A 66,892-nucleotide genomic window follows, 5' to 3' on the forward strand; every position below is an offset into this window, starting at 1 on the left:
AAACTGGTTCTACATCAGATGCCATATAAGCACTTCCAACTACAATTGGAATAAGGATGGACCATATCATAGCAATATAAAATATGCAGTGTTGATACGAATATTTGTAATTCCATACAAAATGTATGACGTATCTTTTTAGTTTTAACCTGAGTACATTTTCCAACTTAAAAAGAAAGAGTGCAGTTTCTATCACGTCCAAGTGGAGCCCTTTCTCCCGTCAAGACAACTGGGGGCAAGAAATAAAATGACCAAGGCAGCACCCTTGGGTCACCAGACCCCATGCACAACCCCAAAAGAAATCCCACAGGATTCAATCAAACTTCAAAAATTCCCACCCCTCTTAATGGAACAACCCTTAAACGGAACAGCTGATTCAAGCGTACGAATTTTGCCAGTTTCACCGGCTTCGAGCCCCCAACAGGCAATTCCGCTAAATTATACTAGAATTTAAGAACCCTAACTACACCAGCAGCTAATTCCCGTTCCAATCCTGCATTTCAGATATGCCAAGCCTAGCAAATCAGGCATAACTCTAGACTAAAAAGCAAGGGCAGAAGCATAATGCTAAAATTAAACCTTAGAATGTCCGCTCGAACCCAACTAGGCCCTGGATTTCCAGAGCCGAATTACACTTTCCATCTCCCCAATTCCAGGGGAAAAAATCGAAATAAACAATCACAAAAAAATAACGCTAAAATCAAAGAAAAAGAAAAAAAGCAGAAACTAGAGCGAGTGTGAAATCGCCCCAAATAATTCCCCGTGCCCAATCCAAATGTTTGGTCACAACGACACCATTCCTAATCAAATACAAGTCGATTGAAGCGTGAAACCGCCACCAAATGCTGCGGGTCAAGTAGCTCCAGGACGAGATTTACAGTCGTAATCCGTGGATGGACATGGGAGTGGGCAAATTTTAAGCATCAGGCCATGGAAGATCTAATTCTACCATCCAATTCTCCGGCAATACATAGATTTTGACACTGCCAATGAAACCATACACACTTTCCAACCAGCTGCATCAATTTCAGAGATCATAAAGTTCAAACACATTCCCTCCAAATGATCAGCTCGAAACATAGCTGAAGCAGAAATAGCTACAACAACGCAAAATCCAAATTCAGAAGGCAAAGAAAAACAGCTTACCCCATCTACCCTGCACATGTTCCTACTTTCAAGGTCAAAATCACACATTGGTAAATAATACAACAGCAAAGAGTACGACATCATACAGGGTTCTCGCCTGGGAGATAGGACAAGGAGCCATCATCAGAGGTAAAGAAAAACAGCTTACTATCTACAATGAAAGCCTCTGCACATGTTCCTACTTTCAAGGTCAAAATCACACATTGGTAAATCATGCAACAGCAAAGAGGACGACATCATACAGGTTTCTCGCTTGGGAGATAGGACGGCGAGCCACCATCAACCTGGTTCCTTTTCCTGTGGAATATGCCACTGAAGTTGGGCAGCAGCGTCTTCTTTGAGACTGCCACTCTATTAACCTTTTGATTCCCTTCAGCCGTCTCCGCTAGGTTGACATTTGGAGCCTTGGGTTTTGGCGGTGATGCTTCCGCAGACATTTGTGTCTCAGCCAGTATACGAGAAGCAGCCTCAGCGGCCCTCTTCTGTTCCCTCTCGCGCCACCTCCTCAGCTCTCCTTCCACTGCTTTCTTTGCTGCCTCAGCCATCTCTGCCCTCTTCAGTGCCTCTTCAGTTGCTAGCTCAATGTCCTCCATCTCCTTCCGAGCGGCCTCTAATCTCTTAATTGCTTCATTCTCGCTAGCCCTCACAGCTTCCACCTGGGCCATGGCAGCAACAACCTTCATCTCAGTCAACTTCTCAGACTCCTCCACCTTCCTGCTCAAAGACTCGAACTCCTCTTTTGAGATTGTAATCTTAGCTCCGGACTCTGAAGTTGAGGCTCGAGCAGCATTAGCTTTCTCTGATAATTCCTTTATCTGGTCAAGGGCTCTTGCCTCTGCTGCTTTTGCTTCTTCTGCATCCTTTAAAGCAACCTGCAGCTTCTTCTCTGCTTCAGCTAAGGCTATTCGGGATGCCTCAGCTTCATTTCTTAATTCTTCAGCAGTTCTCTTCATTGCTTCTGCTTCCTGTATTGCACTCTCAGATTCAGCAGATAGTTGCTGAAGGGCTGATATCAGGTCATCAGATGCTGAGGTTGCTTTCAATTCTGCAGCTACGGCTGCCTCAAGCTCACTTTTGCATTTCTGAAGCTTGATGTGAAGGTTCCCAACAACAGACTCAGTCTCTGCATCCTTCTCTTTGAGCTCGTCATGCTCTTTCTTCACCGCTTCCAACTCCAGCTTCAGGGATTCCACCAAGGTCCTAAGGGAACTTTCTTCTTCAGCAATTTTTTGCAACACCTCCTTCGCACCATCGAGCTCTGTCCTTACGGTCATCAGAGACTCTAAATCTGAAGCACGGGCATCTTCCATTTCCTTCTGGATGGCTCCAATTGCAATAGTTGTCTCTGCCAGCTTCACCTCAAGATTCTTATGAAGTTCAGGATCAAACTCCTTTTTTAAAGATGCCAATTTCTTTTCGGTGTCTTTTAGCTCTTGTTTGTAAGACTGTCGTGCAGCATCTTTCTCAGAATGTATCTTCAATTCCTCCTGTTGGGCTTGCTCTGCGGCAAGCTTAACATGCATAAGTGACTCCTGTGCAGCTGCAATCTCCTTGGAGAGTTGAGCAGCCTTCTCTGTGTTGACATCAGACAACTGCTTGGCCTCCGCTTCCTGATGGAAGGCTCTGAGTTTGGCTTCCATGGATGACTCAAAATCCTTCTTGATCCTTCTAAGTTCCTGCTTTGCTGCATCAAGCTCCGTGATGGCAACTGCATACTGTTCCCTTGCACTCTCCAATTCCTGTTTCCAGGCACTGTCCTTTCCAGTACTATCACCAGAACTCTCATCTTCAAGTTCTTTTGTTTGACTCTTAGCAGCTTCTGTTGCTTTTAGTGCCAACTCCTTGGACTCATTTATGGTATTGAGTTTGTGGGTTAGTTCCTCAACGGATTTTTTAGCCCCGTCTAACTCAGCTAGTGCTTGGACCCTAGTTGTCTCAGCATTTTTTAGCTGTTCCTTATACTTGTTTAGCTCCTTCTGGACCAGGTGTAGTTGTGTCTCCTTTGCCAATGTTCTCTATTACAAGAAAAATAAATAAATAAATAAATAAAATAAAAGGTTGGGTGATGATTTTATGCAATGAGGAATCTAAGTGCATATAATCGATGTGCAGGTATTTGGATCAATGAAATAAATTCAGGAGTAAAAAACCCATACCACTTGGCTAACTTGAGGATTTTAAAATATGCAAATGAGCTCGTAAAGGATCCATTGATATAGAAACACAGGGCTAAAAATTCAAGCATATAGAAACAAAAATTCCCTTGTTGACTCTAAGAAATATTATCTTCTGAAAAATCAGCAACATCTTCAGGAAATCAACATGGAAAATTTTTAATAATTTATCATGGATGTGTTTGTTTCTCTGTAGATGAAGGTCCAAACTGCATTTCATCTAGAAATTGGCAGCGCCGGGTGTTTGTTTCAGCATTAAGTGACTCCATAATGTGAAGTCCAGTTTCTCAGTTCAGCAAAAATGCTCAGCTTGAGTTCAGCCTGGGAAGCACTTTAGTTTTGTCTAGTGAACCGGGCATTTAGTGCTACTTCAGGGCCCTGCCGCTGACACTCAATATCCAATTGGGCCATTTAAGCTAATATCTAAGTGATATAACTAAAAGTTAATAACAATTTTAACACCCAAGACTTTCATTTCCTTTGCACCGACTTCCTTCAAGCAAATAGCAGAATCAAGTTTTGAGAAGTCAAACACTTTAACACTTATCTAGAAATAAACACACCTTGCATTTTTTGAAGAGTACTCTGTGATTTTTGGAAAGCCAAGGTAGTTAAACTAAACTGTTGATATACATAATTTTCATGATGGCACCCCAACTGCCACAATAAAGGCAGTTATACTTTGCAGCTCTATCTCCAGTCATAAGATTTTAGATACAGGTAAAGCACAATGCAACTGAAGCTAAGTCAAAAAGCTTCATTATGTCATGTTGTAGCTTGGGTATATAATCCACAGTGGTTTGTTTTTGCAAGTTGTAGAAGTGATCTCTTATCACTCCAGAACTACCGTTATGTCTTTCTTTTCTTTTCTAAAGATTCATTGGAAAGCTACATTCTATTTTCTGAAGTCAGGGAAGTTATCTGGTTTTCAGGACTGCTCAATAATAACAATTTGACAGCTGTAATATGCATGCACTTCGATCTATGTCACTTTCTCAAGAAAAGCAATTTGTGATACCTCTGCTGAGGATGACTTTGGCTTTCTTACAGTTGGTCTATCAGCTGAAAATGCTCCCTCACCAAACAAGCTGACAGCAGCTTTGACAGATTCAAAAGGCGCCCTTGTGTCTATCTCTCCCACCTCGGCTTTGGGTGAATCAGTAACATTTTGATGAGCTTTCACTCCCATGTTTCCCTTCTTATGCTATGCCAGCCTGCAAAAAAATTGAATCAGAGAAAATGGCACTTCTGAGCTGAGGCAACTCAAAGAAATGATAAGTGATTTAAAATCCATCACCAAAGAGAAAATTAAAAAAAACAAAAAGCTAGAATGGTCCAAAGTCCAAACCTAATACACAAGTACACTCCAGAAATAAGTAACAAAAGCACTTCCTGATATATGTAGTACTTAAACAAACATTTTGATGACATAAAATATTATATACAGCAGCATAGCATAACATTTTTTCCCTGAATAATTAATACAGGTCAATGATTGAGATTTTCAATCAATGAAGAACTATACACTAGTAGCACACGTGACAAATTAGCATCTCAAGCAAGCAATGGTGCATTCACATTGTAGCCCAAAGTCAACTATCATTTAGGTCACAAAAAGTTAAAGCAAGAACTAACGACGCTATAAAATGCCTTTAACGCATTAGACTATTTTCAATGGTTAGCAATAGTATTATATCCATAAAATTCGGTTTGAAATGAAAGCATAAAGGTAATAACAATTTTAAAAAAAATTGAGAATATACCTGGTCAAATTTGCCACACCAAGTAAATATGCAACTTAGTGGTTGCTTCTTAGAAAATTAAATTATAAAACCATCCAATATCTCACCATTCAAAATGCTGAAACTAATCTTACCAAGCTTTGAAAAATGAGTAAAACGGAGGGTGTACCGGTATTTTAAAGAACTGGTATGGTACTAGGTATCGACAAAAGGTCACACAGTGCACCTATTCTAGTTTTCCGCTGGAATAGTGCAGTACCACTTGCATAGTCTTGTTCTAGTGGTTTAAAAAAAACTATATTCACTATCTTCCACTGTGTTGGAACATTCATGTCCAGATAGACCAATACCATCTTACCATGCATCTCATGTCAAAGTACATTGAAACAATTTCCCTTGCATCCCATGCCAAAATGCCTTTCCAAACTCATATATGACTTAACGTGTCAAACTCATCAAAGATGGGCATCTCAATATCACCATTGGAATACATACATCTCAGCCATAGGATGTAAAACTCTCTAAGAGCAATAATCAAACTTGACCTCATGTATATTAATAACCACACAACATAAGTCACAAGTTCTCCATTCTCTTAGTACAAACTAAAATAAAAACATAAACTTGAGGTAAATGAAACTACAGCCAATCTAGAAAGCATGAATACTTCAAATCAAATGTAGTGTTCATATTGTATCCATATTGGACAACAATACTCGTCAGATACTTCTTAGATACATGCCCGATACTTGTGCTAAGTATCCTATTTTCCAAAATTTAAAAAAAATCCTAGTATTTCCTAGATATACTTTAAATACTTCCCCAATACCTTCAAAAATGAGAAGGGTTCACTTTGCAGTCTATTGATATTAATATTACAATGTAAATATGGGTATGTCTACGGAACAACGACTAAGCCTGTAAAAGTTAATGTGACCATAGAAAATATGGATTAAGTTATTTTGACAGCTTGCTATGCTTTGGGAATGATTTTTCATACATACATATGTATTTGTGTGTATGCTTGTATGCATGTAAGTATAAAATACATACATACATATTTACATCTAAACATATAGGTACATAAACATATATGCGTGCGTTTGTATATATAAGTTTAATATATATAATATATATTATATCTATATATACTCAACTTAACTCAGCCTTAAATCCAAACTAGTTGGAGTCGGCAACATGAATCCTTTTCCTCTATTCCGCTCTTTTTAGGACTATACTTTTTGAAAGATACAACGATATCAAATCCTTCCTTACTACTTTATATCATGTAATTTTCGATCTCTTCTACCCCTTTTTCCTTCTACATGTATCAAATCACTCCATACTTGTGCATATCTCGACCAATGTTGTACATGTCCTCACCAAGTCATCCTTCTCTCAATTTGGCCTCAATTGGTACTACCTCCATCTTTCTATGAGTGACTTTATTTCTTATTCCATCTTTTCTTGTATTACATAGATATAATATATATAACATATAACATATAATATATATAATATTGTATACATAATATACAATATATAATATGCAATATAATATGTAATATGTGATATAAAATATACATTATATAATATTAAATATTATATATATTATGGATGCCTTAAGGATGCTTTTCCATATACATATATGCATTTGTGTATGTTTGTATGAATGTATGTAAGTATAAAATAGATACATACATATTTACATATATAAGTATAGGTATATAAACATAAATGCATCTGCATATGTACAAGTTTAAGACATAAAATATATAGATATAGTATATAATATATAATATATGATAATATACAATATATTATATAACATGTATAATACATAATATATATATTCCTTCATGCATCATATCCATACTCTATGTGTGTCCTTGCTTCATAGGAAGCAACGGATTAAGTTTTTTAGATCCTTGTTCTAGTAAACTTATATTTCACTTCTTTTACTTCCATTACTTTCCTATTAGCTTTTAAAGATTGAACATCCTAAACTAGTAAATATGGAAAAAATATCTGGCATAGAAAATATTTCATTAAGTTTAAATAACAGAACTAGTTAATTCTAAAGAACCAAATGAGTCATTATGAACTGTATCTTGAACAATGAAAAAATGTTACTATAGTAAACAATATCCATAAGCATCATGCAACCAAAAAGCATTTGCATTTTCTAAGGGCCCTTTTGGTATCGCTATTGTTTTCCATTTTTTTTGTCAAAAATATAAGAAAAATGAATTAGACTGAAAATCATTTATGACGAAACCTTTTTGTTTTTTTTTATAAAATTGTTTGTAAAATCTTTAGAGCTTTTGGTAGCAAATATTTATTGCTTTCAAAATGAGTGAACACAAGAGCAATGAATAGCAGAAGTTTTGTGCAAATGCTATTTTCAATGTCAACACCCATGTGTTACTTTACTGATTTAATGAGAATCAGAAATTAAAAAATATCAATGATACTAGACAGGCACTCTACTGACAATTGGTCCAACAGGAAAGTTTTATTTTAAAAACAATCAAATGTTGCAGTATCATGATATCATATAGTTTGTGATATTACTCATGATGTAAGACAAACAAGTGTCACCTCACATCAAGATATGGGCATGAAACAGCTGTTCCAGAGGATTAAAGTACTCCCAAAAGAAAGTACATCAAGATATGCCATATCATCATGATGAAATTGTCATCAGCTTGAGAAATAACCATTAGAAAACAAGTTAAACTGTTGATGAAATCCCAATAAGCCACTTCAGTATAATATCTCCCTACATTTTGAAAGAATTTTCTTTTAGCTATCTACACTTTGAGAATATAGATAAACAAACTTGAACAGATATAAGTGTAAAATCATCATATAAGACCTGCCTTGTGACAATGTCTACCAGAATATATGGCATTGCTCAGATAACCCAATAATATGACACAAGAAGCAGCTGAAGTCCAAAGTGAATTGTCACCAACTATTTCTTCTCCCATCATGTTATCAAAAGGCTAAGAGGGTAAGTTATCCAGACAAGTTTGCAATGACCAATTACTTGAATCATTTTGCAAATGTAATTACAGCCAAGGGTTGAAGTCCTAGCAGGACAGTGGCCATCCTGGCCACTTTGAGTGATATTATGGCACCTGGGATGGGTGCGAGACCCCGAAATGCACGTCTGTCCACTGTCCTGATTGTCCCACCTTCATCTCAAACGGGACATGCACCGATATGATCGTCCTAGCTGGGTCATGCCATCATTTGAGGACGAGGTCGCAGGGAGGGACTTTGGTGAATCATGGGGAGGGAGGAAGCCTTTGATCGATCGCCAAGAAGGGAGGACGGCTTTGGTTCAGCTCCACATCTTCTTTCTCTCTCTTTTTTTGTTTAGTATGATGGCTCAAGTGCTTAGCCACTCAGTCGTAGGGAGGGAGGGCGGCTTCAGTTCAACCCCACTTCCTCTTCTTCTTCTTCTTCTTTTCCCAGCGATGGTCAGGCACTCAGCCACTCGATCGCCAGAGAGAGGGAGAAAGGCTTCGGTTTAGGTTCACCTCCTCTTTTTCTTTTCTATTCGAGATGCTCAGGCGCTCAACCCCTCAGTCGCTGGGAGGAAGTCTTCAATTCCATCCCACCTCATCTCTTTTTCTTTTTTGAATTAATACGATGGCCCTAAAAAAGGCTATACTCTAGAGTATGCCACCCCTTCTCATGAGGACTCTAGAGTAGTCCCCTCTCCTCCCTCTCTCTCCCCTTAATTATTATGGTTCTTGCCTAACTCAACAGGTTGAGGTCATTCCACTCTTTTTCTATTAATTTCCCCTTCCCTCCACCCCTCTCTCTCTCTCTAGTTATTGTGATTCTCACATGGCTTAGCAAGTTGAGGTCATTCCACTCTATTTTTTATTATTTAATATGGTCGATTCTTGAGGCTATTTGGATAGGCCATGGCAATGATTTGAGTCTATTCATTATGGTCCTAATCCCATCTTTTTTTGAGGCTATTTGGATGGGTCACGAGCATCATCATTTGGTTGCTTGGCTTCGCAATGATAGAGGCCAATTGATTCAATAGTTGTTCCAATGAGATTCCTACTGCCGAGGAAAGAAATGACAAAGTTGAGGATGCATAATTGAGTTTAATTAGAACCAGATCTCATGTCTTCTATTGAGGCATCTTAAGCATCAACCCAACATCGGTGCATCCAAAATACAAGAGAAAGAAAGAAGAGAGAGAGAGAGAAGAGGGAAAGAGTAAGGAAGAGGAAGAAAAGAAAAGTTGCGCCATCTCCTATATCTGAAAGCTCTTGGTTAGTTAAGGTGAGCCTTTTTTATCATTAATTTATTCTAGTAAAGCAACGGTAGTTATGATAATTTTTTGTTCTGTATGAAATTGTGATATGTTATAGGGCCAGAATAAAAAAATTAATTTTTTTCAACATCTGTTCTATTATTGTGAGATTATCAAATTTCTAGAAAAATTAGAAAAATATACTAACTATATAAAAGGTGGAACAAATGTAGGCAATTTAGATATAATTTTTTTTTTACAAATTTCAGCAATCATCTAAAATAATAACATTAAATTAAAATTATTAATTTGATAATTGATTAATATTTGAAAAATTAATGAACATAATGAATGTAAAGTTGACAAAAATTAAGATACACCCCCAAATAATTTGGATGCATGAATGATTATTATGTTTCATCATAAATATCTTGCACTCTAACTCATTTTTCTTCTTATATTTTAGAAAACAGAAAATAGATAACAAAAAAATACCAAAAAAGCCCTTAGAAAATGCAATTTCTTTTTGGATGCTTCATGCTTCTGGATGTTGATTTACCATAGTCACATTTTTCATTGTTCAAGATACAGTTCCTAATGACTAATCTGGCTCTTTAGACTTAACCAGTTCTATTATTTAAACTTAGTGAATCCATTCTATGCCAGATTTGTCCATACTAGTTTTGGATGTTCAATCTTCAAAACCTAATAAGAAAGTCATGGAAGTAAGAGGACCGATACATAAGTTTATTGGAAGAAAGATCTACAGTAATCATTCATGCATCTAAATTGCTTGGGGATAAATGTTAATTTTCCTCAACTTAATGTTCATTACCTTCATAAATTTTTGAAATTTTAACCAATTATCAAATTTAATAATTATAATCAAATGATATTATTTTAGATGATTACTGAAATTCCTGATATGTACCTAGAAATTATATTTAAGTTGCTTACACTTGTTCCACCATTTTCTATAGTTAACATATTTTTCTAATTTTTCTAAAAAATTGATAATGTTACAAAAATAGAATATATATTTAAAAAAATAAAATTCACAATAGTTTTATCCTGACAGTAGAGCATATCATAAATTAATGCAGAAAAAATGCCATAATTGCCCTCATTTTACACTGACTAAATTAGTGATAAAACATAGCTTACCTTACTAACCAAAAACTTCGTGATGAGAGAGATGGAGCAACTCTACTTCCCTTCCTCTCTTTCTCTCTTCTGTCTTTCTTTTCTTTTTCTATCTTTCTCTCGTATTTTGGTTGTAATGGTGATGGGCTAATGCATATAATTAAACTCAATCACACGTATCCGACTTTGTTATTTCTTTTCTCGACAATAAAAATCTCACTAGAACGACTATTGAATCAATTGGCCTCAATTAGCATGAAGCCAGGCAACCAAATGATGTTGCCCATGTCCCATCCAAATAGTGCAAACAAGGTGGGGCTGGAACCATAAGGAATCGTCTTGATCACCACTATGGCCCATCCAAATGGACTCAAAAGAAGTGAAAATGGACAATATTGATTAATAAAAGAAGAGAGTGGAATGGCCTCAACTTGCTGAGTCTAGTGAGAACCACAACAATTAAAGAGAGAGAGAGGGAGAAATGCGGGGAAATTAATAAAAAAGAGAGTGAAATGGCCTCAACCTGCTGAGCCAAGTAAGAACCATAATAATTAGAGAGAGAGGTAGGGGAGGGGACTACTCCAGAGTCCTTGTGAGAGAGAGAGGCAGGGTGAATACTCTAAAGTCTAGGCTTTTTCTAGGCCATCATATTAGATTGAAAAAAAAACAGAGAGAAAAGGTAGAGTTGAACTGAAGCCTTCCTCCTTCCTCCTGGTGATAAGAGGGGTTGAGCGCCTAAGTATCATCGGAGAAGAAGAAAAGGTGGGGTTGAACCGAAGACTTCCTCCCTCCTTCCCAATGACCAAGGGGTTGAGCGCCTGCCTGAGCATCCTCGACAAAAGAAACAAGGAGAAGATGAGGAGGTGAGGCTGAACCAAAACCTTCCTCCCTCCTCCCTCTGCTTGACCGAGTGGCTGAGCACCTGAGCCATCATATTAATCAAAGGGGTGGGGGGGGGCGGAGGAGAGACGAGTTGGAGCTGAATCGAAGCCTTCCTCCCTCCCCATGACCAACCGAAGGCATCCTCCATCCCTGCAACCAACCAAAGCCCCTCCCTGTGACTTCATGCTCGAATGAAGGCATGTCTTGGCCAGCATGGCTGTAGGGTGCATGTCCTAGTCGTGATGAAAGCAGGATGGTCAGCATGGTGGACAGATGTGTGTTTCAAGGTCCCGCACACATCCTAGGTGCCGTAATCTCACTGGAACAAGCCGAGACAGCCCCATCCTCCCGAGACATCGACCCTTGGATAAAACAAACTTCCAATATCTATTTAACCATACAAGACCCAACTCCTGGGAAATGTTTTGGAAATTAAATATTTCTGATTTGGATCATTAATGCAAGCATCTCACTAACTGTATTACAACATCAAAAAAAAGGAATACTCTTTTCCAAAAACAAAAACTTCACATCAGTTGTAAGAGCATAACCGCTAAATTTTTGCTCTCTTGCCGCATATCTATTTTCTCAATGTGCGTTCTAAAAGAATATCATAGACACACACCTGAACTTCCCTTGTGATATCATAATCATCCTTCCCACCCAATCATGTGAGATTGGAAACATTCACCCACGCATCCCAATATTATGCATACTTTGCTCACATCATTGTCATCCATTACATATATCTTTATGTTGGATTCCTAAATGTGACATATCTATTGTATCAGTTTCACATTTCCTGACGTTTGCCTTTAATAGCAAACAGCAAAAAATAATGTAATTTTATAAAATGTCATTAATAATTGACCACATATCTCAAACATCAAAAAGGGACAACAGGATTAGCAAGAGCAAAACAAACAAGCACGCCTAAACATGTTAATAGAGCTGATGTGTGCATATCCACATTTTATTATACAACACGAATACAAATAAAAGATATCATTGAAATCTTTAAATTAGTATTCATCTTTGATAAAAAGAAATAATGGCCACAAACCAGCTATGAGTTAACCATATGAAATGCAAATGGATACAAATATGGATAGGATATCAGAAATAACCAGTTTTAATGTTAATAGATGCTTCCCAAAGTGTCCAGTGTCAAGATGCCTAGCATGCCTTTTTAGTTGACCCATAACTCTGAAGTTATGGATAGAAAAGGGCCCATCAATTTGTGGGAAAAAAAGGGGCTAAATCTGAAAGTATAAGAAGCAAATCTAGATATATAATGCTGGTAAAGCCTAGAAGAAATTATTTAAATCTGAATCTGGATTTACTACAAAAGAAGTATGATACAATCCCTAATAAAAAATGGAAACCCACAGTCAATCCATGTTTATTTTCTAAATTTATTTAGTTTAGAATTATGTCTTCTCTTCTTAGTCAAGGTACATTAGCCCATAAATATGTAAGCCCTAGGCATGAACTACCAATGAAGTGAAATCATGTTTTAATGGAGGTTAAGCGCCCTTAAAGTTGTCTTTACGAGGTCCCAATCCCCTCAAAGTGATCCATCTTCTACCCTTGTGCCCCTTTTCATATTTTTATTATTTTTAGATATGACAGGATTGTATCAATTGGTATCAAAGACTTCAATCCTCGCCTTGGCGACATTTTCACAAGATCTCAAGAGTCTAATGCAAGGGAGCAATGCTTGGTATGATTATCTGCTCAACAATTTGGCCGACATACACAATGATATCCAACACCTTAAGGCAAAATATATACCTCAAGCTTCTGATGCAACAATAGTGTAGACTACAACCATGTACTAAGATTATATGGGAGAGAAAATGAAGCTACACCAAGGCCCCTCCCAATCTGTCCGAGCATCAAGCTAGCTTCAAACAACTTGCCAACGACACTACGGGTTTGACTGAGGACTTCTATGCTAGTTGTTTTGCTCGCAGCCTGAAGGAGGAGCTCAAGCACGAAGTTTGAGTCTTCCACACAAATTCAATGACAGCCACTTCTGGTCTTGCTCATCTACAGGAGTAGATAATTGCCCTACGCCACCTTGCAAAGCCAAGTCCCTATGGCCAACTACATCAACGACACAGACTCTTATACTGAAAGTTAAAGGTCTCAAGTCACATATGTATAGGAAATAGGTGACCATGAAGTTTTAGGTTGAGTATTTGTCCTTAATTGAGTCAAATTTGTTAGAAGAGGGTCCTTTTTTGTATATAGAGCATTGCTTTCTGTCTGTTTGGCATATTTAAGCATAGATCTATGCAGAGTGATGAGTTTCATAGAATGTAAGTGATCTTTTATATATTACTTTCCTTAGTGGTTGACTCCAGCTCTCTTTTTTAATTCTTCCATATTGCATCTCCTTTTTTCCTGTTCTCTTGATACGTCAGCATATGTTAGATGTAGCACCGCCAATAAATTTATGTAGCAAAAGTGAGATAATGGCTCTGCACGTAACGATTCTTCAAAGCCCCAAAAGCATATTCCACCTCCTTGTACAAAAAAGACTCTTTACAGATGAACAAATCATTGTTGTTTACAAGGTAATCATTGGTAAACTCCTCAAGGTAAAATCAAACACCCCTATAACACCTAAACATCGACTGAACACGACTTTCCTAGAATATAATATTAGATATCATTAGCATAACTTTGAAACAATCAATTAGAATTGAAACCGCATATCCTATATGTTACATGCTGGCATAGATAAAGCATCTGTCTGGTGAATCTGAAAGAACTAGTGCATCATGCACCTGATTCTATGTACACAACTATGATAATATTTCAATGTTACTAAGTCCATTAGCATACCAACGCATACAAAACTGCATATAACAGTTATATCCTGACAACATAAACCAATGATCCATACCACAGTAACTCAAAAAGATTCAAAAAGAATAGTTTATCCCACGTATCATGACATCATTGATCACAGAACCTTCATTATTTCAAAAAAAATCTAACTGACTGATAAATATATTTATGTGGATCATAATTACAGAGCTCTAAAACATCAGAGTTACATTAAGGACCATCATCAACAAACGAAGATATAAGACCAATAAGATAGTTATAGAATACACAGCAACAATCGCCGAAGCAATTAATGATGAACAACTAGTTAATCGAAACAAAAATCTGACAGAAAAAAAGAGGATTTTATCAATACTAACAGCAAATATGAGACAAATAATACAGAAGGCACATACACAACGAGCAAAATCAATTAAAAAAAACACAACCAGCTCCAACAATTAAAAAGCTACGACTAATAAGCACAGCAAACATTCCATTCCATGCACAATTAGCACATGCAATTAGCATACAAATTAGACGGAACATTTAAAAACTGCAATACACACAGCATAAATTACCCAACTAAAAAAGAATAATTCTCCTTAACTTCCTCGAATGATCATCCTTCAAACAATTAAAAAATTGCATGCACGAGACGCTTCCATGACTAATTAAACAACCACAGATAATTTAAACAACCGCAACCAACAAATTCGGTAGCATGCATATCAAGCATACTAGCCACACGATAAAAAATCAACAATCATCTATATCCGTTAACATAAACAACCAGCAATTAAAATGTACGCACTTAGAATAGAGAACACAGAACACGAGACAAAGTAGATTCCGAGAGGGCGACGGCCAAGCAAGAGGTAAATTAGGGTTAGGGTTCCAGTCAAAGGGGTGGGACTCGACCTGGCAGGAGAAAAGTACAGAAGGGAAGAAGAGATCAAACCTCGGACAGACGAGAGAGCGCCGGCGAAGGCAAGAGGGCAAGAAGCAAAAAGGAGAGACGGAGAGAGATCGGAGACGGGATCGAGCGACGGTGAGACAAGAGGAGAGGGAAAGTCGGCGCCGGCGACCGTCGGTGAAAGGGGGGAGGACCGAAAGCGACGGCAACGAGAGGAGAGCCCAGAGAGAAGAGGGGAAAGAAAAGGGAGAGGAGAGGCAAACCGTACTGTTCGGGGGGGTGGCAACAGTCGATTTACCAAATCTACGGACGTGAGCCTGCTGGCAAACATTCCCCGATTCAAAACAATGCCAAGCGACCAAGACGGTAGCTCAACCAAGTGGTTTGGTATTCAAAATGCACGGATGTCAATTAAATTTGAAAAATCAGATGCTCCACGCTTGAATACGGGGACTGAAAAAGCTACTGATCGGCTGGTAGCCTTAGTGGTGCCAGGTGTGACATACTCATACGGAGAATTCATGTCGGAGTCTAGAGGGGTAATTGAGCCGGGCCCACGGATGGAGAGGGTATGAGTAAAACCGGCCGGGGTGCCCAATGCACGGTCATTTCTACCCGTATCGAACATTCTCCTAGCGGGGTGAGGGCCCAGTAGAGGCTGCTACGCGGGGATGGGCTTGTCCCTTCCTCCCCCCTTCTTCTTTTTTTAGCAAAAAAAAAAAACAATGCCAATATAAGCATGCCTATATTCTTATTTATTTTATTTCCTTAGAAAAAAAAAACGGATGTTAGTCACATACCTAAAATAATAAAATAAAATAAATATAATATAAATTAAATATTAAAAATATGAATATAAATTTAAATTTAAATTAGATAATTAAATAAGGTTACAAATAAAATCGGATATTTGGATAAGGATAAGATAGTTGTCTATCCATATTCATATCTATTTTTTTATTAAAAAATATAGATACGGATATTAGTTAGATACTTAAATTTCTATCCATATTAGAATAAATTCTATCTACTTTTATCCTGATGCTCTTGCAAATGTATGGTGTATGTGATTGAAAAAGAATGCAAGTGGGTCAGGTTGGATCTGAATCCAGCTTGAGCCAGACCCAGCAAGAATTGGCTATAATCGTGTGCGGATCAGATCTAGGGTAAGAAGAGGTGATGGTCATGATTAAATTTTTTAGAATTTTTTTTTTAAATAGAACAGTTCTATGAATCAAGGACATTTATGATCTCTCTCTGGTCAAATAAGAAGGATGGATGTTGATGCGTTTTATACCACCAAGATAGTACGCTCTACCAACAAGATAGGGCCAAATGTGCTAATTACTAACCAAGTCAAGGGAAGAGGTCATTGAGGGTAGCGTCTGCAATGGCATTTACAAATAGTAGCAATTTTAGACTTATGCTAGGGGTACGAACCACCATGTCATGCTGCATATAGTAGCTAGAATTCATTAAAACATGTAAGCCACTAAAAGCCACCTCCATGCCATTATACACCCAATAATTAATGTACTTCCTGCTATTAGAGGTTATCACTTTTTTTTCTTATAACAAAAAGGGAACCTAGAGGCAATATAATTATCTAGCTCTGGATTTTTAAAAATATATTATCAAAGAATCGAATCCAAAATCTCTGATTGCTAAGTAGAGAAGTGTGACACTAGATCAAGCTTGAGTTGATATCTACCATGTATTGTCCTAACACCTAATCAACAATTATGCTGACTATTGCACTCAAAAGGCTATACTCATAGGGTTTTTTTTTTTTTTGCTAAGGCGGATGGATCATACCTGACGAGTATGGATACATCCAATAAAATCAAAAAATAAAATATTTCGAAGTGCCAGGGGCAACTTCCCATCTCCAGCCCATAAGGTACTACCGGAGTGATTGGCTACATAAGTAGCCACCCAGTTCGCAGCCCCATTAGCTTCACGGAATACGTGCTTGGCCTGGAAGGCCCCTCCAGCCCCACCATTGCCCAGATATCTTAGAGCAACAGGTGGGCACTACCATCAAATAACTCATAGGTTGGATCAAGCTAAAAAAAACTTAAATCAAGTTGTAAACTAATTATAATTTGTCCAAACTAAGTTTATAAAATCCAATCAAATAACAAAAACCTCAAATTGAAATTAACTATTTTAGATTATCAAACTTTGGTTTAGATTGTACCATCCATTGCCAATTGTCCCATCTTTGACCACTTTAGGCAGGGGCGGGGTTTGATTCGGCGAGCATCCCCTTTTGAAGCGGCTTAATTTATCTCAGACATAAAAGAAAAAAATACAAAAAATGCATGATAACTAAATTATTAAAAGAAAAAAAAAGCAAAAAAAAAAACTTAATTATTTTGGGCAACCTTGAGCTTGATGGCCAGTGTAAGTCTGAAGTTGTTGGCCCCATGTGGATTCAAGCTAATTCTGCTTAGGTTGCATGGAAGTAGACATGCACAAATGATTAATTTTGGTTTGAACAGGTTTCTAGGTGAGAGTTAGGAACTATAAGCCCTAAGAATAATAAAAAAAGGGGGGCAAAACTATTTTAGATTTAAGCATCAAGTCCTGAAAACTTAGTAACAGCACATAGAGGCACCAGATTTTGGACTGCATGATAACTTCCCATAAAGTTTCTCTCTTTACTCTGGATTGCAAACACATGAGCAAAGTTCTGGTCCACCTAGGAGGTCATGAACATCACATGTTTCAACAGCCACCCCATCCTCCCTCTTCACATTTTCTAAGACTATGTTACCTCAAAACACCCAAAACCAACAAGAGAATACCAAGCTACCTTCACATCCAAAATGCAAAACCTGTTTTTATTTACAACATAGTAGCAATCTTAAACTTATAGTAGGAATAAGGACCACCATATCTCCCTGCATATAACAGTATGAAATGCCCATTCTAGCAAAAAAAAAAAAAATATAATAGCTAAAGTGTACCAAAACATGCAAGCCACTGAAAACTACCTACATCTTTCAGGCCAAACATGTGTTCCGTAAAACTAATGGAGCTGCAGATTGGATAGTTACTTATGTAGCCAGTCACTCCGATAGTGCCTTATGGGCTAGTGATGGAAAGTTGCCCTTGGCACTCCGAGTTATTTTATTTTTTGATTTTATTGGGTGCATTCATACTCGTCGAGTATGATCCACCTGCCTTAGCAAAAAAAAAAAGAAAAAAGAAGACACCTACATGCCCTTATGCACCCTATAAATTATCTTGTATTTTTTCTTATAAAAAGAAAGGGGAACCCCCTTGTACTATAATTATCTTGCTCCATTTTTTTTTTAAATTACATATCACTAAGCGAAGAGGTGCAACCACGAGGTCAAGCCCCCAATTAAAAACCATCATGTATTGTTGTAACATCTTATTAACAATCATCCTAACATTGTTGATAATTACACTCATCTTATTAACAATCCTCCTAACATTGTTGATAATTACACTCAAACATAAATAAAAAGAAAAACCTTGAATCAACCTGTAGACTAATTATAATTTGTCCAAACCAAGTTTATAAAATTCAACCCAATAATGGGAAAGCTCATCTATTTTGGGTTTCCAAACTTTGGTTTGGATTGGACCACCCTTTCCCTTTTAGGCAAGGGGCAGGTCCGATTTTGCATGGTTCCTACTTAAACTAAGCTCATGTTCTAGGAGAGAGAGTGGGGAATACTCCTTTTCATTGTAATAAAAATTAGAAAAAAAAACCTTAAATATTTCAGGCAGCCTTGGGCTTGAAGGCCAGTACATGTCAGAAGTTGATAGGCCCATTTGGATCCAAGTTAATTCAATATTCATGTAACATGCACAAGCAATCCTTTTTTTTTGGAAAAAAAATATTTGCTGGGTTAATTTTGGTTTGAGCAAGATGCTAGGTGACAGATAAGAACCACAAAACCTAGAAATTTCCGTATAAATAATAAAATAAAGGGAAAAATTATTTTAGGTTTTAAGCATCAAGTCATGAAAACATGGTAATGCAAAGGCTAGAACAATATTTTGGACTACATGATAACTTTGTATATAGTTTCTCTCTAGCAAGCGGACTTCTTGCAGACTGTCTTTGGAGGAGACCACCTATCCCCACCTCAGCCAGTTGATTCAGCTCGATTTTTGCGGACTTGGTCATCTGAGTTGCGCTCCAACCTTGGTCCAAATCTAGCGGCAACAAGACCCAAATTGGCTTCAAATCTTTCATTTGGACTAATGTTCAACCAATCACTTAAGAGTCAAATTGGTTTTTATTTCATATCAAGTCTATGTTTAGATTGGATCCAAATTGAAATGATCTTGCAGATCAAGTTAGGTTTTTTTTGGGTTTGATCAATCCACTTGTAGATCAGGTCATATATATTTTAAAACCCATGCTTGATATATAAATCAAGTTTGGATCAACCTGATTGACTTGCACCCATAACTATGATGTTATTGTATATTAAAATCCTGTTAGGCAAGTTTTAGGAGGATGCTATATGATGTATAATTTTGACCTCATCAACCAAATAAAGTGTCAAAGTGGATGGTCATGATTAAATTACTAACTACCAAAAAGAAAGAGTAGAACAAATGATTATCTACTAATCAGTTGAGATGGAGAATTTTATTATCAACCAATATCACTTGTTTCCTTTGCTTCGTCCATCACTCGTTCCCTCACCTACACCTTAGAAGTCATTCACTCCTTTTCTAATCCATAGATGCACTTGCACTTCATATGTTCAACTTCTCTTAGCTCACTCGGACTTTCGAGTGCTATTACTGGTATATATTGGTCACATTTACTCTTTATTATATTCATTAACTAATGAATTGGGTGGATTTTGCATTGTGGAGGGATAGTAATAATAGAAATGAATCAAAATAATAAATATAATGACTAAGAAATCAAGATAATAGCTGGGTTAATTAAATAAATAACCAACTGTTTGGCCTGAAGGAATCATAACAACTGAAAATAAGTCAAAATAACAAACATAAAATTTAGCTTAGCTTTGGTACCATATTAATTAACTAATTGACACAAAATCTTAATCTCTTAGGTAAAGGGTCAATAATATATATAAAACTTTAAACAAACCCTTGCATTTGCTATTGATTTATGAAACTAAGAAGCCCATTAGCAAAGTAGCTAGTTATGGCATAATTGCTTGAACCTTTAGCCCTCACAAGTTTACATTTTAATGTGCATGCACTTTCATCAAATGCTTTATGGAAGAACACACATTATACTAGCTAGTAGTTTGTTTGTTTTGCAAGTTCCAGTCACTCAACCATTTTAGTTAGATGAAAATCCCTACTAGCAACTGTTAATCAAAGAAGATCATTATGTGGTTAATGAAATCACCATGTTAATGATAAAACTACTTGGCACTATCATAACAATGGAACAATTGAGACCAAGGGACAAGTAAGAGACAACCACCTTGCCTCCTACAAATCATTCACTTTGTTTTCTCCAACATGTCTCAACTTACAAGAAATGTGGTTTGTGGCTTTGAGCACATTTGTAGAGCCCAGGACATCTTTCCATCTAAAGGTCATGATCACAGCTTCATTAAGAAGCATCAAAAAACTATATTGAGAGACCTTTTACAATACTATATATCAATGTGTGCGTGTCATGTGGGTGAAAAGATAGTAGTGACGGTTATGAACAATACTGCTAAAGATAACAATGATATACTCATCTGTTGGTTATGAACAATTCTAAAATAAAGATTTCTCCCAAAATTCCTTGTCTCCACAAAAAATCTTACCCTAATTCTTTTCAATAATGCTGTTGGAAGATAAGGCACCAAATTAAAGAGGTTTGAACTTCCAAGCATGAGAGTTTTTTGTTGTCCAAATTGAAAATAAGGCTTGCTAGGGCTAGTAGAAAGATGCCACACAGTATTATTCTCAGAAAGTGGATCATGTAACAATTCTTTGTCTCCCAACATTGGTTGCTTGGCCTTCTAGAATGAGGCAAGCCAATTAGGCTAACTTTGTACTCCTGCCAAAAGGCCAGATTGCAAGTTTATGAAACCATGGGCGAGCAAGATAGTATAACTTTACACGTATAGGTTTAGCAACCATTTTAGCAACTAACAACACAATATTGTACGTATCCATATATGTCATGCTTTCTCACTATTCTAAGATCAATGCATCTCCGAATTTAGTTTCCCTCTCATCGGAATTAAGTATTCTTATCTTTTACTTATGAAGCTTAAATTGCATTTTCTTATGAGGTATTAGGTGGTTATACATTATTTTAGTTCTTTGTCATTGTTAGATATATACATTAATGGTTATGAGAAGAGTAAGGTGAGAGGCATGGCTTGCGTTTCCCAACTTCCCATGGGAGGAATAACAGCAAAGATGCCAAGTAAAAAGAGTGTGGGTTTGGAGTGTTTTCCTATGTGGTTGGTAATAACCATGTGATATTCCCTCACTTTGACCTAAGGTTCAATGGCAAATGGATGAGATTGGAAATTGTATTAAGAAAGTTTTAGTAATAGCATCCTTAAGCTTAAATAATTTTTCCCTCTCACCTGCTTTTTGTGACAGCCTTCTAATTATCCAAAACAAGTCCAAGTGGTTACTAATTGCCCCCATATTTGTTCATTATAATTCTCATTTTCTCCACCATGGAGTAGAAACTAACTCATGAGGTTAGTTTGGGTTATCCATTTGCATGCGCATGATCAATATTTGTGGGCCTGACCAAGGTTTTGGTACTCTGTGGAACAATGTTCACAATTTTTGAGAGAATTATCATAATACCCTCCGAATTTGAAACAAAACAAAGCCAAACTTAAAGACTTGCCTTCTAAATTTACAATTAAGTAAAAGCCACTGTTGTACAAAATAATAAATTGGCAATTGTAACATGGTGTTATATTTGCGTTTATTAGTTTTATTTGTTTTTAATATGCTAAAATGTTCTCTGAAACTATTCTATTTGGTTTGCATTATTAAGTCATTCCAATATTTGCGTAATTCTAATTTAACTTTGTGCTGGTTCAGCACAATTTAAAACCTTAGAGCAAATGTTATAGCAAAACTCAAAGTTAATTGCATAAATGAAATTCTATGTTATGAAAGAGGCTTAAGCGAACAATTAGGCTAACCGAAAAAAAATATTCACTTCAAAAATAGGGGTGCTTACTGCACCATAAAAAAGTGGTGCTAAATATACGTAAAAATGTAGGTGAAGGGCCATTACATGGTGCAAACTGCAACTTTCATCGAGCAACACCTAAATATTAGTACATGATCTACATGGCTACAGTTAGGATATGCAATGCACAATAACTTTCTTACCTATACTTCTAGGCACAACCACAAATATATTAAAGATTGTATAATTGTGGAATACATATATATATGTATGTATGTATGTATGTAAATTGAAGATATTTTGGTAATTAAGGGGCAATGTAAATTGTTGTGTGATTTGGTGATTAATATATGAAATCCGGGTGGTTGAGAAGGCCACCTTTCTTAAAGAGCAATGATAAAAGGAGAAAGAAGATATAAGAGAGTTTTGTGGGATGAAAAGAAACACAAGCGCTGCCAGGAATCCTATTCATCCCACTCACCATTAACAACTTCCATACGGCAAAGAAAATTGTGAGATTGCCTTCTCTGAACTCCCACCTTCCTCTTTCTTTCAGAGCCTATCCAGGAAGCAATACAAGAAGGAAAGCCCAACATCACTCACCATCACCTTCATCTTATTCTAAACCATTCCTCCTTCTCCCTTCCCACTGAGCCATCCAGTATTTGTCTCATGCTTTTGTGTTTACTTGCCTTTCTTAGCATCTTGGTCCTGTCATACAGCTTTGTGAAATGTACGTTAACATCTTTAGAACTAATTTGTTTTTATGTTTGTTTTATTTTGCATCTTGAGATGGTTGTTTGGCTACAATTTTAGTCTGTTTTTAACTAATGCAGATAAAGACCTATTGAACACAAAAAGAGGTCTCATTCCCATAAAGCTAGCGAAGATGTTCGACGAAAATAGCTACCTTGATCCACGCCATGATCCTAATCCTTTGCCAGCAACTTTGGTTGATAGCCCATCCCTAGCTCCCATATATAATAACAGCAATAGCAACAGCAACAACAATATCAACAACAACCTAGAAGACAATATTAGAATCTCCAACTTCTCTCTTGAGGACCTTTCCAACCCTAACAATCTCCCTTCAGATGAGACAGCCATCATTATGGGTCTCGACCACCTGCAGCACCAGCTTGGCTTCGACCTCGAGCAAGAGCTCCATAGCCATATGATTCAAGACACACCACCAATGGGGAGCACCAATATCTGGGACTCAACCATGCAGGCCATCCAAGACTCCACCATCCACCACCAACAAAACTATGAAGACCAGCAACAGCGTATTGCGGCGCAACAAAGTCTCCAAAGCTACGATGCCACACTGTACCCCGATCCACAATCACACATAGTTGCTCCTGACCTTCTCAACCTTCTAAAATTGCCGACCGTAGCTCCGGTGTTTCCATCGACCACCTCCATTTCCTTTAGCAACCCAAGCTTAAACCCTGGGAACATTCCATTGGATGTTTATAGTGAGCTCCCCGGGGCAGCTGTACCTGACAATGGGCCATTGCTTTATGACTCATCTCTACATTTGGGCTACCCAGCTCCTCAACCTCACTTGCTGAGAGACTTGTTCCATTCATTGCCACAAAATTATGGGCTATTCTGTGGGGTGGATGAGAGAGAGGCAATGGTAGGAGTTGGAGGAGGAATAGGAGGAGGGCATGTTTTCCAAGATATGGACGAGAGGCAGTTTGATAGTGCAGTGTTGGACTATAGGAGGGAGATGGGAGGGTTGGGTAAAGGGGGGGTGAAACCCAGTTTTGCCACTGAGAGGCAAAGAAGGGAGCAGTTGAACGAGAAGTACCAGGCTCTCAGGTTGCTAGTTCCAAACCCTACCAAGGTACAAGCTCTCTCTCTCTCTCTCTCCATCCCTATGTGGGTGTGTCTGTGTGCATTGATTGATTTCCTACGAAGTTCTAATTTTGTTCTCTTAGTAGTACTCATCTAAACCTATGGAGAAATCTAGTACACCATCAATCTTTTCCTTGTTTGTGAGGATTTACATGCTATTTAAAGTGTGCCTAAGTAGGTGAAACAGACGCATGCATCCCTCTCTTGTTACTGATTTCATTGAATTTAGCTAGGAATTTTTGTACAATCTATGGTGGTTTTGATGTGTTCTCCTTGCAAGGTAAGCTAAAGAACCAATAAAAACACAGTAAAATTATCCTCTTGTCGCTTTTTCTAATATTACTCCAAAATTGTCCGCCCACTCCCACCAAGCTTGCACATGTATTAATTCAGACAAAAAACAAACTTTTATTTAAAGTAGACAATCATTCTTCTTTGATCTCTATTCAATAATGTTGATCTTGATAATATAAACTCCTTATCTTTGTTCTCCTGTTATACTTACGTAGTTGAATTAACGCTTGCACTTCTGTTTAAAGTCTGATAGAGCATCCATTGTGGGAGATGCGATCGAGTACATCAAGGAGCTCCTACGGACGGTTGAAGAGCTGAAACTACTAGTCGGGAAGAAGAGACATGGGAGGGAGAGGATAAAGATGATGAAAATGGAAGATGAGGGCACCGCCGACATGGAGAGTTCCTCTATGAGGCCTCTTAGAGATGACAATGATCACCCATTCAATGGGGCCTTAAGGAGTTCATGGCTTCAGCGAAGGTCCAAGGAGAGTATCGTTGATGTTCGTATCATTGATGATGAGGTGTACATTAAGCTAATTCAAAAGAAGAAGGCCAATTGCTTGCTTTATATCGCAGAAGTCCTTGACGAGCTTCAGCTTGAACTTATCCATGCTTCTGGTGGAAACATAGGAGATCACTACAGCTTCATATTCAATACAAAGGTCATAAATATTTTCTTTTCCTTTTTAACAACACAAGATCATAATAATTTTCATCTTCAACTATATCAAAGTCCTTTCAGAGTCAATATACACTTGTGCGCTATTTCTTTTTCTCCATTTGCTATGCAGATTTGTGAAGGCTCTTCAACGTATGCTGGTGCAATAGCCAAGAAGGTCCTTGAAGTAGTGGATAGACAGCAACCAGTGCTAACGCTCCCTGCTAGCTTTTAGGGATTGAGTGAGATATGGCTTTGAAGCAAGGTTCCTCTGTGGATCTCCTTATTTGTTACCTCTGAGAATTAACGAGTGGCATGATAGCTCAGTGGAGGACAAAAGTCCATCCATGAGAGGTAGTTATTAGCTAGAGTCATTTCAATGGCAACCCAATCATGTTTTTCTAAGATTCCATAGTACTAACTATTTTCATCATAAATAATATAACTTTCAATATTTGAGACTTTTAATATTACATATTGGGATTATTTAGTTTACGACAAAAAAAAGTTGAAGTACACATTTTATAGGATTTGGATCAAATGATTTTGTCTTATAAAGCATGGGATACACATGCATTCAAACTTGGGTTGAAATAGAATATAATCAATACTTATATTTAGCTTGAAAAATAATAAGATAGGTTTGAACTCTTAATTCAGGTTTGGGCCTATGTTTTCAATCTGACAAAGAAAGTGTTTGGTCAGATGAAGCTTTCTCCCTCTTTGTCATGAGAATTTTGAGAACAAGCAAGGGCAGTAGATGAATATGTAAATCCGTAGACACAGTGAATGGCTAAGTTTCTAAAAGATTCTTTCCATCACAGGCCACAGACTTTTCTTCATTATTAGTGATTTGTTCTGTTTTATTCCATCATGATGAGTTAAAGCTAATGTCACAATATACAAATAAATGAGTTGCGTTATCTGTGTTCTCTGATACAGCTTACATACTCTATTCTAATTTCTAACAAGTAGTATTTGCATTATTATTAAGTGAATGTATCTTCAATCCTTATGAAAGAATGATCACATATGCTACTCGTTTCAATTTTAGAAGATCCACAAAACTTTTTTTTTTTTTGAAAAGAATTGTGCAAGAGCTCTTTCCAATTTTATTAGGAAAGAAGAAACAAAACAACAGTTATCCAAAACTAACTGAAATTGGACCATTACATCAGAAAGAAATCATAACTCAGAATTCATATTTTTCATAAAGAGGAATACATATTTTTCGTATGAGAACATTAAAGGACAAACATACATGGTTCATTTCTCAATCAACAAGTTCATAGTTAAAATGCACATGAGAAATTAGTCATCATGTTTTCCTTGAGAACTAGGATTGCTGGAAACCTAGTCTAATATTGGACTGATGGCAGATCAAACCCGTATCTTTACCAACTCTGCCAGTTCGCACCCTTGTGTGTCATTAATTATCATATCTTCAAACAAAATTAGATACATACTAGAGCTATGGCTTTTTAGGGACAATCCTTATGCTTCTGTAACAACCGAGGACCTCACCTAAAAAAGCTAGTCGGAAGATATTCTTTGGATTCCTTAATCCTATATAAGTACCCAAAATTTTTTTTGGCGAATAACTGATATGGGACTAAACGCATGCCTGCGCAGGTCCTCATATACTTCTTCTGTTTAAACTCTAACATCTTCATCATGCTAAGGGTCTAAATGCATTCAAATCTAATCACAAGAACCACGATTGGCCGTGGTTAGGCTTAATGAGCTCGTGTTGCAGTGTCCCCTAGTCTAAATAGGCTATTAACCTGGTTTGCTCTGATATCATTTGTAATAACCTAAAATCTTACCCAAAAAAGTTAGCTAAAAGATATTTTTGTATTTCTTAGTCCTGTATAAGTACTCAAGTCTCTTCAACAAATAACCAATGTAAGACCAAATACACGCTCTCACAAGTCCTCATCCTTTGCATCCTAGTTAGATTATTCACAACTTATTCAAACATGGGATACACAATAAAGAAAAATTCTCCTCCATTATACAAATAAAATCACCTCAAAATCTCAAAAATTTGTCTACTCTACCAAAAGCCGGGGTTGTGCATCCAATTATTTCCTTGTAATGCAATTACACTAACGATATAAACTAAGCTATATTTCATGGTTGTCACTTCTATCCTAAACAACCACTTTTTTTTATGACCTTCCAAATGTAAATGATTTCTATAAAGCGACTAAACTATGCTTTGTTATATTGTATTTTATGTAGTGACTAGCTTTTCCTATAACTTGTCTGTATAGGGCATGCAACTGCTCAAAAACAGAATACTTAACCCTACTGATTTTTGCAAGGCAACAAAAAATATCATTTTACACCAAAAAGAAAAAAAGTAATCCTGATGGTTCAAAAATGAAAAGAATCTTAGTTATACAAACTTCACTTCAAAGCTTCCATTTTTTCTAGCAAAGTGAGTTGTTCGAGGATTATAACAATCTCTATGGAATTTGAAAAATAATTTTGAACTTTGCATAGACATGGCATGTGAAGGCAGATGGCTTCTTAATGAAAAAAAAATGCCTTAATGTTTTTCCTCACAAGAATCTTTATAGATTTTGAAAGGTGGTAGCTAAGACTTTGGGTTATCCAAGGATGATTTCATATGTAGAACTTCCATAGGGAAACTTGATGGACATAAATTTCCAAAAGATCATTTTTTCACTTCTTTCTTTCTTTTCTTTTTTGACAAAAATGGAATCCTAACTCGTTTCATCAAATAAAATATATAAAATAGTTCAACAGAACTAGAAAATCCAAAAGAAAACACTAAATATATATTACATTCAGGATGTGACTAGAATTGGAATGGATTGGAATGAAAATTGTAATGGCCATATACCTTAATGTGTTTAGTTTATGACAAAAATTGGAATCAGAATAGGATTTGAATACCTGAGCAGAATCATTATTGGATTTTGGGAGATTGGGGCATTCCATTCTCTTTTGGAATCAGAATGGAAATGGAACTTCCACCAACCAAATGGCTAGAATGGAAGTCACTTATTCTTATTCCCATTCCAGACCCAACTCCTCCCAACCAATTATGCCCTCAGTATCAACTAAACTTGCTAAATAAATCTAAGCCTTTTTCTTTGAAGTAGTTCTAGTCCAGTCCGCAAGGAGAAATTTGATATCTCCAACAATTTGATAGAGGGAATGTTGCTTGCTAGAAAGAACTCATGCACCTTTCCAACCGAACTGCAACATAAAAGTAAAGCCACCATATACAAAACTCTTTACCAACATAAATGCTTTTCTCTTTTAGACTCAACAAGTTTTTAGAGCCAATGATAGCAATAAGTTATAGTAAGTTTCTGTTATGGGGGAATTGAGCCGCCATGCCCCACGTGATCGGCACGCGTATCCAGGAAAGCTACAGCTGCCCTATGATCCAGCACTCCGACCCCGAGTCGGACCTCCTCGGCTCCGCAGCCCGACCCCGGGTCGGCTGCCCTATGATCCAGCACTCCGACCCCGAGTCGGACCTCCTCGGCTCCGCAGCCCGACCCCGGGTCGGCTGCCCTATGATCCAGCACTCCGACCCCGAGTCGGACCTCCTCGGCTCCGCAGCCCGACCCCGGGTCGGCTGCCCTATGATCCAGCACTCCGACCCCGAGTCGGACCTCCTCGGCTCCGCAGCCCGACCCCGGGTCGGCTGCCCTATGATCCAGCACTCCGACCCCGAGTCGGACCTCCTCGGCTCCGCAGCCCGACCCCGGGTCGGCTGCCCTATGATCCAGCACTCCGACCCCGAGTCGGACCTCCTCGGCTTCGCAGCCCGACCCCGGGTCGGCTGCCCTATGATCCGGCATTCCGACCCCGAGTCGGAGATCTTTTGATAACGACAGGCTATTCTCCAGAGGCACGCCGCGGCCTCCTGCTCCACTACTCCCTGCAACGGCTGTACCCGATGCTGCCCACGATCTCCTGTATCAACCGTACAAAGCGGAGCTCCACTACGCCCTGCCATGACCGTACCCAGCGCTGCTCCACGACGCCCCGTAACGGCCATGTCAGTGGCCATTCTATCGTGCCCCACGACGACAAACCCCCCTGAGAGACCTCCCAGCCAGGTATATATGCGGCTGGGGGGAGAAGGGGGGGGTAAGCAATACCTCCCAGAGCACTCTCTCCCACTTGTGATTATCATCTCTCCTCCTCCAATCTCCTCTGACTTGACCGTCGGAGGGCCATCACCACCCTGGTGGTGGTGCAAGGCTTGTTTGCAGGTTCCTTGGCGGAAGGTGGAGCGCAACCAGCACCAACCAAGACAACTCAGGCGGAACCCCGTTCACACCGTCGTGTCAATCGTTCTCGGTTTGGACCACCAGCAACAGTTGGCGCTAGAGGAAGGGACCGAATCTCAGAACGATCGTAATGGCACGGCGAGGTGGTCGCGGAGCTTCCAATGCTTCCGGTCGCGGAGCCTCTCGCGCCTCTGGCCGGGAGGCTGCTGCGTCCCCAACACACTCTCAGCAGCATTCCACCGCTTCTCCTCCCATTCAGACGGTCGAACCTGCTCAGTTCGACCAGCTAGCCCAGCAGGTTCGTACCCTCGCGGAGGCAGTGCAGAATCTGCAGGGTGTGATCTCTCGGGTGCCGCAGCGGGCTCAGGAGCCGCTGCTCCCCGAGCACTCGCCTCTTCCTCACAACCCGCGCTCCTTCCTCTCCCATGGAGAGGAGCGCCGGCGCGGGGAGGATTCTCGAGTGCGGTCCATTCTGCCAGGACCTTCTCATCGGAGCTGCGCGGGGTACGAGAGGCGGACCCGGGCGCGTTCTCAGACACCCCAGTCCTCGAGGGGCCCGCACTCCAGTCGGTCCCCCTCGCGCCGCTCCTTGTCTCCCACCCACCGGTCGCGCTCCCTGGACCGGCGGGTGGACGATCTCCACAGACAGCTCCAGGTCCTGAAGGGCCACTCCAAAGATCCCTTCGCCGACTTGGAAATCTCCTCCCAGCCGGCGCTTGCCTCAAGGATCCTGCGAACCCTAAACCCGCCGGGGTTCAAAATGCCGGCGATCGAACCCTACGACGGGGCGGCGGACCCACGGGACCACGTGGAGAGTTTCAGGACTCTTATGCTCCTCCATGGAGCATCGGATCCTCTCCTCTGCAAGGCCTTCCCGGCGACCCTCCGCGGCCCGGCAAGGGCGTGGTTCGCCGGCCTGGAGGCTAATTCCATCCAGTCCTTCCACCAGTTCACCCGTCTCTTCATCAGCCATTTCGCCGTCAGTAGCCGGCGAAGACTGGTCTCCGACTCCCTCTTCGATGTCCGGCAGAACGAGGGAGAGAGCCTGCGGGATTATCTCACCCGCTTCAACAAGGCAACACTGGAGGTCCGGAATTTGAGCCAGGAGGTGGCTCTCTCAGCCCTGAAGCGAGGCTTCCGGAAGGGCAGACTCACCTTCTCCCTGGACAAACGCCTGCCGCGGAGCTTCCCGGAGCTGTTGTCTCGGGCAAACCAGTATGCAGACGCCGAGGAGGCAGCCTCCCACCGGAACAAGGAGGCCGCCGAGGCCCCTCTAAAGCCCGGGAAGAAAAGGCGAAAAGAGGCACCCCAGAGGAGGAGCCCGACGCCTCAACGCCGGCGCAGAAGCCCGTCACCAGCAAGGAACCACGGCGCCACACGCCCTCATTCTCCGCACCGACGCTTCAACCGGTACACCCCACTCCTGGCCCCCCGGGCCCAGATCCTCATGGAGGTCAAGGGGCGGGAGGACCTCCCGGTCCCGAGGCAGATGAAGAAGATCCCTGGGAGGAAGCCTTCTCGGGCGTACTGTGAGTACCACCGAGACCACGGCCACGATACCGAAGACTGCTTCCAGCTTCGGGACGAGATCGAGGCTCTCATTCGCCGAGGGCGTCTCGGTCGATATGTAAACGACCGACGTCCCCCCGCAGACCCGCGTCCAGCCGACCCGGCCCCTCAGGAGCCTCGGGAGCAGAATCGACCCGTTGCGGGAGTGATCCACACCATCACTGGGGGCTGCTCTCGGCCCGTGAGGAACGCAGGGGGCTCGGCGGAAGTATCAGGAGTGGCCGTCGCGAAGAGGCAGCGGGTCGGAAATGTAATCACTTTTTGTGATGAAGATGTAAAGGGGGTTCAGACTCCCCACGATGACGCCATGGTGATCTCTCTCACTATGGCGGACTATGATGTAAGGCGTGTTCTTGTGGATAGTGGAAGCTCAGCTGATATTTTGTATTACGAGGCCTTTCAAAAGATGGGCTTTTCCCGACAATTGTTGCACAAAACATCCACCCCCCTCATAGGATTCACTGGAGACGCTATCTCGGCCGAAGGTGTCATCGAGCTGCCTGTGACTGCGGGCATTGCACCCGCAGAAGCCACGGTGCGGCTCGGGTTCTTGGTCGTCCGTGTCCCCTCGGCCTACAACGCTATCCTCGGACGACCCGGACTGAACGCCCTTCGCGCGGTGGTTTCTACCTACCATTTGCTCATGCGGTTCCCCACAGCGGCCGGGATTGGAGAGGTCCGAGGTGACCAGCCGACCGCACGGCAGTGTTTCCTAGCAACTCTCAAAGGGAAGAAGCCCATGGAGGCCCTAAGCGTCGAGTCACTTGACGCCAGAGACGAAGTGGCCTTGCGGCACGGGGAGCCGGCCGAGGGCGTAATCGAAGTTCCCCTCGAAGAAGGCCGCCCGGACCGCACGGTCCGGGTCGGTGCCAACCTCGACTTGGAAGCTCGGCTCCGGTTAGTGGAATTCCTCCGAGCCAATACAGATGTGTTTGCCTGGTCGGCGGCCGATGTACCTGGGATCGACCCGGAGGTCGTTTCTCACGCCCTCAACGTCGACCCGACCCACCGACCAGTAAAGCAAAAGAAGAGACACTGTGCCCCGGATCGGATCCGGGTGGTCGACCAGGAGGTAGACAAACTCTTGGAGGCAGGTTTCATAAGAGAGGTGAGCTACCCCGAGTGGCTGGCAAACGTCGTACTTGTCCGGAAGGCGAGCGGGAAGTGGAGGATGTGCGTCGACTACACCGACCTGAACAAGGCGTGCCCCAAGGATAGCTTTCCGCTTCCACGGATAGACCAACTGGTCGACGCGACTTCCGGATATCAGCTACTGTCTTTTATGGACGCCTTCTCCGGCTACAACCAAATAATGATGGCTCCACAGGACGAGGAGAAAACTGCCTTCATAACAGACCGGGGGCTGTACTGTTACAAGGTAATGCCCTTCGGTCTGAAGAACGCTGGCGCCACTTACCAGCGCCTCGTCAATAAAATCTTCAAGGAGCAGATCGGCCGGAATATGGAGGTGTACGTGGACGATATGCTGGTAAAAAGCCGCCATGCAGACCAGCACGTTGCAGATCTGGAGGAGACTTTCACCACCTTGCGAAAGTTTCGCATGAAGCTAAACCCAGCGAAGTGCGCTTTTGGTGCTTCGGCCGGGAGGTTTCTCGGTTTCATTGTCAACCAGCGCGGGATCGAGGCCAACCCGGACAAGATCAAAGCCATCCAAGATATGTCCCCTCCGACCAAAGTGAAGGAGGTTCAGGAGCTCGCTGGAAGGGTCGCCGCGCTCGGACGATTTGTGGCAAAGTCGGCCGAACGCTGCCAACCATTCTTCAAGGTGTTGAAGCGCCCAAAAGACTTCCTCTGGACGGCCGAATGTCATGCGGCGTTCGACCAGCTCAAGGAGTACATGGCGTCTCCTCCCCTGCTGTCCAAGCCGCAAGAGGGGGAGATGCTCTACCTTTACCTGGCGGTCTCCCCAACCGCAGTCAGCGCAGTACTGGTTCGGGAAGAGGCAAGACTTCAGAAGCCTGTATACTACATCAGCCGAGTCCTCCGGGATGCCGAGACGCGGTACACGAAGGCTGAGAAGATCGCCTTCGCGCTGCTGACTGCGACCAGGAGGCTTCGCCCCTATTTCCAGGCTCATTCTGTCACCCTTTTGACCGATCAACCACTGCGGCAGATTCTCAGCAATCCAGAGAATGCGGGACGGCTGGTGAAGTGGGCAGTAGAACTTGGTGAGTTCGACATCCGCTACCAGCCCCGACCAGCCATCAAGGCCCAGGTGCTCGCGGACTTTCTCGCTGAGTGCACTGTGCAGGAGGCGGAACCTAAGCCGCCGGAGACACCCAGCCTCGATCTCCCGATCTGGACGCTCCACATTGACGGGTCGTCGAACCCTGAAGGTGGAGGGGCTGGGCTGGTCCTCACCAATCCCGATGGAGTGATAGCCGAGTATGCCTTGAGGTTCGGATTTCCAGTGACCAACAATGAGGCGGAGTACGAGGCCCTAGTCGCGGGACTCAAATTCGCCAAGGAGCTCGGCATCCGGCGTCTGAAAGTCTTCACCGACTCCCAGCTGGTGGTCGGGCAGGTTCGAGGGGAGTTCGAGGCGCGGAGCCCGACCATGCAGAGCTACGTCCGGAAGGTGCAAACACTCATTCCCGACCTCGGCAGTGTTGACATTCAGCAGGTCCCGAGGAGCGAAAATGCCAGGGCCGACAGGTTGTCCCGCCTAGTGGACGCAGACGCGCACAACTTGTCGAGGGCAATCTACCTGGAGACCCTGGATGCCCCGAGCATTGACGGGGCTGGAGCGGTGATGGCAATTGATCCGGAGCCGTCTTGGATGGACCCGCTCGTCGCCTACCTCGCCGAAGGAATCCTCCCTGAAGACGAAGATCAGGCCCGGCGGCTTGTAAAGAAGTCCGCCCACTACGTACTTTATGAAGGGAGGCTGTATCGGACCTCGTTTACCGCCCCCCTCTTAAGGTGCCTCCGCCCCGCGGAAGCGGCCTACGCCCTCGGCGAAGTCCACGAAGGCATCTGCGGATCGCACTTGGGGGCTAGGTCCTTGGCGCATAAGATCATGAGGCAAGGCTACTATTGGCCGACCTTGTTGGAGGACTCGAAGGACCACGTGCGGAAATGCGACGCCTGCCAGCGCCACGCCAACGTCCAGAGAGTCCCCTCTGTCCCCTTGGCGCCAATCACCGCGCCCTGGCCCTTCGCACAGTGGGGAATGGATATCCTCGGACCATTCCCCGTCGCTTCGGCCCAGCGGAAATTTTTGATTGTCGCCATCGACTACTTCACCAAGTGGGTGGAGGCAGAGCCACTGGCCACCATCACGGAGGCACAAGTCCGGAAGTTCGTGAAGAAGAACATCATTGTCCGATTTGGAGTACCTCGGGTCCTCATCTCGGATAACGGTCGACAGTTTGATAACAAGCACTTCCGGGACTTCTGCGAGGAATTCGGGATCGAGCATCGGTTCACATCCGTGTCGCATCCCCAAACCAACGGCGAGGCCGAGGTCACAAATCGGACAATCCTCCAAGGTATCAAAGCGCGGATCGGCCGGACGGGGCAAGCTTGGGTCGAGGAACTCGAGAATGTCCTTTGGGCGTATCGGACCACACAACGGACTCCTACTGGAGAGACGCCTTTCAGCCTAACCTATGGCACGGAAGCCGTTGCCCCCGTGGAGCTCGGACTCCCCTCGCCTCGGGTGGCCGCGCACCGACCCGAGGCCAATTCAGAGCAACTCCGAGGGAACTTGGATCTCTTGGAAGAGGCAAGGGAAATGGCTCAGGTACGGATGGCAATGTATCAGCAGAGGGTGGCCCGATATTACAACTCCAAAGTCCGACCGAAGCTTTTCAGAATTGGAGATCTGGTGCTGAGGCGAGCTAAGGCATCTCAACCTACGGAAGGAGGGAAGCTAGCGCCAAATTGGGAAGGCCCGTATAAAGTTCGTTGGGTAAACCGACCTGGCTCCTACCAGTTGGAAGCCCTAGATGGCCGAGGAATTCCAAGGGGCTGAAATTCCGCTAACCTGCGGATGTATTACCAGTAGAACAACAAGGCCAGAAAGACAATTTAAAAAGGTGCAATACTTTTCATTTCAATAATTTCTGGTTACAGTGGCGTGCTCGTGTGATTACAAGGAATTCCCAGAGGGGAATTAGGGAGTAAAGAAAGTAAAGAAGAGGTGGGGACCCAAACCCTCAACCCAGGGCGGCTGCAGTCCCACCAGAAGTGGGTGCTTCTAACCGGAGGCGCCATCCAGCACCTCACCAAAAAGAGGAGGAGCCGCCGCAGAAGAAGCTCCCGCTGCCCCCAGGGGAACGCCGCCTCCAAAGGATATTCCCATCTTCCCCAGTGGTAGGGAAGAGAAGGGATTCAAGGGGGAAGAGTATATGGAGGCGCGGTCCCGGATTGAGCGTCCGGCGCAGAGCTCAACCGGGAGGCTGAACTTCAAGGAGGGGAGATGTGATCCCGGATGAAACGCCTAGAGCGGAGTTCCGCCGGGGAGACCCTCCTTGTTGATCCCAGATGAAACGGCTAGTTGGCTGAAGTTGTAAGGGGAGCGCCTCCCCTTTCCTTCGACAGGAGTCTCTCAGTCATATGCCAAGGAGGAGGTCCGCGATCCATGGCAACCTGCAGCTCCGGCTTGGCAAATTCCATCGTACCTGCACCTGTATTTATAGCCAAGCTGCGGCCCCCTGGTAGTTCCGATACGGGTGGCTCCAATAAATGCAGGCGCACTGAATCCGGAGCCGTTCCGGCTCCCGAGGCGTATCTCCCCGCGATTTCCTAAGCGTCATTCTCCTTAAATCGCATTCTTTGTGCAGGACGATCCGGGTGACGTATACCCCTAGGTCCACGTGTCTCCGCTCGCGCCCAGGCCGCATCCTCCTCGAAGAACCCGCGTATCGCGGCCGCTCAACTAACACTCCTCACCAGCAGCAACTGGCGATCCGATTTCCCAGGTAACGCATTAATTAGCGTTTAATACCCTTCTCGTGTTCCCCCCAGGCAACGCTTGGAGGAGAGGAGAAACACGGTCGCGGCTGGGCACAGAGAAACCCCGATGGGCGGCGAGCGACAAGTGGCCGACCAACGAGTGGAATGTCCCGAGGCTCGGCCCTCGGATGCCTGGCTAACCCGATGATCATCCCGGGAGCGGACTAGCCGGAAGCCCCGACCGGTCGCCTCGGCTTGCGCCAGCCTTGGCCGACCAACGAGCGGAATTTCCCTGAGGCTTGACAACCCTCAGATGCCTGGCTAACCCGATGATCATCCCGGGAGCAGACTAGCCGGAAGCCCCGACCGGTCGCCTCGGCTTGCGCCAGCCTTGGCCGACCAACGAGCGGAATTTCCCTGAGGCTTGACAACCCTCAGATGCCTGACTAACCCGATGATCATCCCGGGAGCAGACTAGCCGGAAGCCCCGACCGGTCGCCTCGGCTTGCGCCAGCCTTGGCCGACCAACGAGCGGAATTTCCCTGAGGCTTGACAACCCTCAGATGCCTGGCTAACCCGATGATCATCCCGGGAGCAGACTAGCCGGAAGCCCCGACCGGTCGCCTCGGCTTGCGCCAGCCTAGGCCGACCAACAAGTGGAATCTCCCGAGGCTCGGCCCTCGGATGCCTGGCTAACCCGATGATCATCCCGGGAGCAGACTAGCCGGAAGCCCCGACCGGTCGCCTCGGCTTGCGCCAGCCTTGGCCGACCAACGAGCGGAATTTCCCTGAGGCTTGACAACCCTCAGATGCCTGGCTAACCCGATGATCATCCCGGGAGCAGACTAGCCGGAAGCCCCGACCGGTCGCCTCGGCTTGCGCCAGCCTAGGCCGACCAACGAGTGGAATCTCCCGAGGCTCGGCCCTCGGATGCCTGGCTAACCCGATGATCATCCCGGGAGCAGACTAGCCGGAAGCCCCGACCGGTCGCCTCGGCTTGCGCCAGCCTTGGCCGACCAACGAGCGGAATTTCCCTGAGGCTTGACAACCCTCAGATGTCTGGCTAACCCGATGATCATCCCGGGAGCAGACTAGCCGGAAGCCCCGACCGGTCGCCTCGGCTTGCGCCAGCCTTGGCCGACCAACGAGCGGAATTTTCCTGAGGCTTGACAACCCTCAGATGCCTGGCTAACCCGATGATCATCCCGGGAGCAGACTAGCCGGAAGCCCCGACCGGTCGCCTCGGCTTGCGCCAGCCTAGGCCGACCAACGAGTGGAATCTCCCGAGGCTCGGCCCTCGGATGCCTGGCTAACCCGATGATCATCCCGGGAGCAGACTAGCCGGAAGCCCCGACCGGTCGCCTCGGCTTGCGCCAGCCTAGGCCGACCAACGAGTGGAATCTCCCGAGGCTCGGCCCTCGGATGCCTGGCTAACCCGATGATCATCCCGGGAGCAGACTAGCCGGAAGCCCCGACCGGTCGCCTCGGCTTGCGCCAGCCTTGGCCGACCAACGAGCGGAATTTCCCTGAGGCTTGACAACCCTCAGATGCCTGGCTAACCCGATGATCATCCCGGGAGCAGACTAGCCGGAAGCCCCGACCGGTCGCCTCGGCTTGCGCCAGCCTTGGCCGACCAACGAGCGGAATTTCCCTGAGGCTTGACAACCCTCAGATGCCTGGCTAACCCGATGATCATCCCGGGAGCAGACTAGCCGGAAGCCCCGACCGGTCGCCTCGGCTTGCGCCAGCCTAGGCCGACCAACGAGTGGAATCTCCCGAGGCTCGGCCCTCGGATGCCTGGCTAACCCGATGATCATCCCGGGAGCAGACTAGCCGGAAGCCCCGACCGGTCGCCTCGGCTTGCGCCAGCCTTGGCCGACCAACGAGCGGAATTTCCCTGAGGCTTGACAACCCTCAGATGCCTGGCTAACCCGATGATCATCCCGGGAGCAGACTAGCCGGAAGCCCCGACCGGTCGCTTCGGCTTGCGCCAGCCTTGGCCGACCAGCGAGCGGAAGAATTCCCTGAGGCCTAACCCTCGGATGCCTGGCTTAGCGCCGGAAGAATTTCCTGAGGCCTAACCCTCGGATGCCTGGCTTAGCGCCGGAAGAATTTCCTGAGGCCTAACCCTCGGATGCCTGGCCTAGCGCCGGAAGAATTTCCTGAGGCCTAACCCTCGAATGCCTGGCTTAGCGCCGGAAGAATTTCCTGAGGACTAACCCTCGGATGCCTGGCCTAGCGCCGGAAGAGTTTCCTGAGGCCTAACCCTCGGATGCCTGGCTCAGCGCCGGAAGAGTTTCCTGAGGCCTAACCCTCGGATGCCTGGCTTAGCGCCGGAAGAATTTTCTGAGGCCTAACCCTCGGATGCCTGGCTTAGCGCCGGAAGAGTTTCCTGAGGCCTAACCCTCGGATGCCTGGCCTAGCGCCGGAAGAGTTTCCTGAGGCCTAACCCTCGGATGCCTGGCTCAGCGCCGGAAGAGTTTCCTGAGGCCTAACCCTCGGATGCCTGGCTTAGCGCCGGAAGAATTTCCTGAGGCCTAACCCTCGGATGCCTGGCTTAGCGCCGGAAGAATTTCCTGAGGCCTAACCCTCGGATGCCTGGCTTAGCGCCGGAAGAGTTTCCTGAGGTTTAACCCTCGGATGCCTGGCCTAGCGCCGGAAGAACTTCGGGAATCAAAAGTCAGCAAGAAGCAACCAAGAGCTAAAAAAAAAAAAAAAAAAAAAAAAAAAAAAAAAGAGGACGAGGGCGAGATGAAGAAATATTCAACGTGCATTAATTTTCAGGGCCGAGGCCCATACAATTGGGCAAAACGCCGACATACAAAAATAAAAAAGACAATGAAAGGTACAAGAGGTCAGCTTGGAGGAACTCCCGGGTCGGGAACGCCGGGCTCGTCCGCGGGAGGTAGGGAAGCAGCAGGAGAACCAGCAGGCGATGGCGCCGGAGAGGAGTCCAGGAGGGAGATCTCGCTCAGGTCAACTTCGGGATACTTAGCCGACACCCTTGCCAGGCCCTCCTCGAAGCCCAAGGTGAAGGCTTCGGCCCCCGCGTCCGACGCGTCATGGACAAACTCGTCAGACTGGCGATAGGTCCGCACTGCCTCCGACATATCATGGGCGAACTCGGCGGACTGGCGATAAGCCTCTACCGCCTGACGCCCGATTTCCGCCCTCTTCTCGGCCAGCTCCGCCTCAGCTCGCTCCATAATCTGAGCCTTGGCCTCCAAGACCTTCGCCACAATCCGGCCTTCGGCCTCAGAGGAGACCCTCAGCAGATCAGCCTGAGCCTCTTTATGCTTCGCCTCGGTAGCAACCCGAGCGGCCTCGGCTTCCTTCAGGCGCGAACGGAGCTCTTGGACGTCCGTGCATGACTTCTCCAGGGCCGACTCCAGTTCGCCTAGTTTGGCTTCAAAAGAGCGGATTCGGTCGCAGGCGTTGTCGGCAGACCGCTGGGCCTTCTCCCACCGCTCTCGATAGTCCGCGATCTTCCGGGACTGCTTTTCAGCCCGTTCCTCCGCCTTCTTGACCCTGCTTTCGAGGCCCGAGGCGGCTTTGAGTTGCTCCCGAGCCTCTGACAGTTGCTCCTCCAGGGCGGCGAAGCCGAGTGCCCGCTCTTCGGCCTCCCGGAGCCTCGCCTCGAGGTCCCCGGTCGTCCTGCCTGCCGCAGCCCGGCCTCCCTCTTCCATTGCTTTCAGCCGGTCCTCGGCCTTCGCCAAAAGCCCCGCCTGTTCCTTGTAGCACTCCTCCAGACGGATCATGTACTGGGCGAGCTAAGAAATAGGAAAAATAAGGGAGTCAGGCGGAGAACAACAGAGCCAATAAATGGTGAAAGACGGCCAGAAGAACACTCACCGACATGAGACAGACGCAGCTGGCGGCCCCAACGTCAGAGACATCCAACTCCCGGACCCGCCGACGGTCCTTCTCCAGCAACACTGTTTCGATGAGATTTCGGGCGCCATCGGTAGTGAAGGCAGACCCCGATTTCTCCCCGGAGCCGGATGGTGGTTCTGCAGCCTTACCCTTATCCATCGCCTGGGGAAGAGTCCGGCTGATCGCGCTCGGGGCGGGGGTCGCCCCAGGAATTGATAGGGTCCCGCTCGGCCGGGGCCTCGGCGCGTCCCTCCTCGAGTCATCAGGAGCCGACCGAGTCGAAGGCCGGGTCGGGGACCGATCACGTCCGACCCGTCCGTCTTGAGCAGGCTCAGGTGGCACCTCCGGAGTAGCGGCAACCTTACCACCGGAGGGCTGATACAGCGTCAGCTGCCGGTCGGTGCCCACGACATCTCCCTGACCGGTGGGCCCGGACTCGTCGGTCGGCATCGGAGGTATCTCCTTACGGGACTTCTTCGCCGGTGGGGCCCCGCTCGGAAGAGCTCGTTTCCTCCTCCGGACTGCTTCCAGCAGGGACGCCCTACCAACAGCCTTCGACTTCACCGACCGCATGACGTCGTCGACCTCTGCAAGAAGGACGGGATGGTCAGGGACTGAGAAACCGAAAGGAAGAAGGAACGAAAGAGAAGAAAAGAGCTAAAGAAACGATGGCGGACTCACGGTCGGTGGGGACCGAGCTCAAACCGACGTTCACCAAGGTATCCTCAGAAATAAGGCGGCCCACCGGGGGAAGCTGGCCCTCGGCGACCAACCCCTTCAAGGCGGCGACGCCCTCGGATTCCTCCCTCGACAACTTCGACAGGCCAATTGGGGACTTCACCGGCGTCCCCCAGATTGCCCTGATTTCCCAGGAGGGGTCTGCATCAACGAAAAAGAAGCGCTCCTTCCAGTGGTGAATGGAGGTAGGACCCTCCTTGACAAGGCCGCACCCTCGCCGCGCTGCGAAGCACCACCACCCTTTGTCCTGGGGGTGGCCGCTCAGGCCGTAGAGCTCCCAGAAAACGTTCAAGGTGGCGGGAATCGCATGCAAGCGACAGAGAACCTGGAAGACCGTCAGAGCACGCCACGAGTTCGGCACCAGTTGCGTCGGTGCCATTCCTAAACCCCGGAGCACCTGTAAGACTAGGTCTGAAGGGGGAAAGCGGAACCCGGCCTGGAGGATGCCCTCATTGATGGCGATCTTCCCTCGAGGAGGATGAGACATCCTCTCCTCAGGCCCTGGGAGCGTGACATTGCAGGCCTCGGGAAGGTGGTACCGAGCCACAAATCCGTCTAAGTCCTCGGCGACCAGTTTTGACTTGATGCTATCTGCTCCCACTTCGCCCATCCCTAATGGCCAATCTACGGTCAGGACGGGGTCAAGAAGGAGGGAAAGGCCGGAACGACTGGGGTGCACTAGTACAAAAAGAAAAAGTATGAAGAGCTCAAAGTAGAAGAGTGGGAAACTCACTTGAAGAGGAGGAAGAACGGCTCCGAGAGCGTCAAAGGAAAAGCAAGCGAACGTTTCGGCGGCAACAATGGTAGCGCAAAGGAGAAACTCGAAAATGTCCGTAAAGAAGAAGACGGACGGGGGAGGGCCCCCGATTAAATAGGCGAAAGGGCAAGTGACACCTCGATGACGCCAGAAGACGCCTGGCCGCCGAAGGGTCGCTCGCACCCCAAAGGCGAATCGACACCATTAAGGAAGGATGTCCGCCGAAATCCTTAGGTTGCCAGGTCAGCAGCAACCGCCATACGCCATAAAGAAGGCGGGAAGCTTGAAGCGCGCGCGCCTCTCCGAAGGATGGCGGCAATCTCGAAACATCACTCCCTTCACCTGTTCCCCTTCTGGTTCCAGGCTCGGAAGCGGGGGGCTACTGTTATGGGAGAATTGAGCCGCCATGCCCCACGTGATCGGCACGCGTATCCAGGAAAGCTACAGCTGCCCTATGATCCAGCACTCCGACCCCGAGTCGGACCTCCTCGGCTCCGCAGCCCGACCCCGGGTCGGCTTCCCTATGATCCAGCACTCCGACCCCGAGTCGGACCTCCTCGGCTCCGCAGCCCGACCCCGGGTCGGCTGCCCTATGATCCAGCACTCCGACCCCGAGTCGGACCTCCTCGGCTCCGCAGCCCGACCCCGGGTCGGCTGCCCTATGATCCAGCACTCCGACCCCGAGTCGGACCTCCTCGGCTCCGCAGCCCGACCCCGGGTCGGCTGCCCTATGATCCAGCACTCCGACCCCGAGTCGGACCTCCTCGGCTCCGCAGCCCGACCCCGGGTCGGCTGCCCTATGATCCAGCACTCCGACCCCGAGTCGGACCTCCTCGGCTTCGCAGCCCGACCCCGGGTCGGCTGCCCTATGATCCGGCATTCCGACCCCGAGTCGGAGATCTTTTGATAACGACAGGCTATTCTCCAGAGGCACGCCGCGGCCTCCTGCTCCACTACTCCCTGCAACGGCTGTACCCGATGCTGCCCACGATCTCCTGTATCAACCGTACAAAGCGGAGCTCCACTACGCCCTGCCATGACCGTACCCAGCGCTGCTCCACGACGCCCCGTAACGGCCATGTCAGTGGCCATTCTATCGTGCCCCACGACGACAAACCCCCCTGAGAGACCTCCCAGCCAGGTATATATGCGGCTGGGGGGAGAAGGGGGGGTAAGCAATACCTCCCAGAGCACTCTCTCCCACTTGTGATTATCATCTCTCCTCCTCCAATCTCCTCTGACTTGACCGTCGGAGGGCCATCACCACCCTGGTGGTGGTGCAAGGCTTGTTTGCAGGTTCCTTGGCGGAAGGTGGAGCGCAACCAGCACCAACTAAGACAACTCAGGCGGAACCCCGTTCTGATTCTCTTTTGGAATCAGAATGGAAATGGAACTTCCACCAACCAAATGGCTAGAATGGAAGTCACTTATTCTTATTCCCATTCCAGACCCAACTCCTCCCAACCAATTATGCCCTCAGTATCAACTAAACTTGCTAAATAAATCTAAGCCTTTTTCTTTGAAGTAGTTCTAGTCCAGTCCGCAAGGAGAAATTTGATATCTCCAACAATTTGATAGAGGGAATGTTGCTTGCTAGAAAGAACTCATGCACCTTTCCAACCGAACTGCAACATAAAAGTAAAGCCACCATATACAAAACTCTTTACCAACATAAATGCTTTTCTCTTTTAGACTCAACAAGTTTTTAGAGCCAATGATAGCAATAAGTTATAGTAAGTTTCAATTATGATATCACCATACATAGACAAAAAATTCAGTTTTATGGCCATTTAGTGAGAAATAAGTAAATATAAATATAATACTAAAATAAAAAATTGATACTAATAAGAAATTGATTTTTAATATTTGATTGCATCTTATTTCTTAATATATCGTATTATCTAATAAGAAATTAAGGTCCATCTTTCAAGTTGGCAGCGATTTCATGTTTAGACCCTAGTAACAAAGGATTTTATACCCGGTCCTTGAATTTTATGCTCATTCAGTGTCTAGTCTTGGCTTATAGGAAGTATTCAAAAAGGTCCAACACAGGCTAAGGAATTCATCCAAGCAAATATCACTCAATTGTCTTTGATAGTCAATGAAAACTAGGTCTCCAATATAGCAGTTTTTGCGCTCTCTAGGGTTATTCATTTCATCTGGGAGCCCCTACCTCTTGGTTTCCTCAAGATCAATATTGGAGACAGTGTCTTGGACGATGCTACAAATAGGGGTGCTTGATTGTCTTCCATGACTCAGTATTACTAGTAGCTGGTGGGTGCCATCTCCATTATTGTTCAGTGACTTTGGCACAACTAAGAGGAACCTAAGAAGGTCCGTCACTATACTCAAATCTCCTAACATTATTTTAGAAGGGGGCTCTAAAATGTGGCGCACCCTATCTTGGAGGACTCGAGAAAAATGAGTTCGATGCTAACAATACTACAGATTGAGTAGCATCCCATATGGTAAACCATATAGGATTGATGATCTAGGAGTTAAACTATGTGGCACTATCTTAACTCAAGGATTTAGTGTACTCTGACGCTATGAGTTACATTCATATTAGGGCCGTGTAATCATGCCATCCTATCAAAAATAAAAAAACACAATATATATAAGGGGAAAGTTTTAGTTACAAAATATGTTTCTAAAAGATTCTACCACCTACTTCTTAGACAAATGTATCCTTTTCCTTAGAGTTTGCAATGGAACTTGAATCCACTACATAAGGGAACATTTTAATTTTTCCTAAAAAGTAAATAGATAGTATTTTTAGTTAGATATTTTGGAATTAAAACTTTTCCATTATATATAATTAGTTTAGGTCCCCTTGCAAATCCTAGTATGTTTTTAGAGAAGGGGTGCCCATCTTTAGGATGATTCAATATCTTCAAAATGTATTATAGATTTTTAATATTTTTATCATTTTAAAAAGAGTGGTTGCTTAAGAACTAAGTAAAATATATTTTTGTCCATAAGGTAGACAAGCAGAGCCTTCTAGACAGATATTTTGAATTAAAGCTTTCCTCTTTTATATTTTGGTTCAAGTCCTCAAACCCAAATATGCTTCTAAAGAAGAAGTAGCCATCTTTGGAGGATGTAACGTTTTCAGAATATATTATAGATTTTTAGTATATTTATAATTTAAAAATAGAGGTTGTTTAAGAATTTAGCAAAAATATTTTTGTCCAAAAATAGATAGTGGAGTCTTTTAGAAAAAAAATTTTGAAACTAAAATTTTCCCTTATATCTTCAAAGTATAGAATATATTTTTAATTTTTTTATCATCTTAGAAATAGTAGTTGCTTAAGAATTAAGCAAAGAATATTTTTTCCCAAAAGTTAGATAGGCATAGTCTTCTATAAAGATATTTTGAAATTAAAACTTTACACACACACACACACACACACACACACACACACACACATATATATATAAGGTTCAAGTCTCCTAGCAAATCTAAACATGCTCTTAAAGGGTTGCCATCTTTAGGAGGAATCAATATTTTCAAAATACAACGTATTTATAGTTTTGTACTTGAGAGTTGCTTAAGAAATAAGCAAAGGATACTTTTGTCCATAATGGAGATGGCAAAGTTTCTAGTATGTTGAAACTAAAATTTTTCCATTGTATCTTCATAATATATTATAATTTTATTTTTATGATTTTAAAAATATAGGTTTCTTAAGAATTAAGCGAAAGATATTTCTGATCAAAAGGTAGAGAAATGGGGCCTTTCGGAAAAATAATTTGAAATTAAAACTTTTGTTTGTACATATATTGGGTTGAAGTTCTCTAGCCAAATCAAATATATTTATGGATTTCCACCTTTATAAGGATCCAAAATTTTTAGAATATTTTTTATTTTTATGATTTTAAAAGTAGCGGTTGCTTGAGGATTAAATGAAGGATATTTTTGTTCAAAAGTTAGATAAATGGAGCCTTCTATAAAGATAATTTGAAATTAAAAATTTTCTCTTATATATATTAGATTCAAGTCCCCTAGCCAAATCAAATATGCTTTTTTTAAAAAAAAGGTGGCCATATTTATGAGGATTCAATGTTTTTAGAATATAGTATCAATTCTTAATTACTTTATAATTTGAAAATAGAGGTGTTTAAGAAATAATCGAAGGGTATTTTTGTCCAAAGTGTTGGTTTTCTAGAAAAATATTTTGAAACTTTTTTTTCTTTATATATACATAGGGTTCAAGTCCCTTTGCAAATCATAAGTTGCTCTTTGGGGGGGCAGCCATCTCTAGAAAAGGATTGAGCATCTTTGAGAAAGATTTGATCATTATTAGGTATGATCTATTGCTTATTTTCTATTTTATCTATTTCCATGAACAATCCTAATGCATTTGATTATGTGTTCATGTGGTATCAGAGTCGGATTGATCTCCTTTTCTAACAGTTCTGAAACCCTAATATTCACCTCAATCAAATTTTTTTTTTATATATTCATTAGGTTCAAACCCCCTTGCAAAACCTAAGTTCCTCTTTTGAGCGGAGGCCATCATTAGAAAAAGATTCAATATCTTTAAAAAATATTTGATCATCCTTAGGTATGATTTATACTTATTCTCCATTTTATGTATTTTTTGAGTAATCCAAGTGTATACGATTATGCTTTCATGTGGTAGCAGAGTTGGATTGATCTTCTTTTATAACAATTCTAAAACCCTAATATTGATCCTAATCAATTTGTTATTAGACAGAAAGTGAGATCATCTTTGGAAACGGATGTGATATTTTCAAGAAAGGTTAGTCATTTATAGATACAATTTGTTCTCTATTCTCTTTATCCCTAATCAAATTTCTAGTTGGATGGAAAGGGCTAACATCCTTAGCGGTGGAATCTACATCTTTACAAAGGATTAATCGACCTCTAGTAAGATTTGTTCCTTATTCTCTTTATCCCATATATCTTGATGAAAGATCTCGATTCAAATGTTTGCACTTTCATGTGGTATAGAGTTGGATTAATCATTTTTCTTTCAACTTGTAAAAGCTTAACCCCAATCAAATCTGTTATTGGATAAAAAGGGGAACCATCCTTTATAGTGGATTCAACATCTTCAAGAAGGATAAGTTGTTCTTAAGTATGATTTGTTCAATATTGTCTCTATCCTCTGCATTTCTATAAGGATCTTGATGTGTGTGATTATGCTTTCACAAGATTTTAGAGTTGGATTAACCCTTCATTTCTCTAAATTTTAAGACCCTAATCAAATTTGTTGTTGGACAGAAAGCAGAACCAGCATCTTCAGAAAGGATTGGTTCTTTTCAAGTATGATTTGTTCCCTATTTTCTTTTCCCCATACATCATCACAAGACATCTTGGTTTATGTGATCATGCTTTCACCTAGTATCAAAGTTAGATTGATCGTCCTTTTTTTGAATTGTAAAATTTTAACCTTCATCAAATTTGTTTTTAAATAGGAATGAAAACCATTGTTAATAATAGAATCAACATCTTCAGAAAAGATTGGTTGATTATCCTTTGGTATTATTAGTTCCCTATTTTTCCTATCCTATGCATCTTTGGAAGATCTTGTTGTATATAATTATGCTTTCATGTGGTATTAGAATCTGATTGATCCTTTTTTCTCTAAGTTTTAAATCTCTAACTCTGATTAAATTTATTGTTGAACAGAAAGGGAATCATCCTTAGTAGTCCCTCAACATCTTTAGAAAGGAATAGTCATCCTCAGGTACAATTTCTTTGCTATCTTCTCTATTATATGCATCTCCATAAATAATCTAGGAATATACAATTATTCTACTATACAATACTAAAGTTAGATTGATTATTCCTTTTATTTTAGTCATAAAACTTTAGTTCTAATCAAACTTGTTGGATAAAAAGGGTTACCATTCTTGTTAGTAGATTTTACATCTTTAGAGAGGATCATTTATCATCATGCATGATTCACTTCCTCTTCATATTGCCTTAAGTATCTCCATGAATGATTTAGATATATCCAGTTAAGCTTTATATATGTGGCATGAAAATAGGATTTGTTAATGATCATGTATCAAAATTGAATTTATTCCTCCTTTTTTCTGTAGTTGCAAAATCTTCAAACTAACCCAAATCAAGTTTGTTGCTGAACAAAAAGAGTGTCAATAGTAGATCCAATATCTTCAAGAAAAAAAAATTGGTCGCTCTAAGGTACACTATGTTCTCTGTTCTTTATATCCTATGCATATCCATGAACTATTCTAGTATTTACATGAAAATGAAATTGACAATTCACATGATCAACTATTATGTTAGAAGAATCAAGATTTTATCTATTGCTTTAGATGTCATCGCCCCCTTCTTTATTATTATTATTTTCTATTAGAATCAAGTTTCGATTTTAATCAAAGATGAAATTATATGTCTCTTAGGTTTAATTTTTGCTTCTACTAATCAGTGCCCTAAGAAAATATAGTTTTTATTTTCAATCTATGTAAATCCTCATTGTGTAATGGCCCCAAACATTTCCTTAGCTACCTAGGATAAATCTTTGATTCCAAGGATTCTTTCGGTTCTTTGTTTTGTTTTGATTTTGTGTTTTAATTCTTGGATTTAATTCATATTTTTCCTTGAGTTTGATGTCATAACAAGATTAAAATTCAGGTTATGCATTTCTTAAGAAAATTGAGCAGTCACCACTAATCATCGACTTACTAATTATGGATTTGCCAGTGGTGGGCTTGTCCCACTACTGCTAGTGGTCAGCAATGAGTGTTCATGGCCTAGTCCACCCGCACCCCCTATCTTGATATTGAAAGAGGGATGAAGAAGAGAACTAGGGTTGTAGATTGAGTTGGATTTCAAGTATTGCTTTCAGAGATGCGACGCGATACATATATGAAATTAATTGTATAAGTATTGTTCTCAATTTTCATTATGCTTATTAAGGCATTTAGATTCATTAAGACTGTTACCCATGTCAGTCTTAGTGAGATTTTGAGAAACTTTGAGGTATTTCCTATAATTCAATTTTATCCATCTTCGGGTTGTTTTGTAATGAAGATTTTTCTCCACCGATCTTTAATTAATAACATATAGTATTTTGTATCACATTTGTTTTAAGCTTGTTTATCATGAAAGTAGAACTATTTCTTTACAATATTGTACCAATCAATCATATAGAGCTTGATTAGTATGTTCTCGTAAAGGTTGCCACTAGTTAAGTATATCAGGACCTTTTTGAGTAACAAACTTCTATATGTTATATTTTGTATTATTTTTATGGCCAACTATGGCTAATAAGGATGACCATGTTGGAGTTTAGGTCATAAAGGCATCACTACAGCTATCGTAGCATATTAATGCAATGCAGTTCTTCCTATTATTAAATATCTACATGTTTTTGTTGTCAAAAATGGTCAAAATATATTTCAAATTGCTTGATTTGATTTGCATGCAACTAATGTAGATTAGAGGATGTCTAGACACTTACACATGGACGGGTTATAGCTTTTTGCTTCCAAATAAAATTAATATAAGCTATGAGTTTGTTGGTAACAAAAAGTAAAGTTGATATTAGTTTTGTAATTGGTCTAATTTATATTTATTCATGGCTAAACCAAGAGAATTCCCCTAGTGCTTATCAATTAGTGAACATATGACTAAATTTATATTTTAACTTAAGTTTCAAATAAACAGACTCATATTTGATTTTAAGAGGAAAAAATTTAGATTCGGTTTATTAGCATGGTGGGTCATCTTCATTCAAAACATGATTTTGCCTAGTTTGATAATGTAATGGTTAGTTTATTTTCTAAAGATTGAGTTTGTCTATTTTGATGACTTGGAGGTAGATTTTGCTCTTAACTTGGAATTTACATAGTTGATTATTATGGAATGTTCTAAAATATAAATTTCCCAGTTTAATGATGCGGAGGTTAATTTTGTTTTGTTTGAAGACTAAACTTAGTGTTTGCATGAACATGGTTAAAGAACTAACCATAGTTTTGCATAGGGTGGACTTGGACGATCAAGCTTGTGTTCATGCGGTTAAACTTGGTTGGACTCAATGGACTAAGTCTAAATGTATCTAGAAGAGGGTCATTAGAGAGGTTCCAGGCATCAAGCTAGTAGTCATTTCAACCATTCCATAAATTTTTTGAAAGATAGTTTTAGATGACTACATTCATACTTTAGACTAGTTTAGAAAGACATTCAATTTGAATTTCAACTTTATAGGGGTTTGGGTATTCTTTGGATGATAGATTTAGATTCAATATAATTACTATATCAGATCCAATTTAAATCGGCATGGTTAGAAGGCATGTAAATGAAAATCTGTTTTTCATTTAGGTGGCATGTTTACACTCGTTTTTGATATAAGGAGCTTTTGTTTAGAAATAGATACTAGAACATAGGATCAAATAATTAAAAAAAAGCTCAATTAGTTGAGCCTAATACTTAAAATTTCAAACATTGTAACTTGGAATCACTTGGTTCTTTAAACCAAGCTTGACATGTACAAATTTTTAGATCTTTATGTGTGCTTTTGCATTAATTATGAGAAAAAAATTTTGTATTCATTTTAAAATTAAGGTAATTAGGCCCATAAAATACTTAAATATTTCGATTAAACTTTAGAATATGTGTCTAATGGCCTGTTTTGTATTACACAGATTTTAATTGGGCTTACAAGTCCTTTTTATGCACCTTGCCAAATAGAATGTTTCAAAGTCATCCTAGTTTAAATTTGGTTGTTAGCTAAAGATATTCTGGACTTGAAGGTTGATTTGTTGAATATATGCAAAGGATGAACTCCAGTAGTTCTATGTCAAACATATGAGAGGGACACCTGTAGCTAAATATCACTAGACATAGTAGCTAAAACCTAATTGGGTAGAAACTCATGTTTTGAGGTTTGAATACTAACTAAATCCTAAAGCTTTTGATTCTTTAGTCAGATTTCACCACTTAATGTGTCAATTTATTGTTAGCCATTTGCAAAATCTTGGTTTGGAATTGGAAACTTTGTTTTGGAATAAGCCTATTCAGTAATTCATTCTTGGAGATTGATGTCTGAAGCTTCATTGTCTTAAACTTGAAACTTGATGCTTATGTTGTCCAATGCCCACGCCATGACTCATTGTATAAAATTTGAAACCTGGATATGTTTCAGATCAAGCATGAAGTATATGATCTTAATTCTCATCTTCTAAATCCTGAATTCAAGTTATTTGAAACCTCAATTGTGCTAACTTGAAACTTAAGATATAATACCTGATTTTTTGGTTTTAAGCTTGAAACTTGAATCTTATTTTATGAACCATGAAGTTTTTGGGAACTCATTTTCTAGATTTTGAAAAGTGGAAGACTATCGTCTGAAAGCTAAAAGTTGCAATTTGAAGTCATGTTATATTAAACCTGATGTATAGTTATTAGCATTATTTTTTCAAGTTCAAAATTCAAAACTTGAAACCATAATATTTAGTACTCAGTGCTTCATTATTAATATCTAGAACTCAAACCTTTATTCTTCAACTCCCAAAAATCAAAACTTCATTTGCTGAAACTTTAGCTTTGAATATAATGCTTTTCAAATTTAATGAATTAGATCCAAATTCTCTAGTTTAAATCTGAAATCAGATTATTTGAAACCTCAAATGTGATTCCTAGACCTTGGAGGCATAGGACCTGAATTCTCATATTGTAATTTAGAATCTAAAGCCATTTTTTTGAGTTGTGAACCAAAAATTCCTTGCTCAATACTTGAAGTGAAAACTTGATTCTTGAGATTTTGTCATATGAAAACCTGAACTTTGGTTTTGAATTATCAACAATAAAGTAATTCTAAATCTAGAAATCGAGACCTTATCATTTGACACCTCGAACTTGGCTAGAAACTTAAAAAAGGTGATCTCTCTTTTTCTTAATCCATTTTAGTTCATGGACTTTGAATTATGAGGGGAAGGGCGTGATGTGTGGCAGCATTCCGTCCTGCCCCTAACAAAGCCTACATACCCTTTATATTTTCCATCAGAAGAGTCCTCAATCTAATCCCCCATGACAACACATTATGACTTTTAATTTGCATAAATATTTGTCTTGGCTGTAAAGTAATTGATTCTATAAGAATTGAGGTGTCAAAAGGAAATTCCAGATTTCCATAAGTTTAAATCCCAGAAGATTTTTGGGATTAAAATCCTAAAGCAGCACTGTTTTATGGTAATTGACTTGTAAATTATCAAGGCTACTTTAAAATAAACATGAAATACTAGGGAGACTATGGCAAAGTTTTCTTGAATTTTAGTATTAACTAATCTCATCATCAAGAGTTAATCATAAATGGATAAGAGAATAAGAATTATAAATCATGAGTATATGAGCCTAGGTTAAGGGACTAGGTGAAACCTCAAGACCATTTAATTTATACTTTTGACATGGGTTCAGTAATAACATAGGTGCGTGCTCGTAAATATGACATTATTGTTCTTTCAGTTTGCTGACTTATTTTTATTAAATGACTATTTGATTAAGAGATTAAATATATTATTTTATTTATATTTATATAAACAAAAGATAATCGACCTCTCATATTTTGCAGTTGAGGTGCATAGCAAATTTTAAGGATTGTCCGACTTTGATATTTAAGGTATGTATGTTTTAATTCTTTTTTTTATTATTTTTGTTGTTTTATTTGCCAACGGTACATTTGTTATTGCATTGATAGATGAGCTTGTACTTTTATATATATAAGCAATAATATAGAACATCAGTACATCTTTAAAAATTTATGTCTTTAAAGTAAGCTTGCATATGGTATGTATTAGCATAAATTTCAAATAAGAGAAGAACAAGCTTTCTTGTTTTTGTACTATTAGTCATTTTAAATCTATAAGTTTAAATTGTAAGGAAAATAAGCATGCTAAGCACTTCAATAAGCCTTTTTCTTGAGTAAATAGTAATTTAATATGTCCAAGTATCAATGGTGCCTTGGAATATAAAATTCCATCACTAATTAGCTCTTTTATATCATATGAATGATCACATTTCTTCTTTAAGAGCTAGCACTCATTGACAAGATTAGGTCCCTATAACAATTTTCAAAGTGACTATTCATTTGATTTTGCAATACTTTATCTCTTTTGGTTTTCATCATAAATCTCAAAAATCTTTATCATCAATAACTTAAAATCTTCTTTCAATCAGTACTATTCAGAAATTTGTGAATTTAGTCATATAGGACATAATTGATTATGTAAATCGGATGTATATAGACAAGATGTAATAACTATCTCATTGAAATTGAGCTTTTCAATGAGGTGTTCTCAAAAGAAACACCAATTCTCTATTTAATAGAGAAAAGGACCACAAAAATAGAACTTTAGATATTGCCAATCCTCATTTTCTTGTGTTGGGGGTTTGGTAGTTTGTACCTCATCTTCTGGGATTCTAATCCCCAAAACTAAGGTGGGCAATGTTGTAACCATCCCACCAGTTACCTCCAAATTGATATGTAGAAAGTACTAGCCCTTCCACCATCACTCTTATGGAAATAAAGAATTGGGAAGGGAAATAGCAAGAGAAATAATTAGAGAAAGATACAGAGATACAAAAGAAAGGATTTTAACTTAGAAAATTTGGAGTGCACAAGGAATCAAATAGAGAACAAGGTATTCAAAAGAAAAGGAACATCCAATGATAGTTTCAAAGAAAAATTTGTGTGTGAGAGAGATTTAAGATAAAAGAGCTTTGAGAAAATGACCAAAAAATTTTCATCATCCAATTCTCTTAAGGGGAGGGAGATTTGCTTTTAGTTTGTTATATCATTATAAGATATACTTATGCAAAAAAACACATTTGATCTAGGCTAGAAATCCTTGAACTTAAGAGAAGAAAAATAGGGCCTAGAACATAGATACTGGATTTCTAGGTATGCTTTAGTTAGCTTCATCAATTAGTTTCAAGTAATCAACTTTGATGTTGGTGAGGTTTCTATCGATGCTAATGTAGAAGGCGTCGGTGCAACCCCTCTTGACTATGATTTTCTTTTTGAAAGTAGGATACTTGATCTTATCTCTTTTGAATTGCCAACCTTTAATAACTCTAGCATCTTTCATATCAAAGTAGTAGGTAGATCAGAAAAGTAGAAACATTCTAAGATTGTTAGAACATATAGTAAACTTAAGAAAAGCACATTTGGGATGGAAAGTGGAAGGGCCTTGGAGGAAGGTTTTCTTTCCTTATTGAGTGTGATACTTTCATGTTTGCTAAGACAACATCCTCATTTGATGCTCTATTTTTGAAGGAAGACATCATTAATTTATGATTTATCATCCAATAGTAGTCATAATTTTTTATTATGGCAATAAGGTAATAGATTGACAATACCTTCTTAAGTAAAGGTGGTTGACAACTTTCTCTTCTTGAGAAACTAGGTTGGAGAGGAGAAATGAATAAAATGCAGAAGAATTAAGAAGCATCTAAAGGCTTTAGGTGACGAGCTATGATGCTTAGCTTTTAACTTAGTCTTATTAATAGGGATTGATACTTTTCTATCCTTTATGTTAAGGACAAGAAGAGAAGAAATAGGTGAAGTGTAAGAGATATGGTTGCAAAACTAAGAACATAGATCAAATGGGCTAAACACCAAATGAACAAGAGCTGGCAGAGAATTTTTATTGAATGGTATTATATTTATGAACACAATAGAGATATCGATGAGTTGATATAAAAAATATTCCTAAAGCTTATATTATTTGAGATAAATCTGGTCAGGTTAACCCAGCTTATTGAAATCTTTATGAGCGGCTCTTTTGAATATCGTATATGTATTAGTAGGAAACCTTATATTAGCACTGCCCATACTCTTCACCCTTATGATCAGCTATTCTTTCAAACTTTGATGAGATAATATTAACTAATTGGACTTCTTATATAATAATATCTCATACTGATGGTGCTCGTTTAAGTAGATAGGGCTTTCTTTAAAGAATTGAGTATCCTAATCAAGAGTATGACAACTTTCTTCCATTGCTGCACTTTCAAAGTCTATTCTTTGACCTTGAGCATCGATGGGTCGGTGGTAGCCTCTATTTACCTCCTAATAACCTCTTCCTTCTATTCCCTCCCCTTGTCTATCTCCTTCTATTCTCGTACTGGAACCGATCTCAGATTCATTCTTTGGTGATGACATCTGGATACTATCTCATTAACATGAATATGACATATTCAATAAAAAGTTAGGTCAGGTCTAGGGGTGCAATTGAGTTGAGTCTAGTCGAGTGCTAGAGGCACGAGCTTGACTCGATTCAAGATATCGAGCTCAAAACTCGACTTGAGATAGATCGAGCCTTAATATCCTAGCTTGAACTCGACTCGATAAGAAAGCAATACTCGAGTTCAACTCGAATATCAACCAAGCCATACTCGAACTCAAGTTCAAGCTCAAATATTCAAGCCTTGGTCATAATAAAAAAAATATGGTTAAAAAATATAACATAATATTATAATTTAATATATTAAATTAATAATATATATTATAAATAAATATAATAATGTTAAAAATATATCTACTGAACTAGATTTGTGAACTCTTGAGCTGAGTATTTTGCTACTTGAGCTCGACTTGAAAAACTGTTCGTGCCACTCAAGCTCATCTCGAGCTTGATAATAGTCAAGCTGAGTCGAGCTCTAGCAGCTTGTGAGTTGCTTGGTTCATTTGCACCTCTGTTCAGATCAATCAACATGAACCTGTTAAGTCAAACTAAGACTTGCTTATCTTGGGATAGGTATGTGTTGTGATAGTGGTTGGGTTGTAGATTGCCATCTTTTATAATTGGCGTATAGATCATGGAAGCACTAGAGCAAGCAACATGTACCCTTTATGGAAACTTGAGGCTTCAAGCAGTAATGACTACAACCATGAAGGGAATGGATGTATAATTTCTCATGAAGTAGCATACACCTTATCGATACAAAATGTTGGTTCAGTCTTAGTAATCACAATAGCTTCAAGGAAGCTAAGATTGAGCACATAAAATTGTATTACCAATTTTGTCCTAGTATTTTTGGAGACTATTGTGTTTAGTGTTTTAAAAATTCAACTTTTAATAAGAATTCTTATTCTATTGAAAAAATTATTATGCATCATATGCAAAAAATTATCTTGACCTTTTTTATCAAAAACCATATAATGATCTTTATTTTTCTTATAAGAACTAAAGAGGCCAATAAATGGGGAGCCAGCTGTCTGTGGTTGGAGGGGGACTTCATGATCGTCCTGCCATTGTGTGATGGTGAATCCTCAAAAGTGCCTCACCAGTGCATCCTCGACCTTACAAGCATGAAGCTCTTTATCATTTCTGTCTGTAACTCTTGTACTATTAGCGAAGATCAGGGGGTGTCTTGATAGCTACCACAGGAGCTAACAATAAGTGCCTGGTTGAATGGACGCACAACTCTTCCTTAGCACTTTTATCTCGTTTAGGCAATATGTGTTGTATTTTTTGAAGATTGTAATTCTTGGGAGGTGTGGTTTCAGGACTTCCCCATACTCCACCAAAGAAAAAAAGAAACCAATAAACATCCATATGCAATTTGAGTCGGTCATTTTTGACAGGCCAAAATTAATTATTTACAATATATGTAGAAGATTATCAAGGCATATATCGAGGTGGGATTTTATAATTTTGTTAAACCTAAATATGATTGCTAATAAAAGGTACCAAATCAAGTTCGCAACACCTTTTACTTTATGGGATGAAATCTCCCAAATGCAGGATAATCGAGTTTTTAATTCAACTTATATACCTTTGAGGCAAGTTGGTTATCCAATTAATATTATGGTTCAAAGTTTCCACCTTCCCACTCTATCCTCATGTATGCCCTCTAGGGCTACCTTGATTTTTTAAGCCTATTTCTCTCAAACTGTATAATATTTGTTGGTAGCTCCCAACCAGCATTTAAAATTAATTTTGATGGAGCAATTTATGGAGATGGCTCTACTAGAGGGCAACATTCTAACCTGAGATTATAGTCGAGATATTTTGAACATGAAACTTGCAAAGCTATCAACAAATACTTATTGCTAATGGTCAAGTCACGTGCTACTTAAGAGGATTGCCACATTGCAACGAACATGCTTGTTGCTATGTGAATTTAGTTTTAGGAATACTCTATGACCATCATCCCTTAGATCATTGTCTCTCTCACTAAGAAGATTTAAAACACCCTTCTCATGGACATAAAGTTGGTTCTACTGTCTAGCATCTCATTTTGACCAACCTTTTGGATTATGCATCTTAATCATTGGAAGCTGCAGTGTTAAAGAATGCTAGGTATTACTGGCTGAGTTATGTGCTGCTTGGGAGGGATGCTATATTTTATGCTAGATGAATTTGGTTGGAAAGAGATTCCATAACCAACATATCTTTGAACATTCTAAAAGGATCGTTGTTCATGGACATCAAGTCATATATGCAATCTTATATCTCATTTTGAGCTAGCCACCACGATGGAGAGGATAACGAATTGGCCAAATGGCTAGTTTACAATAACATTGCATATATAAAGTGCTGATTTCATCAATTTTTCTTAAATTAACTAGATTCTATCAACAAAAATGTGCAAACTAAGGAGATCATGGCTAAGAAAGGATGGGGTAGTCAAAGGATGTTGTATCCTCTATAACTACCTATCTAAAATTTGTAGTCACCTATTCCTCCATTATCCATTCGTCGAGCCATTGTGGAACTTGATCAAGAAAACGCTTGGTATCTTTGATAAATCTTCCAACCTCCTATATATATCAACTATTTGGCATCAGAAAAGAGGGTGCTAGCTAATATTAGAAATGGATGAATTAAGCTATGCTGGCTCTTTGTTCAAGCATCTAGAGGGAAAGGAATGCTTGAACCTTTCTTAATCACTCTTAAACTCCTCATGCAGTTCCTTCTCACGCTCTCTTGATCGTTAGAGATTGGAAAGTTTAATAGTAAAAACTTTAATACTTCTAAGAAGGCATATGGCTGCTCCTCTTCTTTGTTGTTTTACTAAGTTGATTGTCTAGTGGCCCTTAAGAAAGGTCTCAACACTTGTATGCTACTTTTTTTATATCTTTCTTCCTAATAAATCGGTGTGCTCCTACTCTCCAATTGAATCAAAATTTTCTAATTTGTTTCTATAGTAAATGCACATGGATAGTTTTGGTTATATTTTTCTTTAGATTTATCAAATCTTAGTTTTACTACTTTAGGGCAATCTGGTACCTTTATGGTATTATTTAACTTTATTTCGTATATTGCTTTATTTAGTGTGAAAATATAGCGTCAAATTGAACCACCCATGAACTTTTCAGATTGTAAAATCTTGTTAACAAAATTAAGAAGTCCAACAATGCTTATAGTAGTTGAACTTTGAGTTGGCAAAGCAAACTATAATATCAACCCACATAATGTTAACCTCCATCTGATTGGGGACATATAAAATAATTAAAATTGAGTCTCCATTAAATATTGGATGTTGCTTTGCTCTTTTACTTCTACATTGTTCAGCTCATAGAAAATTTCAAATCCAAATGAATCAGTAAAGGCACTGTTATAATTTTCAATATATTATAGAGAGAAAAACCACTTTAATATTGATGGATGTCCTCCTCTTCACTAGATCTAGGGAATGGGAGCGAATATTCACCTCCTTTGTGTTGATTTGGCTTCTAATCTCTTCTCAGGAAGATAGTCAACATCTTTGCCTAATCTGGGATATAAAGAAGAGTGGGATTTTGAAAGAAAAGAAAACTTAGTTTTTTATATTCAAAATTTATAGGATTCATATAATCCCTTGTGAGAAATTTAAAATAGTCTTGACATTACTTAAACTGTGACGAGCTTAAGTATGATATGAGTACTATTACTAAAATGCTTTAACAAATAAAATTGCTATTTGCAGTTACTATAAATTAATTTTAAATGAGTCTGGATAATCAAATAGTTAGTTTAAGCATGATATTGGAACTATTTACACATAAACCCTAATCAATAAAATTATCAAAGATAGGCATCATGTTTAAAATCTGATCTAGTCTTTGTATCTAATAGCATGGTTTTGTTCATGCAATGTTATGAAAATTATTACATAGGACTGCTTAAGAAATAAAAATTTCCATGCCTCGGATGCTGGAAGTAATTCAAGCTAGAGATAAGAATAGTATACATACCACTAATAAATAAAACAAATTGAGTAGGATCATCTAGTAAGTATTAAAGCTTTCCAAATGCCTGAAAAAGTTTTATTATAACTTTTCTAAATTTATATTATAAAAATCATGACTAAATTAAATTTCCATAAACCCTTTTAATAATACCGATTTTGGTTATTCTTTAATTAAAACACAAAAGCTAGCATCTTGGGCTCGTGATCCGCATCATTAGTGAGAGTAGAGAGCACAAACATAAATAAATGAAGAAAGTGGAAAGAAAAGAAGATAAGGTAATATTTGGCCCACAATCATTCACTAAAAGTCAAATGGGATAGGTTATTTATGTGGAAGCAAAGGGATAGGTGGAGTGATAATATTTGTACTAGTAATTTCAGAGTAATAATCTTGAGACTTTTCTAAGAGAAGAGTAGGTTTTTATTTTTATTTCTTCCTTTTGGTATTAGGAGTAAATGGCCAAGCGAAGATTGTTTCAATCCTTTTTTTTAATGAAAAAAGATTTGAAGTTGCTCAAAGGGTAGAGACATGCTAATGACTGCATTCTATTGTAAAAGTAATATAAGGTGATGGATGCTAAATATGATTGCTAAATGAGACAAAATTGTAAAATCGTGATAAAGTGTTTTGGAGATCCATGGTTAAGAGTGGTTCAGGAGAGATGACAATGTGTCAATGTGAGTTATCATAAGTTAAGTTGGAAGACTAGCACCTACAATCTTGACTAAAGCCAAATATATTCAACTTGTCATAATAGAATTTTAGACCCATACTTATGCAAGGATCAATCCTTGCAACTTGACTCCCTCAATCAAATCATAAACTACTATTCATGATCCAACCTCAACCCAACTTTTATGATTGTTAGTGGGTTGGGTCCATGGTAAGCTAAATAAATAGTAGATTATGTTGCGTCTTGTATTCAAAAGATACATTAGCAAAAGAACTTTAAGGTGTCCATAGTACATATTCACTATTTCTAGTGTTCTAGGACTAACTATTCTTTTTTCAAGCTTTCGAGTGCTAGTGAGATATAGAGATTTGTATTAAGGATTTTTTTCTATTTTGTAATCTTCCACCATCAATATGCTTTCTCCTATTGTTGCTTGTGAATATAGGCCAAAGGCCGGAATAGGCAAGCTCTTATCTCTTTGTATTGTCATTGTTTGCTTTACTAACCCTAGTTCTCGCTTCTTTTATTATGCAGTATTAATTAAAATAGACCAACTATCCTTGAAATCCTTACACATATGAACTTAATTCATATCTTCTTGACCCAAATTAAACTCTATCATCATGATCCAAGTTGGGCCAAAGCTTTGATCCATGCTTGAATTATCAAAACGTCGGCTAAAATCCAACACTCAGACCAAAGCTGAAACATTCCTAACTTATGCTCAACTAAAGGGTTGGCATGGGTTAGAATAGTTGTTGTCATTCGGAGATCTCGGCATAACTAATGGCTAACTTTGTAATAAAAACAAGACAATTGATGATTATAGAGTCTAAGTACTATGATATGAGTAATAATTGATCCAACTAAGATTTTAGCCAAACTAGAAGTTTAGACATGTGTTTTTTTGTTTTTGGTAGTGGATCCAAATTAAGTCCCCACCTCCAATTAGTCAAATATGGATTCCATAAAACTATATTGATAAACATTTTCTTGGGTGATGGTGATCAACATTATTATCTCTTTAGCCGACTAGGTTAGAAAGAAGAAAGGTACAAAAAGCAAAGGAACTACGATGATTTATATCTTTGGGTTAAGAGCAGCATCATTTCGATATATGATTTTACTTGGTTCCTATTTTATTTATTATTCCTGATCCGAAAGTCACCTTTTCTTCTCCTTGGGCAGTACCTCCCAACAAGATTGATCCGTTTGGATCTTGGTCCATGATGGCCTTTTTATTGATTTTGACGATTGAATCTCTTTATGAATGAAAAAGAAAAGCGACACATACGAGGGGGTAGCGACTGTTTATTAAACACAAGACTCTGATAGGTGGTAACACGATGTATAGAGTCTGACACTTGCCAGGTGCTGGAAGGTCGGAAGGAGAAGTACGATAAACTTTGAATGGAAGTTGTCATAAACGACAACATTAACTCTAACTGTCCTAAGGTAGCAAAAATCCTACTTGAATGAAATCTCCCTTTTTGAGGCAAGGGAAAAAAAGAGAAGTGATCTATGGCCAAAAAGAGAGGTGGTTGATGGTTTGACAACAATATGAGATGATATTATTGGTGAAGTCTAATGGGTTCAAGGTAGATCAAAGAATTTTGTATGCAATATATATTGAGTATTCATATATTTATGTACATAACTAGGGGATGCCAATGTGTTGATCTCCACATCTAAAATTTATATTGTTATAGGCCGAATAATTAGGCCAATTTTGTTCAACATTTTGGATATATTTTGCCTGGTGCTAGTCTATTTAAATCATTATGAATAGCCCTTTTTGCAAGCTATTCATGCTTTAATATGGCAATGTATGGTTGAAAATGGCCATACTCTTCATTCCCATGTGATCAATCATGTATTACCATGTTAGCATGCAAGCTTTATTTCTTAGCTATAGAGTTTTCATATTTTCCTTTTCTAATTCTATATTCAACTCAATCTCTCGAGTATCACATTGTAATTGGAGAACTTAAGAAATAAAAGGAGTAACTCATTCTATCTCCATAATTTGCATGACTATATTTACGCTCATATTAGTAACTTGGAGTTGGACATTTGTGATACCTTTGACATTTGGACTTGGCTCACTCCACAAGAAATAAAAAGAGTAAGTTATACATGGAAAGAGTATACATAATCACTATTAGTGTCATGCCCTTGACTCGAGTTTACGAACTGAGAGTCGCGTCAGGATACTCATAGAGAACCCTCCTCACAAGCATGCAGAACATCTCAACATAACATCATAAACACATAGCGGAATAACCTTAAATGATAATATGCAAATTTTTATTTCAATAACTAACTCAATATTTAAATGTCTCACAATTCTAATATTATTCTAAGGTAATACATCAATTTAAATGAACTCTCATATAAGATAATCTGTGCCAAAATTCTGCTAGTTGCTCTCTTATGTTGAAAACCTCGATCAGACTAATTATATGAATATGTAAAATAATAAAAAATTATATAATGAGCTAGAAAACCAAGTAAGCAATGATCACTTTAGCTAAACAAATCAACCAATCAAATAGATAAAAATTTGTAGAAAATAAGCATATATGCAGTACTAAAATACGAATTAAATATTTCTTAAAATATTAATTTTTTGTTCATGGATTCTTTCAAATATTCAATTCATCTTATCGATCTTGAGCTATGACCACAACATCCTATGACAGGGTCATAACACCGACTAATCTTCTTGCAGTAAGCTGCATATCAATTTATAGCAAAGTTCTTCAGAATCGTCGGTTTGCTGGTGGTATGTCGTTAATCATCTTGGATATAACCTTCATGACAAATTATATGCTAACGTATTAGCCCCTATTGACAGGGTCTTCAACATAGCTTGGTCGAAATTCAAATAGTTCTAGATTTCATATTTTAGCTCTAAAATCATGCTGCGTCAAAATCAATCAATCATATCTACAATAAGATCATATATCATCATAATATTCTAAAATAATATTTTCTATAATAATATACTATCCATCAAATTCATGCATCATGAATAATACTACTCAAAAGTCATGAATATAATACTTTAATGATTGCTGATAAATTTAGAAAAAAATAAAACATTACTCACCTTGCGAGCGAATTCAAAGTATCAGTCCAATCAGTTTCAAAAATCCTTCTAAGATCTTGATATTAAAAAATTATCCAAATTTATCATGATCATTCCAAAAATAGAAATCCTAATTCTAATATTCTTATAGGGCCGACAAAGCGGGAGTGCTCGACATTCCGGTTGGTCTAATCAATGTAAAACTTATCTGAGCATATTCGAACTAGGGTATAAATAATTTAATAGAGATTGAAGGTGACGAATCTAATATTGTCTGAAAAGGGCCAAGATGGGGGCCGGTGTGCCGCCCGTTGATCATAGATCAAGGCCCTTCACCAGGATCCAGAATTATGAAGAGAAGTATCTTACTAGGTCTATCATCTCCAAAGAGAGTGGAGAGAGAAAATTCAGTAGAGAGAGAAATAAGAGAGATAAAGCGAGGGATGGGTTCTCTCTCTCCTCCTCCTCCTCTTCTTCTTTCTTTCTTTCTTCTCTTTGGTAAATAGGGGAAGGAAGAGGGTGGATCGGTGGCTGACCATTGTGGTTCGGCAAGGTGGCCGCCGAAGGTGGTGGCTGGCAATAATGAATGACCGCCGATGGCAGCCAACCGACCAAATTCAGTCCAAAAATAGAGCCTCGAGAAGGGTGATTGTTGGCTCGATTGTCCTTGGATAGCCCACTCGTCAGTGGCTAGGGGTTTTGCTTCGGCCAGGGCAGAAGCAGCGAAGGGCTGGGGCTCTTGGCGATGAACGCCGGTGGCGACGGCGGTCGAAAAAGGGAAATGAAAGACCAATAAAAATAGGAGATGTGAAACAGAAGATTTTTTTGATCAATTTTTGGTGGGTTTCTCGGCCGGCATGTGGTCCTATCACAGCAAGTCGATCCTAGCTTACCTTGTTCCGGCAAGCTCTCCGGCCTCGATTTTCAGCGAGCAAAATGAATCCAAGACATGCACTCAACGGAAGAAAAGAGGGAGAAAAGAGGCGACGGTGGTCGGCAATCGTCGGTGGTGCTTAAAGGGAGTTGGGAGGGCCTTATATAGATTTGGAGGCTAGGTTTATCGAAGCCTCCAATGAAGTTCGTGGTGGAGGAGGACTCTGCTCTATTTTTGACTGAAACAGGCCTTCGGGCCACTGTTTTGGCATTGGGCCAGGCCAATAGGCTGGCCTAGCCCTCACAATTAGGGTTGGAAATATCTGAAAAATGGATACATTTTTAGGTGACTTTATCATTGCTATGACAATAGAAGTCACTAGTAAGCTAGATTTGAACAAATGCAATTGCACATGAGAGACCTTCAGAAATAGGTTTTTCATAGACTTGACAGCAAACATGAAGAGATATAGGTATACTTAAATATTATGCAGAGTTACTCTTGGGATCAGATTATAGTATTTGTAAAACTAGAGTTGCTGTTAGGATGAACTTACATCCCTATATGTTGCCATCATAGGAGTAGATACTAGTAGAATTAGAGCCACACATGTACAATACACACAAGAGACTATTGTACTAGTTGGGACTTTGTATACTCCTTGAGATATATAAAGAGTTGGAGATATATTGAAGGATAATCAGTATTTGCTCTCAAGATTCGGAATAGGAGAACTTAACACTCAGTCCTTTGTTTGATAACCTTTGTTTAGATCTTAAAGGGTTACACATAGTTAAGCTAGTGTTTTGCAGACATTCACAGCTATTTTGCACACAATTTGCCTATTCTTAATCATTGTTACATTTTTTATATATATACTTATATGTATGTCTGTACAAGGTCAGGAACCTAATATAAAATATTAAGTAAGTTAAGTAAAGGAAATAAAATTTTCAATAAATAGGGATTAAATGTAAAGTGATAGTCAATCTAAGGGGAATCTTGGTTACCCATAGGAAATACTTGTAAAAATGGAGTCTCAGGATTGTAGATATGCTCTATCTATTGAACAGTAGATAGTAGATATAGTAGTTTTAGGATATGATAGCAAATTAATAAATTTGTTATCCGGTCGACCCGATCTGTGCCGATCAAATATTGAACCATGTGTTCCAAACACTGTGCTCCCCTTCAATCCTTTCCTATCTTCATAACCCATCAAATTTCTTTTCTTCCACCTTTCCATCTCTTCCACACTGCATCTCACATGTTTCCCCCTACTAATTCTTAGGCAATGATTCACTCTCCATGGCATTAGCAGCCTTCCTCAATCATTCAGTTTTACCTTCTACTAAAACGGGCCGGCCTCTTGAGGGCCCAAGCGAGTCACAGACTCACAACCGGTTTAGTCCAACCGGATTCGAACCCGACCAAAACCAAACCGACCATTCCAACGGTCAAATACCGGTCCATTGACGTCACACCCAGACCCAAAGTCAGACAAACCCCCCGTAACAGACCCCGCGCCGTCCGTCAGATTTCAATCCAACCGTGAACAACCAACTATCTGAAAAAGGCGCTCCCTCGTTGATGTCGCACTTCCAATCTAATTATACGTGGCCCCACCCGAACTACCCATCTTTGCCTCCACCCGATCTCCATCTCACGGTCAAATTTGTAGAACCCACGTTAACTTATCTTCTTCCTAGAGTACGCAACATCTGGTCCTCCGGTCAACTATTTAAACCGGACCATTCCGGTTCGAGAGAGCTCGTGTTTTATTACCTGACCAACCCTCGGAGAGAGGAGAGAGAGGAGAGGCGGCGGAGATCCTGGTCTTCGTCTATTTATTATTTTATTTTATTTTATTATTTCCTGAATCCTGCAAGAAAAACGAAAAAAACGGAGAAAAGTAGGAGGAAAAAAATGGAATCTTAGGTGGAGATCGTCTTAGATTCGTCGGCGGAGGACAACCAGAGGGGATCCAGGCCGGCGAGGCCGCGGCGGAGGAGAGGGCGGTGGCTCGTGGTGGTGGATGATGAAACCCTAGGGAGACTGGAGGAGGGGAGGGCCGGAGAAGGATGAGATCTTCTTTGATGTGAATGGAAACCCTAAAGCGGAACGGGGGCGGTCTCCTGACGGGATCCGCGAGCACCTACGGCGAGACGATCCACCGGCGTCATTGGGCGCCCGCGCTCGCCTTCTCCGGCGGCTGACCGGGTCGCCGCCGCCGCGGGATCGGTGGTTTCTACGGTTTTGAACGCATATATATATATATATTTCGTTCGGTTTTAGTGGGTGGGGTTTGGGAAGGGGAGGGAGATGGGGATCTCCGAGGGTGGGGAGGGAGGAGGGATCGGCGTGGACTGCTCGGTGGGGACCATCGTCTGGGTGCGGCGGAGGAACGGCTCGTGGTGGCCGGGGAGGATACTCGGCCCCGACGAGCTGTCGGCGTCGCATCTCATGTCGCCGAGATCGGGGACGCCGGTCAAGCTCCTCGGAAGGGAGGACGCCAGCGTGTGAGATTTTCTTTTCCTTTTTTGGATTTTTGAGCTTTTTTTTAAAAAAAAAATCCGAGATTTTCTGATGCATGCTGTGGTTTGAATAAATAAAACTAACGATAATCTTTAATCTGCAGTGCGTTTGATTTAATGCTTACTTAATCCTTTCTCTTCATATGCTTTCATTTTTCTCTTGAAGTTTTGGAAAACACTTATTCTTCTATGCTTGTAGTTCTGATTCTTTGTTGCACTTCAAATTGTAGTTCTGGACTGTAGGTGATAAATGATACAAAATTTTAGAAAGGTGAACCTCAGTATTTAAGCCTTAGGGTATGAATTTCAAATATGACTGCACATATAACAGTTGATTCTCATGTTTGTTATGGTTTCCATAGGCTCTTGACCAGTGTGACATGCAATTTTACATGTGAATGTGAACTAGAACTGGAAACTTGCAACCGATCAGTGCAATGTATCCTGTTATTGATATTTACCAGAATTTCAGCTCAATAGAAGTGGAGATCTTGTGAAGTGGTCTTTGTTGATATACTGATCATATTGATAGTCAAATCCTTTGATGCAATTTTTTTACAGGGCTTATAGGGTCTCCTTTGATCCATAGATTATATCAGTTTAATGATTTACTTATAAATTGAGGTTCCTGAAAAAGCTATCTTTAGTAGTCAACCTCACTTGTAAGTCCCCATCATTGTTTAGAAGACTGCAGGTGGGTGATGGATGGCTAGGTGACAGTTTAGCGCATAGATGTTGTGTTGTTACCTAGAGTTCAAAGCAGTCCTGTGAATTTGAAAATAAAAAAAAGAAATATGAGGAAATCCATTAAAATTTAGAAGATAATACCCACTAAAAGTTGTCACATATCAACACCCAAATCTAAATTGGAAAATACCAAAACATTAAAGGCATTAAGTTGAACATTATAATAAACTAAAAGTGATATGTTGTCATCGAAACTCAAGGAAATGGGACAATAGTTAATATAGCCTTCCTCTTCATTTTTTGGCACATGTTCCCCCAAACTTTTAGTTTTTTACAAGAAAATCTGTTATTATTTAATGCTATTTTATTTTTACTTTTTTAAATATTAAATTATTTTTATATCTTTTTGTTAGACCAGCTCAACCTATTGAGCCAGGCAGGAAAGACAGGAACATTCACTTGTATGGTTTATAGGTCCATGTAGTTTCAAGAAAATCTGTGTGGTGATGCATCCACTCAAGTTGGGTGTAAAAATCCTCTTTGGTCATGAGTAATTATGAGATTGGGTAGTTTTTTCTCTTCTTTTTTTTTTTTGGTAGGGGGTGGGGGTGGGGTTGGGGGGGGGGGGGGGGGG

At 40.9% G+C, this 66,892-nt stretch overlaps 3 protein-coding genes and 1 long non-coding RNA gene across 6 annotated transcripts in view; 3 read left to right on the forward strand and 1 right to left on the reverse strand.

Moving 5' to 3' along the window:
* Positions 1-1,005: 1,005 nt before the first annotated feature.
* LOC103714525 (WEB family protein At5g55860) lies at positions 1,006-15,502 on the reverse strand. Of its 3 annotated transcripts, none has more exons than XM_008801806.4 (3): positions 15,395-15,502; positions 4,339-4,534; positions 1,006-3,161 (listed from the first exon to the last, which is right to left on the reverse strand). In XM_008801806.4, the coding sequence occupies exons 2-3, from the start codon at positions 4,507-4,509 to the stop codon at positions 1,383-1,385; spliced, it is 1,950 nt and encodes a 649-aa protein (XP_008800028.1). In that variant the 5' UTR covers positions 4,510-4,534; positions 15,395-15,502; the 3' UTR covers positions 1,006-1,382. The 3 variants fall into 3 exon arrangements, with proteins under 3 accessions (XP_008800028.1, XP_008800026.1, XP_008800027.1); XM_008801804.3 differs by having other exon boundaries at positions 15,172-15,441; XM_008801805.4 differs by lacking the exon at positions 15,395-15,502 and adding an exon at positions 15,025-15,165.
* Positions 15,503-23,156: 7,654 nt separating this feature from the next.
* On the forward strand, positions 23,157-25,320 carry LOC103714550 (transcription factor EAT1-like). Its single transcript, XM_008801835.2, has 3 exons — positions 23,157-24,119; positions 24,670-25,089; positions 25,219-25,320. Exons 1-3 carry the CDS (start codon positions 23,157-23,159, stop codon positions 25,318-25,320), a joined length of 1,485 nt encoding a protein of 494 aa, XP_008800057.2.
* Positions 25,321-45,947: 20,627 nt separating this feature from the next.
* LOC120104491 lies at positions 45,948-51,838 on the forward strand. Its single transcript, XR_005506883.1, has 4 exons — positions 45,948-46,515; positions 46,882-46,939; positions 47,298-47,400; positions 51,791-51,838. It is a non-coding gene; the product is annotated as an uncharacterized LOC120104491 (long non-coding RNA).
* Positions 51,839-64,818: 12,980 nt separating this feature from the next.
* Positions 64,819-66,892, forward strand: part of LOC103714526 (uncharacterized protein At1g51745-like) — an 8,279-nt gene continuing 6,205 nt past the window's right edge. The window contains exon 1 of the mRNA XM_008801808.4: positions 64,819-65,556. Coding sequence (XP_008800030.1) covers positions 65,360-65,556 — 197 coding nt within the window. The 5' untranslated portion in view covers positions 64,819-65,359. The remainder of the gene's footprint in view (positions 65,557-66,892) is intronic.

Source organism: Phoenix dactylifera, chromosome 2 (assembly GCF_009389715.1).
Source record: "Phoenix dactylifera cultivar Barhee BC4 chromosome 2, palm_55x_up_171113_PBpolish2nd_filt_p, whole genome shotgun sequence".
In the NCBI taxonomy this organism is placed as follows: domain Eukaryota; kingdom Viridiplantae; phylum Streptophyta; class Magnoliopsida; order Arecales; family Arecaceae; genus Phoenix; species Phoenix dactylifera.

Excerpts from the sequence above, each read along its gene's own strand:
- LOC103714550 (XM_008801835.2), top strand. The coding sequence starts at position 23,157 with ATGTTCGACGAAAATAGCTACCTTGATCCACGCCATGATCCTAATCCT. Across the intron at positions 24,120-24,669 it reads TAGTTCCAAACCCTACCAAG|TCTGATAGAGCATCCATTGT; the intron begins GTACAAGCTCTC and ends TTCTGTTTAAAG. Across the intron at positions 25,090-25,218 it reads GCTTCATATTCAATACAAAG|ATTTGTGAAGGCTCTTCAAC; the intron begins GTCATAAATATT and ends TTTGCTATGCAG.
- LOC103714525 (XM_008801806.4), bottom strand. The coding sequence starts at position 4,509 with ATGGGAGTGAAAGCTCATCAAAATGTTACTGATTCACCCAAAGCCGAG. Across the intron at positions 3,162-4,338 it reads CAAAGTCATCCTCAGCAGAG|AGAACATTGGCAAAGGAGAC; the intron begins GTATCACAAATT and ends TTCTTGTAATAG.